At 49.5% G+C, this 69,649-nt stretch overlaps 5 protein-coding genes across 5 annotated transcripts in view; 3 read left to right on the top strand and 2 right to left on the bottom strand.

Annotated features, from left to right (window-relative positions):
- LOC138370985 (uncharacterized) overlaps positions 1 to 6,311 on the top strand; it is a 15,298-nt gene extending 8,987 nt beyond the window's left edge. The window contains exons 2-5 of the mRNA XM_069335624.1: positions 2,202 to 3,451; positions 3,536 to 4,272; positions 5,848 to 5,914; positions 6,175 to 6,311. Coding sequence (XP_069191725.1) covers positions 2,202 to 3,451; positions 3,536 to 4,272; positions 5,848 to 5,914; positions 6,175 to 6,311 — 2,191 coding nt within the window. The remainder of the gene's footprint in view (positions 1 to 2,201; positions 3,452 to 3,535; positions 4,273 to 5,847; positions 5,915 to 6,174) is intronic.
- A 12,684-nt stretch (positions 6,312 to 18,995) lies between these two features.
- On the bottom strand, positions 18,996 to 19,757 carry LOC138370984 (uncharacterized protein DKFZp434B061-like). The gene has a single exon (XM_069335623.1). The coding sequence runs from the start codon at positions 19,755 to 19,757 to the stop codon at positions 18,996 to 18,998; it is 762 nt and encodes a 253-aa protein (XP_069191724.1).
- A 1,902-nt stretch (positions 19,758 to 21,659) lies between these two features.
- On the bottom strand, positions 21,660 to 23,597 carry LOC138370983 (extracellular matrix protein A-like). The gene has a single exon (XM_069335622.1). The coding sequence runs from the start codon at positions 23,595 to 23,597 to the stop codon at positions 21,660 to 21,662; it is 1,938 nt and encodes a 645-aa protein (XP_069191723.1).
- Positions 23,598 to 29,492: 5,895 nt separating this feature from the next.
- Positions 29,493 to 30,017, top strand: LOC138370982 (ovarian abundant message protein-like). Its single transcript, XM_069335621.1, has one exon. The coding sequence runs from the start codon at positions 29,493 to 29,495 to the stop codon at positions 30,015 to 30,017; it is 525 nt and encodes a 174-aa protein (XP_069191722.1).
- Positions 30,018 to 31,260: 1,243 nt separating this feature from the next.
- On the top strand, positions 31,261 to 32,706 carry LOC138370981 (uncharacterized protein SPEM3-like). Its single transcript, XM_069335620.1, has one exon. It carries the CDS (start codon positions 31,261 to 31,263, stop codon positions 32,704 to 32,706), a length of 1,446 nt encoding a protein of 481 aa, XP_069191721.1.
- Positions 32,707 to 69,649: the final 36,943 nt, after the last annotated feature.

The following is a 69,649-nucleotide window of genomic DNA, read 5'->3' as shown; positions in this document are numbered from 1 at the left end:
GTGGTCTCAAGTCCTGGTCGAAGAAGAGAGTATCAAGCCGGCCAGAGACATTATTGTGGGCCGTGGGAGCGCCCTGACCAGACGCCGTCAGAGGGAAAGCGCCCTCGACCAATTAATCTGTGGTAAGCACGATAAACGCCAGTTCATAGTGATTGTTTGTAGTTTGGTCGTGTGCCCAGCGACAGTAGCGATGTTTATTTATAAGTTAGACATATTTTAATAAGGCAGAAAGCCTGAAATAGGAGAGTGGAGAGGGAGGAACACGGAGCGACGTCCGTCCCCTCTGAGCGCTGGCGGACGACTGAGGGAGCCTGGCTCCGGATGGAGGAAGACCCTCCCAGCGAGTGAGGACCGCCGCCAGGCGAGGTGGAGTATGGACCCGCCCAAAACGGGGGAGTCCACTCTCACTGTATGTTGAGGACAGATAGAGGTTTGAGGCAAGCATATTGTGTGGTTATTTTTGTTTATGTGTTAAAGGGGAACATTTTATTGGAACGTCGATGGGTTGCAGGTTTGTTCTTTGGGGAAGAAGTTGCTGAGAACTTCGAAGCCAGCAGATGATGTAGCTGATGAGACTCCAAGGTAGTGGAGCAGAGGACCTCGAGCTGTGAGGAGAAGCAGCAGTGAAGAGGAGTGTCACGTGCTTCTGTAGAGGTGGTGTAGCAGCCAAGAGAGCTGTGGAAGAACCTAACAGAAGGGTGAAGCACCGTAGTTGCACAAGGAAACTTCATGATAGCAGCCTGGAGGAGCTGCAGAGGATCCTGGTAGTGAAGCCCGGCAGAACCTAAGGATATTAGGGTAGTGAACTTCCAGAGGTGGAAGGGGAAGTTCTGGTGGATTACTAGTAGGGAGTTGATAGTGTTTGGTTGTCATTAGCGTGCAAGACGCAGTGAGAGGTGAGTGACTGTTGGCATTCTTATGTCAAGGAGTTTTTTATACTGAAGTATCAATGAACATTTATACTGGTATATGTTATTGCATTCAAATGCTGATTTTCTATATATACATTATCTTGCTGATAGTGCAACAGTGTATGTAGGCTTGACCAACTTGAGGAGGTTAATAGTATCAGGTGGTGAACCAGGAGATAGGATACCACTTGATAAGCTGATAATAGAGTTCTGATGGTATTGGAGTGCAACCTGATTGTGATATTATAGAGTATAGGATTCATTATTATTATATGTGTGTATGTATCGTGTATGTGCTTTGTTCAGTAAATGTGTCACAATTTGCTGGTGTTTGCCCTTGTCCTAGTGAGGCTTCCCAGGAAGTAGTGAAGAAGGAGAGAGAGAGAGAAAGAGCCAAGAACCACTGCTGTGGACAGGGTAAGAGGTAATACTAGTAAGTCATAGGGGATTGAGGAGATCATATCTCATAAGGAGAGAGTGGGGAGTCACAGCGGCTCGAGTGGGTGTGTGCACGTGACAACGAGGCTAAGTGTTGGAGCCGCATCCCCTAAACGTGTGACGTTGAGCCCCTCTCCAAGAGCCCGAAGCGCCAAGGGTGATCTCCTAGTATAAGCACTCTACCGAGTTGTGGGTTGGGTTGTCCATAGAGAAGGATCGACGACGACAACACCAACCAACCCACAGTCTATAATAAATCCCAGATCACTTCGGCCGGATTCTGTGACGACCGCCGTCGTAGATGAAGCAGGAGGTGAAGCAGTTGAGTAATCAAGCCACCACGACGCCCTATACTCAATTTGGACGAATTGAGTGCAGAGAGCGTCTTGACAAAGTGGCAGCTGGGTTCAGAATGACGCTTACACAGGCGATTCCCGTGCCCTCCTCAAAATAACCAATGAAAGGAAGGCATACAGTGGCCTACCCCTCTCAACCAATCAGCGACGGTGTAGCACAGAACCTAGGGCAACTCCAAGATGTTGGCCGACCAACATGGCGGCTCAAGATGTTTACTAAGATGGCGGATGTTTTTATGACGACGACTGGCTAGCGAGCGCGGGAGGCCCGCAGCTCACCCAAGCCTGGGGCCTAGCGCAAGTTGAGTCTCGCTCAAGCCATACAAGAGATGATGCTATCGGCATATCTCTGTCCACAGACGTGCTACCCCGGCCAGGGTAACATTTCTGGACTGCTGATGACTGGGGCTCTCACATGAGCCCAAACACTAGATGTTTCGGTTGCAGGTTACCAAACGTAAGTCCGCCCACTTAACAAGTGTACTGGCTCCCACAGGCATAAGAGCACTATTGTAAGTGAGCTGGTGAACCATCCCCTCACATCCCTCATCCACGTCCTGGCCTCCCTCAGCCAGGTACTAGCATCCCTCAGTCAGGTCCTGGCCTCCCTCAGCCAGGTCCTGGCCTCCCTCAGTCCGGTCCTGGCCTCCCTCAGTCCGGTCCTGGCCTCCCTCAGTCAGGTCCTGGCCTTCCTCAGTCCGGTCCTGGCCTCCGTCAGTCCGGTCCTGGCCTCCCTCAGTCAGGTCCTAGCCTCCCTCAGCCAGGCTCTGGCCTCCCTCAGTCCGGTCCTGGCCTCCCTCAGTCAGGTCCTGGCCTCCCTCAGTCAGGTCCTGGCCTCCCTCAGCCAGGTCCTGGCCTCCCTCAGCCAGGTTCTGGCCTACCTCAGTCCGGTCCTGGCCTCCCTCAGTCCGGTCCTGGCCTCCCTCAGTCAGGTTCTGGCCTCCCTCAGTCAGGTCCTGGCCTCCCTCAGTCAGGTTCTGGCCTCCCTCAGTCAGGTCCTGGCCTCCCTCAGTCAGGTCCTGGCCTCCCTCAGTCAGGTTCTGGCCTCCCTCAGTCAGGTCCTGGCCTCCCTCAGTCAGGTTCTGGCCTCCCTCAGCCAGGTTCTGGCCTCCCTCAGTCAGGTCCTGGCCTCCCTCAGCCAGGTACTGGCCTCCCTCAGTCCGGTCCTGGCCTCCCTCAGTCCGGTCCTGGCCTCCCTCAGTCAGGTCCTGGCCTCCCTCAGTCAGATCCTGGCCTCCCTCAGTCAGGTCCTGGCCTCCCTCAGCCAGGTTCTGGCCTCCCTCAGCCAGGTCCTGGCCTCCCTCAGCCAGGTACTGGCCTCCCTCAGCCAGGTACTGGCCTCCCTCAGTCCGGTCCTGGCCTCCCTCAGTCCGGTCCTGGCCTCCCTCAGTCAGGTCCTGGCCTCCCTCAGCCAGGTTCTGGCCTCCCTTAGTCAGGTTCTGGCCTCCCTCAGTCAGGTTCTGGCCTCCCTCAGTCAGGTCCTGGCCTCCCTCAGTCAGGTCCTGGCCTCCCTCAGTCCGGTCCTGGCCTCCCTCAGTCAGGTCCTGGCCTCCCTCAGCCAGGTTCTGGCCTCCCTCAGTCAGGTCCTGGCCTCCCTCAGTCAGGTCCTGGCCTCCCTCAGTCAGGTCCTGGCCTCCCTCAGCCAGGTTCTGGCCTCCCTCAGCCAGGTTCTGGCCTCCCTCAGCCAGGTCCTGGCCTCCCTCAGCCAGGTCCTGGCCTCCCTCAGCCAGGCTCTGGCCTCCCTCAGTCGGTCCTGGCCTCCCTCAGTCAGGTCCTGGCCTCCCTCAGCCAGGTACTAGCCTCCCTCAGCCAGGCTCTGGCCTCCCTCAGTGGTCCTGGCCTCCCTCAGTCAGATCCTGGCCTCCCTCAGTCAGGTCCTGGCCTCCCTCAGTCAGGTCCTGGCCTCCCTCAGTCAGGTCCTGGCCTCCCTCAGCCAGGTTCTGGCCTCCCTCAGCCAGGTCCAATCCTCCCCCAGGCAGGTCCTAGCCTCCCTCAGCCAGGTCCTGGCCTACCTCAGTCAGGTCCTGGCCTCTCTCAGCCAGGTACTAGCCTCCCTCAGTCAGGTCCTGGCCTCCCTTAGCCAGGTCCTGGCCTCCCTCAGCCAAGTCCTGGCCTCCCTCAGCCAAGTCCTGGCCTCCCTCAGCCAGGTTCTGGCCTCCCTCAGCCAGGTTCTGGCCTCCCTCAGTCCGGTCCTGGCCTCCCTCAGCCAGGTTCTGGCCTCCCTCAGTCCGGTCCTGGCCTCCCTCAGTCAGGTCCTGGCCTCCCTCAGTCAGGTCCTGGCCTCCCTCAGCCAGGTCCTGGCCTACCTCAGTCAGGTCCTGGCCTACCTCAGTCAGGTCCTGGCCTCCCTCAGCCAGGTACTAGCCTCCCTCAGTCAGGTCCTGGCCTCCCTCAGCCAGGTTCTGGCCTCCCTCAGCCAGGTCCTGGCCTACCTCAGTCAGGTCCTGGCCTCCCTCAGCCAGGTACTAGCCTCCCTCAGTCAGGTCCTGGCCTCCCTTAGCCAGGTCCTGGCCTCCCTCAGCCAGGTCCTGGCCTCCCTCAGTCAGGTCCTGGCCTCCCTCAGTCAGGTCCTGGCCTCTCTCTCTCGCTCTCTCTCTCTCTCTCTCTCTCTCTCTCTCTCTCTCTCTCTCTCTCTCTCTCTCTCTCTCTCTCTCTCTCGCTTTCTGGGAAACCTGACCTGAACAAAGAGGAAAAGCAAGCTACCATATTCAACATTTAATACATAAATTAACGTACATAATAAAAACATATGATAAGCAATATGACGATACAACAGTCTAACCTGCTACAACCTGGTAGCACTCCAATATCATAACCTGGCTTCACCAACTCTCCATATCAAGTGGCTGCTCAACTCTTGACTTACCACTCCTTATTCTCCTTTGCCTTAAAAAAAAATGGGCGAGTTTCTTTCACCCTGATGCTCCTGTTCACCTAGTTGTAAATTGGTAGCTAGGAATTAGACAGCTGCTACGGGCTGCTTTCTGGGGATGTGTAATAAAAAGGAGGCCTGGTCGAGGAGCGGGCCGCTGGGACGCTAAGCCCCGAAATCATATCAAGAAATCATCTCAAAATAACCGCTTACTACTCCGTCACTGCCTGAAGCTGAAATCCTGTCACAGCAATACTGTACCATCAACCCTACAAGTATATGTAACACTGCTCGGGGCTGAAATATCTGACACATCTACATAAGTAATACATAAGAAACATCAACATAAGTATTCCCCAACAAAAGAAGAACTCAATCTCTCACCTTACACTGCATCTTACCTGCCAATTAGCATTCAAGCTCTCCCCTTATACATTCATGTGTCCACAATGAACCTCTGTTCTGCTCCTAGAGACTCCTTAATCAATGTGTACATCTGTCCTCCAAAATATAAGGAAAAGCACTTCTGCAGTTTTCCCAATCTACTGCAGTCTACTACCCAATCCTTTTAAATTATTCACTGACGTTTATTATTTCCCAATCAATGAAGTCCTACTCCAACATCAGTGACGCTTCTCCACTGATTCCATACAAAGACGTGTAGCTCCTCTACACTGCTTCAAGTCTGCTCCTCACTATGGAGTTCTGCTCTACCACAGAGTTCACCATACACTTCTTCTCCAGCCTCGAAGTTCCTCCATTAACTTCTTCTCTAACCTCGAAGTTCCTCCATTAACTTCTTCTCCAGCATCGAAGTTCCTCCATTAACTTCTTCTCCAGCCTCGAAGTTCCTCTATTAACTTCTTCTCTAACCTCGAAGTTCCTCCATTAACTTCTTCTCCAGCCTCGAAGTTCCTCCATTAACTTCTTCTCTAACCTCGAAGTTCCTCCATTAACTTCTCCAGTCTCAAAGTTCCTCCATTAACTTCTTCTCCAGCCTCGAAGTTCCTCCATTAACTTCTTCTCCAGCTTCGAAGTTCCTCCATTAACTTCTTCTTCAGCCTCGAAGTTCCTCCATTAACTTCTTCTCCAGCCTCGAAGTTCCTCCATTAACTTCTTCTCCAGCCTCGAAGTTCCTCCATTAACTTCTTCTCTAACCTCGAAGTTCCTCCATTAACTTCTTCTCTAACCTCGAAGTTCCTCCATTAACACCCCTTCCCAGACAAACCTGCAATTCCATTATGATGCCAATAAAATGTTTTCCTAACAGAACAGAGAACCAACTAATATCCCATTAAATCTCGCCCTCCGACGCCGCACCGCGCCGTCCAACTGTGGTAGGTACTCGCCCATCCTGGACGGATCCAAGCTGGAAACATGTCTTGACACGCCGCCAGCCCGCCAAACACACACCGAAACTACGACGTTGGTACAACGTTCGAACAAGTTTTAACACCTCCTAACCAGTTATAACAACCAATATAGCAAGTTGTAACAACATTTTAATACCTCATAAACACGTTAAGCCAAGATGTAACAACTTTATTACAAGTTGTTACAAGCGGAAAATTGAGACAGGTACGGTTTGTGTTTCCAGGGAGGTGCTTCCGCACGCCAACGCTGGGAGCCGCCGCCCTTCAGTCGCTACTTGACTTCCATCGAGGGCAGATGTACTATTGCTCCCTCCAGCATATTCCTCTCAACTTAAATTTTCTATTTCAACTCAATGGCTAAATAAAATTACTACCCTATATGTACATATGTTCACTATGATCACTGGGCACATGATCAAACACTGGTAGCTAATCTAACAAACAATTAAACAGATTTACCGAGGGTATCGCTGACGTAGAGGCGCTCAGGCCCTGGTGCTCAACATGGCGCTCACACAGACCGCCCACAAAAATCGCTTTAAGACTACTTCACATAACTTCTTCTAGTCCTGGCCTGAGTATAGAGAGTCGCCCGGCAGGCTCCACACAGAAACGCCTGCTTACTTCCTTTCTCTTGAAGTAGCACACAAAACTAGAGTTCCACAAAGGCGTGACCAACACTCACTTCCAGGTCACCTCTAGTATATCCAAATCACAGAGAAATGGTGTACTATGTCCCCCAACAGCGTCCTCACACTTGCATACAAGTACTCTTCGCTCCAGCACTAGCTCAGGGAACTATATTCTTCCTCCTTCCAGGCGATCAACGAAGTACGACCACCTCTGACGACTGTTGTGACTCAAGGGAGGTCACGACGTCCTGCTAGCGTCATGTCACGTCACAAAAGTATCGACATCTCATTTCACGTCACTTATTACCATTCTCTGCTAGTGTTTTTAAATTATTCACTCACGTTTATTATATATTTTCTTTTTCTGACCTCTTAATCTCAGGACCAGAAAGCAAAATAACTTTCACATGATAGACTTGTTCCACCCCGGCTACATGGGGTCATAGCAGCCACCTGATCTACCCTGGCCAGTCACCAGGAGTCGCTAACCCCACACTGCCTCTACTAGAGTCTTGGGCAGCCACCTGGTGTGAGATTATGTCTATTGAGGATGGGACATGTGACCTCAATCAGGCCTCCAGCATCTTGGCGATTACACAAGCGGGAGGAAAAGTTAAGATTCCTGCCCCAAACTTCCACTCGCTCCTGGCTATGTCGCCAAGTAATTTAAGCTTTAGATATAACAAATGGCTGTAGTTATTTCCACAGGAAGACTACGACGGCTACCGTAGTCTATCTAAATAGCCGAGGGTGTCTGCTGCCCGAAGACGTCAAACAATAAATGTCTAGCTCCCATATTAATAATTATGAAAACTGTAGAGTGCATCCACTCTTGTGCACTCTTGAAAGCAAAATGGCGATGTGTCTTCTTCTATCAACCATGTGTAAGCCAGCTGGAAGTCCATTCCTTCACACCTGGCCTACCCTAACCACACACACTCCTCCACGCTCTCCATAAACCACTTCCGCTGCCAGTAGTACACTGAGAGACTACTAACTAATTTGTTTACAATAATCTGGGTACAACATGTGCAGTTTGTGGACTTCAGAGATATGAGTAAATGAAAAGAAAGATAATTATCTGGAGAAAACCTAAGCCATAACAACTATGTAGCACTTGGAAGGGATATATGGATAAGGATTTAGGATACCAATTGTTCACAACCACTTGGACAGTCGGGGATTGAACGCCGTCAAGCAAGTAACAAGGCCGTCTATCTCGACCATCCAAGTGGTTACGATACCCTTTAGAAAGTGATATTAACAGCTAATTTAGGATTAGAGCCATAGGGTAAGTAATGCAGAAATAAAGAGAACTGCGAACCTCTATTTGTCATTACCATGGGTCAGAGACTAGGATAATGTCCCCCTGGTTTTATATGGGCAGAAAGATATAGATTGGACGACAGTTGTTGTTGGAAATTTCCAACACCGAATACAACACTGTTGTATTCTCATTAATTATTACTAATTCTACTAATCATTGTAGTAAGTAAAATTAACACAAAGTAGAATTCACATGTACTAATAATTTCATCTGTACAATAGGCTAGAATTCTCATGTCACCCGACACCAGTATTGCGTCAGATTTCATTGTAATAAACACATTTATATCCAATGTGCTTGAGAATTGAATTCGATTCTCTATAAACAACGGCGTTCTGTGTGATAATTAATTACAGATAAATTGACCTCCAATTAAAGCCGAATAGAGCGTTAAAGTCATAACAGTTATCTAGTAATAAAATTAACGTCACGCGTGAATGCCCTGGAGAGATATTAATTCTTCTCCATTGTACGTTTCCTATCATATAGCTGGCAAATAATAATATTTAACTCTTCCAAATAATAAACTCGTCCTAACCCATTCGTTTCAATCACAACTGTGAGAAATGATAATATTCACAATAAAATAATTTGAGTAACAAATGCGGGACGCGGGGTGGAGCGGAGGAGACGCCAGAGTGCACGTGTTGACACGCTTCCGAGCGGACCTGCTCACATAGTGCTCACAAGGAGACGCCATTACCCATCCATCCGGGTAAACGCTATTCATTCTCCCAAAGAAAGTCGCCACTGTGAGGTGTGAAGAGCCTTGCAGACAATATCTTCGCCTGGTGTCAGTGTCATACAAGGAACCTATCAAATCTGGTTCTTTGTGCCTCCACGTGACCGGCCAGTGAAGCGCGTCATTATCCAGGATAGGTGAAGCCAGAGCCTGGGATGCGAATTTCGGCACACTTAAAACTTACACAGTGCCCATATTAGCTAAGTATCTTATCCTTATTTGATGCATCTGATAGGGTGTAGAATTATAGCTGGGTAGTTTGTCGTGACGACGTATACCAACACCAAAGCACAGGTCATTATCTCTTAACCATTATTAATAGTAATTTATTGGATATAGAAATCCAGTAGTCTAATTAGTTGCTACTGTAAATATTCATTTTGCAGCATGTGAGAAGAATTCTCCTAGCTGCCCTCTCCCATGTTAATCAATCCCACTCGTCATCCAGCCGAGCCCAGGAGAATCAGAGGGAGCATCGTGACTTACTTTAAGGAATCGTCATTAAGCTAAGATTCTTTTGTATTCCTCTAATATTATCTGGAATTATTTACATGCAGAACTCTGTTTCTTGGATTGACATGTGTTTATTATGATTACTATTATTATATTCATAATCTATGTTCTCATTAATGATAATGACAATGATTTCACAATTATTCATAGGATTAGATTATTATATTTTGGATTAGTGAACGAACCACACTAGTTCCTGGACGTACTGAGTTCCAGTAATAACCCCCCAATGTAGGTGTTTGAGGTTTGATTCATTTAATTATACAGCCCATTAATTATTTCTATGATCATATTCTCTAGTATTTTATCCATAGTTACTGGTTCATCTAGGAATTATCAAATGATCATAATTTCTCAGTTTCCCTCTTTACTATAAACGCGGGTGGTCCTTCGTAATTTAATTTACTACATTAATATTTAAATAATTAGATTCAAGCCCCAAATGTCCCACATTATGGTCCTTCGAACCGGATAGGCATTAAATTTATAATTACAAATATTAATCATTAATAACTAATCCTTGTGTGACATAAGCTAGACTAACTATTTAATTATTTGTGTCAACTAACAGTGTAACACATCAGTTAGTCTAGATCACACTAACGTATTGCTACTTTCACCTCATGTATAAGGTAGCTTTAGTGGGTCATAGTCAATTACCCACAACACTTAGACCTATACCTCACACAGAGGTGAGAATCTTTAGGTCACCAGGAGCAACAGCTCATAACTTTTATAATAACCCCACACTAACACCTGCGTTAGAGTGGCCTCACCATCTAACCATTATATACTTAGGTGGTAATGACATCCATCCCACTCGTCATCCAGCTGAGGTGATCAAACACCTCAAAACCATAATTTCTTCTTTCAAGCTCATTAGTGAATCGGTAGTATTCACATTAGTGGAACCTCGCCAACCAAGTCAAGATAATCGTTGGGGAGTAACCCCAGAATACTACCAGAGAGCTGCTAAGTACATAAATTTCAAGCTGAAAAAACGAGTGAGATTGGATGCCACATATATCCAATTTACAGCCAGACCTTATAGACAGAACCTGACCAGAGATGGTGTACAGTTGTCAGGGGAATCTAGGTTGCATGTGGTTGACAAGTTAATTAACACCATCAACCATCACAAACGGCTGTGGCTAGCAAGCCAAACTTAACTGTACATAATTGTTTCACTTGTGTGTGCAAGAGCACTCTTATAAAACAAAAAACAAAACAAAAATACAGCACAACTATATTCACCTTACTGCACCACAATAATCTTTACCAATGTTATTAGGTAGAATTTAGGCTGAGATTGTGCTGAATTTGGTACAAGCCCAGACTAAATAACTTTATAGTTCTTAGTTAGGAATTATCACGACTAGTCCTAAGCTAGTCAGTAGTGTATGTATTATACTATTTGTGCTGACCCTAAACAGGGTGGGATTAATTTTTGAGATAACTCTGATTGGAGTATCTCCATAATATTTCTCTTGTATGCATTATTTTGTGTATCTATTTTGTGTATTGCTGGATAATCTCCATTAACTCTGATGGTGATATAGATGAGCTAACCGGACGAGAACTAATGGTGAAGTTCCGACAGAGCACAAAATATCTAGCTATTTGTTGTTAGGTAGGTAGGTACATTCAACCTCAAGTGAGATAAAATATAAAGTAGCCACCTTAAATTAGGCTACATTTAATGTTACTTGTCCACCAATGAACAAGTACCCAAGCTTCATTAGTAATACATACACTAATCCCATGAAGTTTGGACCTAAGCCCAACATAGCTACTCCTGAGCAATTGAGGAGAACCTACATTGGCCTTAAAGGTCATTTGACCAGATTAATTAACAAGCCTGAGGGCTTAACTAAAGATACTCACATTGACTCTTATCACTTAGAGACATCAGTCAGAGTGGCTGATCTGAAATTTGATCAAGTCAAATCTGCAGGTCAATCTTACCTTGATCTACTAAATACTGTAGAAACCAATCCTGAGGAAGTAAGTCAAATTGTAGACAACATCTCCCAGTATGAAGATGAGACTCAAGATATAATTATCAGGCTATCTAAATTAGCAAAACAATCTGGATCCAATACCAGTAACACAGGGTCTCAATTCAGTAACCAACTACCAGAGGTTCGTTTACCTACTCTAGACTTACCTACATTTTCAGGATTAGATACAGAAAATTGGGACAATTTTTGGACTTCCTTTGAAGTTCACATCCATAAGAAGCCGTCTCTAGACAAGGTTTCTAAATTTTCATACCTACTTAGTCTTCTCAAAGGAGAGGCTAAAAAGGTCATACATAACCTCACTCTTGATGAGAGTAATTATGAGGAAGCTATCAAACTCCTGAAGTTGAACTATTGCAACAAAGAGTTAAGTATAGCTACCCTCTATTATCAATTGCTAGATCTGAATGCACCAAATAGTAGACCAGAGTCACTTCAAAGCTTCAGACTAGAAGTAGAGTCTCTAGTAAAGGCCTTAGGTACTAAAGTTAATATACCTGCTTCAGAATGGTCTATCAAGTTACTATTACAGAGGAAATTACCTCGAAATGTCTTGACAGAGCTCTGCTCACATTATAATACCGAGTTTCTCACTCTTGACCAAATTTTCGAGGGATTGAGGATCACGGTTAACAGGTTGAAGACTCATGATAAAATTAAACCTGAGTCCAAACCAACTAGTACTGATATTTCAGTCAAACCTAAACAGACTCAGAGTAAGTCTAATAAATATAAATCCAAACCTACTCCATCCACTGTGAAAAGAAGTGGAAATGTAGGTACATATTCGGTGTCTCCTTCTGAGATAACCAATGACTTGTCTACTAAAGAGACTAAGTCTATTAACCAGAGAAGGTGTCTGTTCTGCAATCAGGGACACACCACTTATCAATGCTCTGTTTATCCTACTTATAATGTTAGGGTTTAAAGGTTACAAGAATTGCACAAGTGCACCAAGAGCATGGGCTCTCATGATCCCAAGAAATGTACAGTGCAGCTACATTCCTGCAACCGTTGTAACCAAGGTGTACACCACTACGCCTTATGTAGAAAATCTTCTACACCAACCATGACCACTGGGGAGAATTCTACGAATTCTACCGCAGTGCAATATTGCAAAGTGCATCAAGAAGTAAATGTACTTGCTACTGAGTCAGGCAATAATACTACTCTGCCTACAGCTCAACTTAAACTAATAAACCGAAGATCTAGAATTAACATTAGAGGTCTTTTTGACCAAGGTTCACAGAAAACCTTCATTACACAACAGTTGGTAGATGAGTTAAATTTAAAACCTGCCAATAGTGTGAGGTTAAATATTTCTGGTTTCTTGTCAAATAGTGGACCTCGTGACTACAAGGTAGTTAAAGTATTAGTAAGACTCGGATCTTCTACTAGTCCAATACAAGCGGTAGTAGTGGATAAACTTCCTACAGACCTGCAGGTCACCGGGTTAGCTCGCACTGCGAGACACCTTAAACGAAACCGCATGAGGCTAGCAGATTATAAAATAAATTCTGACTGCCTCACAGATGTTGGAATACTTATAGGCGCGGATCATTATTACAAGTTTATAACTGGATGCACTAGGCAACATGGAATGAATTTGTTGTCGTCCGCAGGAGGCAAATTGCTTACGGGACCGGTGCTTTTCAGACAAGGTCCAGCGTCCACAAACCAACAATCCAATGACATAATCGTGGCGTGACTAGGCTTGGAACAGTCACCCCTACGTTTCAGGGAAATATCTGAGGACATTGAATCTGACCCACCAATACATCGTTTGTGGGATTTAGACACTTTAGGCATTATCCCTGAACAACCAAGTCCTGATGATACGTGGACTTACCAGCAATACCTGGATACAGTTGTCTATTCAAATAAACAGTACTGGGTAAGACTCCCATGGAAGTTGGATCATCCACAACTTCCAGTTAATTATTTTATGGCAGCCTCACAATTGCAGTCTCAATTAACACGACTACAGAAGCAGCCAGACAAACTGAACAAGTATCATCAACTTATCCAACAACAACTTAACAGTAAATTCATTGAAGTTGTTGAACACGATGACCGAAAAACAGGTCATTATTTACCTCATCACGCCGTGGTGAAAGACTCTTTGACAACACCTATTCGTATTGTCTTTAACTGCAGTGCTAAAGTAAAGCCAAGCAGTGTGTCTTTAAATGAATGTCTCCAAACGGGACCTAGCCTAACACAAAGGCTACATGATGTGCTGTTACGATTTCGCACAGGCATTTTTGCCTATACAGCTGATATCAGCAAAGCCTTTCTCCGAGTAGGGTTACAGGAGGAAGATCGTAACTACACAAAATTCCTCTGGGTTAAGGATCCACTGGATCCTAACAGTGAAGTAATCACCTATCGTTTTGCCTCAGTGTTATTTGGAGCTACGTCCTCACCGTTTCTTTTGCAAGCAACATTAGACACACATTTGAGGAAATCAAACAGCCCCTATAAGGCAGACATTAGCGACAACTTGTATGTCGACAATTTCCAGGGAACAACTAATGATCAAGCTGATCTGGTAGAAATCTACCATGAGGCTAACTGTGAACTATTAGGAGCCAATATGCCACTACAGTCATGGGCCTCAAATAATAAACTGCTTAGCCAGGTAATCGAGAAAGAATTTCCCGATTATCAGGTACCCAGTCAATTAAAGGTTCTAGGCGTGGAATGGAACACCCGTACTGACAAGATGAATGTCAAGTCAGTACAAACTGATAATTCAACCCTTACCATGAGAACACTGCTCTCGTTTGTCAGTCAACCATTTGACCCTTTAGGCCTACTTAGTCCTATATTAATAAGGGGCAAACTCCTAATGCAGGAGTGCTGGCAGAAACGTATGGGATGGGATGATCCGTTACCAAGTGAGTTACAAGCTAAATGGCAAATACTCTCAACGGATTTTAATCAGTTAGGCGTTTTGAAATTTCCTCGTAATGCTTCAGGACCAAACTTACCCACCAATTTGCACGTTTTCTGCGATGCCTCTGGCAAAGCATATGGCGCAGTAGCCTATTTAGTTAATAGTGCACAATCAATTTAGCTCACATCTAAAGCAAGAGTTGCTCCCATTAAGAAGAGATCTTTACCTCAGATGGAGTTAACTGCATTGCTGGTGGGAGTAAGATTGGCTCATTGCCTGGCAAAGACACTCAATAATATCCACTTTGGTGAGATTGTAGTGTGGTCAGACAACGAGGCAGTCTTACAATGGGTAAGAAACAATAACAACAAAACTCCCTACGTTAGTAATCGCATCAGGGAGATTCATGATTTATCTGCTGGATATAAATTTAGACATGTTCCTACCAAGGACAATCCTGCAGATTATTTATCTCGAGGGTTAACATTAAAACAACTTGTCAAGTCTTCGCTGTGGTTCAATGGACCTTCATGGCTTGTTGGTGGTCAGTGGCCCAAACAAAAGCCACAAGTCATAGTGACCAATATCACCACTCCCATGAAAGAACCAGAACCTCAACGAATATTAGCCATTGATCCTCACCATTATTCTAACTTAAGCAAATTATTACGAGTGACTGCACATGTGTTTGATTTTCTTGCTAAGGTAGGAATTCGACATAAGTTTCCCAATCCTATCCTCTACTGGATCAAACGTGCACAACAAGAGACATATGGAAGTGAATATGAAAATCTTCCAGATAAATTAACTAAGTCTCTAGGTATCTGGTATGATGCCAACACTCATAACATACTACAATGTGGAGGACGTTTGCTTCATGCAAAAATTGACTTGGACACAAAGAATCCAATTCTTCTACCTCGTCACCACATCATCACTAAACTTCTTGTCTTACATCACCACACCATCAATATGGTACCTTACATGGTGGAGTTTTAGATACTCTCACCGACCTTAGACAAAAGTACTGGCTTCCTCAAGGTCGTCAGACAGTTAAGTCAATTATTAAATCTTGTGTAATCTGTAAGAGATACGACGCTAGAGTATGTCCTTACCCAGGACCTCCACCACTCCCAGAAGAGAGAGTGGTTCATCTGCATCCTTTCGAAACCACCGGTGTTGATTACACAGGAGCCTTACTTCTCACTGGTAACCCAGATAATATACCAGTGAAAGCGTACATTTGTCTCTTTACGTGTGCTACAACCAGAGGCGTACATTTAGAAGTCACTCCAGACATGAGTGCTGAAGCCTTCATCCAAGCTTTCCGCAGATTTGCTGCCCGCCGATCGTGTCCCAAATTAATGATATCGGACAATGGTTCCAATTTTGTGGCAGGAGAAAGTTGTTTGCGAGAAGTCTGGAACCATCCAGAAGTACAGTCAGTCCTACAGAGACGACAATGTCACTGGAAATTCATAGCACCGAGAGCCCCTTGGCAAGGTGGGTTCTATGAGTGAATGGTAGGCACAGTCAAGAAGTGTCTAAGGAAAACTTTACACCGACAAAGGGTCAGTTACTCAGAACTCCAAACTATTGTTGTGGAAATCGAGGCGCGAGTCAATAACCGCCCAATAACCTACCTGTCTGATGATTTCACCCAGAGAGAACCTCTGAGCCCCTCACACTTGATCCATGGAGGTCTACTGAGCCCTCTCATCCCTTTAGCCGAAGAGGACCCTGTAGACCCGTCACATGTGACCAGAGGAGACTTGGTGGAAAGCTACCAGCTTCCCTCCAGAGTTATTAACAGGTGGAATGAGGCGTGGACTCGAGAGTACCTCACAGCTCTACGAGAGTACCACTACAGAGCTTCGAGTCCTTACAATAAAGTGCAATTAAAACCAGGGGACCTAGTACTAGTCGACAGTGATGGACCAAGGTCAGAGTGGCCTATAGGCAAAATTGTTGCCATTCATCCAGATCATCAAGGTGTCCTGAGAGTAGTTAAAGTTTTATGTCGAGGCAACACTACTCTAAAAACTTTAGAGAAGCTGGTTCCCCTTAACTGACTGAGCAAGAATATCAGCCAGATCCAGTTTCCCCAGTAATTTCCGAGGGCAATAATTCTGATTCTCCAAGCAACCGCCCCACTAGAGCTGCTGCTCAACAATGTAGGCGGAATTTGCAAGCCTATTACAACTCTGAACAAGAGTAATTCCTTTCACAGCCCATTTAGATAACTATGATGATACTACGGTGGGATGTCGAGTAACAAACCATTACAAGTCACTATGACCCAGGACATTCCCATCGTAGTGGATTCTGTTGTTTAAATTGTGTGATTTAAAATCTTTAATTATTGTGTAGGCTATAAATAACATGTTTCATTTGGCATGTAAACAGCAAGACTTGAGTTCTTGTAAGTCCTTGATAAATACGGGATGTTCGTTATGTGTGTACTAACATACTAACATATTAACCTACTAATATACTAATGTTAATCTCAACTTCGGGATAGGTCAGTACTTCACAGTACACTATGACCCTAGAATCCTCCCCCCGGAGTTATGTTGGAAATTTCCAACACCGAATACAACACTGTTGTATTCTCATTAATTATTACTAATTCTACTAATCATTGTAGTAAGTAAAATTAACACAAAGTAGAATTCACATGTACTAATAATTTCATCTGTACAATAGGCTAGAATTTTCACGTCACCCGACGCCAGTATTGCGTCAGATTTCATTGTAATAAACACATTTATATCCAATGTGCTTGAGAATTGAATTCGATTCTCTATAAACAACGGCGTTCTGTGTGATAATTAATTACAGATAAATTGACCTCCAATTAAAGCCGAATAGAGCGTTAAAGTCATAACAGTTATCTAGTAATAAAATTAACGTCACGCGTGAATGCCCTGGAGAGATATTAATTCTTCTCCATTGTACGTTTCCTATCATAGAGCTGGCAAATAATAATACTTAACTCTTCCAAATAATAAACTCGTCCTAACCCGTACGTTTCAATCACAACTGTGAGAAATGATAATATTCACAATTAAATAATTTGAGTAACAAATGCGGGACGCCGGGCGGAGCGGAGGAGACGCCAGAGTGCACGTGTTGACACGCTTCCGAGCGGACCTGCTCACGTAGTGTTCACGAGGAGACGCCATTACCCATCCATCCGGGTAAACGCTATTCATTCTCCCGAAGAAAGTCGCCACTGTGAGGCGTGAAGAGCCTTGCAGACAATATCTTCGCCTGGTGTCAGTGTCATACAAGGAACCTATCAAATCTGGTTCTTTGTGCCTCCACGTGACCGGCCAGTGAAGCGCGTCATTATCCAGGATAGGCGAAGCCAGAGCCTGGGACGTGAATTTCGGCAAACTTGAAAAACTTACACAGTGCCCATATTAGCTAAGTATCTTATCCTAATTTGATGCATCTGATAGGGTGTAGAATTATAGCTGGGTAGTTTGTCGTGACGACGTATACCAACACCAAAGCACAGGTCATTATCTCTTAACCATTATTAATAGTAATTTATTGGATATAGAAATCCAGTAGTCTAATTAGTTGCTACTGTAAATATTCATTTTGCAGCATGTGAGAAGAATTCTCCTAGCTGCCCTCTCCCATGTTAATCAATCCCACTCGTCATCCAGCCGAGCCCAGGAGAATCAGAGGGAGCATCGTGACTTACTTTAAGGAATCGTCATTAAGCTAAGATTCTTTTGTATTCCTCTAATATTATCTGGAATTATTTACATGCAGAACTCTGTTTCTTGGATTGACATGTGTTTATTATGATTACTATTATTATATTCATAATCTATGTTCTCATTAATGATAATGACAATGATTTCACAATTATTCAAAGGATTAGATTATTATACTTTGGATTAGTGAACGAACCACACTAGTTCCTGGACGTACTGAGTTCCAGTAATAACCCCCCAATGTAGGTGTTTGAGGTTTGATTCATTTAATTATACTGCCCATTAATTATTTCTATGATCATATTCTCTAGTATTTTATCCATAGTTACTGGTTCATCTAGGAATTATCAAATGATCATAATTTCTCAGTTTCCCTCTTTACTATAAAAGCGGGTGGTCCTTCGTAATTTAATTTACTACATTAATATTTAAATAATTAGATTCAAGCCTCAAATGTCCCACAGTTGTTGTATAATATATAAGAGAAGCTAACTAGAGGAGATGGGAGACGAAGAATCAGAACACAAAAAAATGAAGAAAATATAGTGATGAGGAACCTTGTTTGTTGTTAAGTATTTAGATGAGAGCAAACTGAACATGCCGTCCACGGCTGCCAAGCTTAAGATATAAATAATTGGAACGGGAAGAAATTTATGGCCTATGAGTCTGCAGTTTAAACTTGATTTATGATAATAAAGATAAGCTTGGAAGTCTTTTGCAGTTTTATGTCTTCAGAGGCAGGGAAGACATTCAAAATGTTCACCAATCTTTGACAAACATGAAAACAATTAACTTTTAATCCAGAGACAAAGATATCTTTCGTTTAACAAAATAGAGAGGAAACTGATGTTCATAAAGCAGCAGGAGTTCATTTACTCTGGATAAAATGATATCTTCAGAATTATTAATTATATATTTAAGTTAATGGCTTAATTATAACTGTAATTATAATTAAATAGATCGATTATAAAGAGAGGGTGTGTGTAATATCTGAGGGTACTGCCTATTGTGGCAACACTTGGTGGTGTCTGGTAATACTGTGTGTGTTGGGTTCAGAGGCGGCAATATGGGTCAAGAGTGGGATCTCACCCACACATCCATAACAATGTGACGATGCTTCACAGCTGTTGAAGGCTAATATGGTAAGTACTACTTAGACGTGTGGACGTGCAGTGACTCATCATGGCTCCTTACAAGGAGAACGTGAGGACGGGCAGGCACTCATCATGGCTCCTTGTGGAGAACGTGAGGACGGGCAGGCACTCATCATGGCTCCGTGTGGAGAACGTGAGGACGGGCAGGCGCTCATCATGGCTCCGTGTGGAGAACGTGAGGACGGGCAGGCACTCATCATGGCTCCGTGTGGAGAACGTGAGGACGGGCAGGCGCTCATCATGGCTCCGTGTGGAGAACGTGAGGACGGGCAGGCACTCATCATGGCTCCTTGTGGAGAACGTGAGGACGGGCAGTGACTCATCATGGCTCCGTGTGGAGAACGTGAGGACGGGCAGGCGCTCATCATGGCTCCGTGTGGAGAACGTGAGGACGGGCAGTGACTCATCATGGCTCCGTGTGGAGAACGTGAGGACGGGCAGTGACTCATCATGGCTCCGTGTGGGGAACGTGAGGACGGGCAGTGACTCATCATGGCTCCGTGTGGAGAACGTGAGGACGGGCAGTGACTCATCATGGCTCCGTGTGGAGAACGTGAGGACGGGCAGGCACTCATCATGGCTCCTTGTGGAGAACGTGAGGACGGGCAGTGACTCATCATGGCTCCGTGTGGAGAACGTGAGGACGGGCAGGCACTCATCATGGCTCCGTGTGGGGAACGTGAGGACGGGCAGTGACTCATCATGGCCCCGTGTGGAGAACGTGAGGACGGGCAGGCGCTCATCATGGCTCCGTGTGGAGAACGTGAGGACGGGCAGGCACTCATCATGGCCCCGTGTGGAGAACGTGTAGACTTCACGTCAATTTGCGTTACCTTTTGTAACTTTAAGGAAGGATTGACCTGTAAGCGGGCTGAAGGAGGCTCATTTTTCAACTACAAGATGAGCTACAGTCATAAGACATTTCATCTGAGAAAAATAATAATTGTTCGACATGCAAGAATATGTCAGAAAGGATTCACGGATGTGACGTGTCAAAGACTACACACTAAACTGATATTGAAATTAATGTAATATAAATAATCACCAAAATGATAAAAACATACAATATAATGGAGGAAGAGACATCGTCACTTACGATGTAGCCTGATAATCTTCTGTTAAATCAGACTCTCCAACTTTGGCAAAGTCTCCCATGAAATCACGGAATAATCTATATAAATAAAAATGTAAATGTTCGTGTGTTCAAAATCAGTAATCTTCGAAAGTTCTTCACCGATTGCTTTGAAATTTTGACGCAATGTTCCATTTGAATACGTGCGTGTTTTAGTATACCAACTATATAGATGCCACACCTGTGACAGGTAAAAACATGCATTTTTTTTTAAACACTGCCATCTGTTGCAAGTAAGAGCAACACGAACTATACTAAATATGTTAATTCCATTTCAATGTTTCCGATAGCATTGACAAATAGAATTTTCATAGATATCGATTTATTTTTATTTCGATTTAATTGTTGTGTGTGACATTGCGTTGGAATCGAGCTGTGTTGTTTACCATACCGTTTATTTCGTGAGTATAGTTTATTTTTTTTTATTTTTTATTTTCGCTTTTTAAATGTTTTTCTTATATTTCAGTGATGAGAACATCAGATCATTTGATGTTCCTAATTTTCTGATGGGAACATCAGATAATTTGTAAATACATCGGATGAGGGAGTGGGGAATGGTGGGGAGGACAAGGGGACGGGGGATGTGAGGAATGGTTGGGAGGACGAGGGGACGTGGGAGGGTGTGAATGGTGGAGACGACTGGGAAACAGGGAAAGGTTGCTGTGGCTCCACAGAAACGCGTGGCCGGGTACAGCTAGTAGAATAATAACAAAGCCTATGGGTCAAAAGGGAACAATGGGGTTAATTGAGACACAAGATAATAATTAATTTAACATTAATCCTGTTCATAAAAAATAGGTAATGTATGATGGATACTTCAAAATATATATGGGAAACTATACTATTATTGTGATGACATCTGAAGAACATGTTCCAGTCTAGAGGAACGACGAATAACAAGGCATCAACAAAGTCAGTAAATTATCAACAATTTTCCCAGGAGACAGAACACTTAATAATCAATCAATCAGCAGCATATTATACATATTAACTACAAATGACCAATTCAACCAATCAGGTTACTATATGGCTTAAACATAAGAGGTAAAGAAACTACACAAGTCTTCAAGGCACAGATGTGGCAGCTTCTGCCTTTCTTACACCCAAGTGATCTCACATTTATTACCTCAGCCTCGCCTCATTTAATACTGCCAAGAATGGCATAAACAGATCTATATATTTCCAACGTGCTGAATTCAAATCTGGATTCCTGGAAATCTGGAAATTTCTATGATCAGCTCAAGTTTTCTACCAATTCCTTTATAAATAGTTATTTTTTTCTTAAGTTTTGAGGGAATCAGACCGGGAAATGAAAATAAAAGGTTTGCTTTCCTTACATGTTGCAAACGTGTGTTGAACAGTTAAAACATTGGAGAATCATGTGACGGATTGTTAATTGTTGCATGAGTAACCTACATGTATGGCTCAAATTTTAAAATGTACAAAACAAGTGGAAGTGAAGGCCATTAATAAAGACAGGCATTTGCTTTCGTATCACAGAAAATTCCACATACAACTGATGGTAAATTGCATGCCACCATTTTGTATTGTCTTGTAGTTAGAAGCCTAAAGAAGGATGACCAGATGGGACGAGTAAAGAGACAGGAATGGTAACACTTGTTACATTACCGTTGTTGTCTGTTATTACGTTACTGTTGGGGTCTCTTGTCACGTTACTGTTGGGGTCTGTTGTTACATTACTGTTGGTGTCTATTGTCATGTTACTGTTGGGGTCTGTTGTTACATTACCGTTGTTGTCTGTTATTACGATACTGTTGGGGTCTGTTGTCACGTTACTGTTGGTGTCTGTTGTTACATTACTGTTGGTGTCTATTGTCATGTTACTGTTGGTCTTTGTTGTTACATTATTGTTGGTGTCTGTTGTTAAGTTACTGTTGGTGTCTGTTTTTACATTACAGTTGGTATCTGTTATTACGTTACTGTTGGGGTCTGTTGTCACGTTACTGTTGGTGTCTCTTGTTACATTACTGTTGGTGTCTGTTGTCATGTTACTGTTGGTGTCTGTTGTTATGTTACTGTTGGTGTCTGTTGTTACATTACTGTTGGTGTCTGTTGTTACATTACTGTTGGTGTCTGTTGTTATGTTACTGTTGGTATCTGTTGTTACATTACTGTTGGTGTCTGTTGTCATGTTACTGTTGGTGTCTGTTGTTATGTTACTGTTGGTGTCTGTTGTTACATTACTGTTGGTGTCTGTTGTTACATTACTGTTGGTGTCTGTTGTTACATTACTGTTGGTGTCTGTTGTTATGTTACTGTTGGTGTCTGTTGTTACATTACTGTTGGTGTCTATTGTTACATTTCTGTTGGTGTCTGTTGTTACATTACTGTTGGTGTCTATTGTTACATTACTGTTGGTGTCTATTGTTACATTACCGTTGGTGTCTGTTGTTACATTACTGTTGGTGTCTGTTGTTACATTACTGTTGGTGTCTGTTGTTACATTACTGTTGGTGTCTGTTGTTACATTACTGTTGGTGTCTGTTGTTACATTACTGTTGGTGTCTGTTGTTACATTACTGTTGGTGTCTATTGTTACATTACTGTTGGTGTCTGTTGTTACATTACTGTTGGTGTCTGTTGTTATGTTACTGTTGGTGTCTGTTGTTACATTACTGTTGGTGTCTATTGTTACATTACTGTTGGTGTCTGTTGTTACGTTACTATTGGTGTCTATTGTTACATTACTGTTGGTGTCTGTTGTTATGTTACTGTTGGTGTCTGTTGTTATGTTACTGTTGGTGTCTGTTGTTACATTACTGATGGTGTCTGTTGTTACATTACTGTTGGTGTCTGTTGTCATGTTACTGTTGGTGTCTGTTGTTACATTACTGTTGGTGTCTGTTGTTACATTACTGTTGGTGTCTGTTGTCATGTTACTGTTGGTGTCTGTTGTTACATTACTATTGGTGTCTGTCGTTATGTTACTGTTGGTGTCTGTTGTTACATTACTGTTGGTGTCTGTTGTTACATTACTTTTGGTGTCTGTTGTCATGTTACTGTTGGTGTCTGTTGTTATGTTACTGTTGGTGTCTGTTGTTACATTACTGTTGGTGTCTATTGTTACATTACTGTTGGTGTCTGTTGTTACGTTACTGTTGGTGTCTATTGTTACATTACTGTTGGTGTCTGTTGTTAACTTACTGTTGGTGTCTGTTGTTACATTACTGTTGGTGTCTATTGTCATGTTACTGTTGGTGTCTGTTGTTACATTACTGTTGGTGTCTGTTGTCATGTTACTGTTGGTGTCTGTTGTTACATTACTGTTGGTGTCTGTTGTTACATTACTTTTGGTGTCTGTTGTCATGTTACTGTTGGTGTCTGTTGTTATGTTACTGTTGGTGTCTGTTGTTACATTACTGTTGGTGTCTGTTGTTACATTACTGTTGGTGTCTGTTGTCATGTTACTGTTGGTCTTTGTTGTTACATTATTGTTGGTGTCTGTTGTTAAATTACTGTTGGTGTCTGTTGTCATGTTACTGTTGGTGTCTGTTTTTAAGTTACTGTTGGTGTCTGTTGTTACATTACTGTTGGTGTCTATTGTTACATTACTGTTGGTGTCTGTTGTTACGTTCCTGTTGGTGTCTATTGTTACATTACTGTTGGTGTTTGTTGTTATGTTACTGTTGGTGTCTGTTGTTATGTTACTGTTGGTGTCTGTTGGTGTCTGTTGTTACGTTACTGTTGGTCTTTGTTGTTACATTATTGTTGGTGTCTGTTGTTAAGTTATTGTTGGTGTCTGTTGTTAAGTTACTGTTGGTGTCTGTTGTCATGTTACTGTTGGTGTCTGTTTTTAAGTTACTGTTGGTGTCTGTTGTTATGTTACTGTTGGTGTCTGTTGTTATGTTACTGTTGATGTCTGTTATTATGCTACTGTTGGTGTCTGTTGTCACGTTACTGTTGGTGTCTGTTTTCATGTTACTGTTGGTGTCTGTTGTTACATTACTGTTGGTGTCTGTTGTCACGTTACTGTTGGTGTCTGTTGTCATGTTACTGTTGGTGTCTGTTGTCATGTTACTGTTGCTGTCTTGTCACGTTACTGTTGGTGTCTTGTCATGTTACTGTTGGTGTCTGTTGTCATGTTACTGTTGGTGTCTAAGACGTAAAATCTGTGGTATATAACACAGGTGAACACTATTAAAGATATATTTTCTTCTACATTTATGTAAATTTCTAGTAATTTTCATTGTTAATAAACATTACTTTTCCACTTCTTTATAATTGAAAATTCGAGAACTTTGACCGAACGTAAAGACTTAATCAAATACAAGAGTAGTTGAAAAAGTAATTATTTTTTTAATTATGAACATCAAGATTATTTTGATTCAGTGCAAAACAAAAAAAAAATAACAGAAAATAAATTTAAAAACTGTCAACCCGTGTTATAAACGGTGTTATGTAACCGATAATGTGTTCCACAAATCAACAATAATGTTTTCAAACCAGTATTTACCCAGGTCTTTCCTAAATCTAAACTTATCCTATTTATATCCATTGTTTCCAGTTATATTTTGTGTTAATATGTCTAATATCTGGTTAATATCCCACTTGGTGTGCCCACTTGTGCACTTGGCTCATGGCATCTCTAATTCTTCACTTTCTAGAGAATGTAAATTAAACTTTTCAATATTTTCATGTGGAAGGTTTCTGATGTTTTAGATTAAGTTTGCATCTGGCAATACTTTGCCACCGAATGCCTTCAAGTGAATTTATATGCAATCTGCAGTGTTGCAACCAAACTGAATTGCATAATTTAAATGGGGCATAACAAGAGAAAGATGTAATTGAAGACTAAGATTAGCTGTTCCATTACTATCACTTCTAAAAGTTAATCTCAGAATACCAATTTGCCCTTTTTTCGAATATATATGCATTGATTTTTTTGGCTTTAAATACCTACTAATCTCCAGATTTTTTTGGCAACTAAATGTTGCAATTTAAGTACCGCTCATATTGTGCAACTGTCACCGTTGCCAAGCTCCAGAACCTGAGATTTATCAGCATTTGTGGGGTGTTTCTTTTTTGCTTTCCCGACTGCAATGCGTACGTCGCCAATGTACATGTGGCAGACGCTTCACGAAGCTGTCGGAATTTGCAGAATAGAAAATACGAGAGCAACCGTACAGGGCCTGGGAGCAAGGTCGAGTTAGAGTCCTTGAGGGTCTCTTCTCAGACTAGCCTCACCTGGTCCTGCTCCACGTTGATCGTTGGAATCTCTTCAATGATTTAACACTTTAATGGACTCCTAGGGTCCTCATCACATTTATAGATTAGTGAATATAGGCAACTCGGTGTTGAAGACACTTAGAGCTGAAGGCTTGAGTAAATAGTTGGCAGTATTCAGAAGTGGTTCAACGGAAACACCGCATAAAGCTTAACAGTAGTTTATTACTAACTTAACTACTAATACACAGGGTGCTTGATTTACTTTAGATTGGCGTCAGCAAAGCTATGGTTATATTAGCGAGACTCTTGACGTCTGGTTAAACGACTCGTATCCACACGTGGAGAAACACCTAACTTAACACAGTTGACAGCCAATCATTAACACGGCAACCTAACTGCCGGTATGCAAAGGGATCACAAGAGTTCCAACCGGATACTCGGTAATGATGATATGCAATAAATCAACAACTACACTGTCAATGGGACAGGCAATAACATGCACAATAATATTATCACACAATAACTAAATGTGTGGTGTATGTGAAGCTCACATTCAACAAACGAGTGAAATGCCGTGATACCACACAGATAAACACGCATACACCGTCAATTCACCTATGACCTGTGGCAGGTATGAGAAGGTGAGAACTGTGGTTGATCCCTCAGGTCAACAAAGACACAATAAAACAATGACAAGATCTTGTTGTACTTACAGATAGGGTACCATTCCTTACTCACTCACTCAGGCACATTTATACAAGCACTCGTAGGTGGCCTGACAGCTGGCTTCGCTCGGTACATGGACATGGAGGGTACTTGCAGTAGGGCGCGGGCTGTATGCTTAACAAACACCCGCACACACACTGGCGCTGGCGATGAGTAAGGTGGTGACGTCACGTAGTAGTGAGGGCGGCGGCGGCGGGGCCTCGAGGTACTGAGGTACTGGGTACTGGGGTACACGCTCGTGGCGGCTGGCGGCGGCTGTGGTACCATGCAGGTGCACTTGTGGTAAAGTCACACACAGGTTACTTAGGCGGCGGCACTGCCTTAGTTCACTCTAAGTCACTCACGACGATCTTTGTCACCAGGGGTTACCTGATACCAGTCTGTTTCGCTCTGGAGATTTGTCACGTTAGGCTTCTGAATAATATATTCCCACTAGTGATTCTGGGCAAGTGTGTCGTATAATCTTCAGACGCTGAGTTAACTTGACGGTGAGGAATAGACAGTGTTCTTCTATCTATTGGCCGTTAGACAGAACAGGACACGTCCTCTATGCAAGAGATCCCTCACAAGAATGGTTTTTGAAGGGGTGTCGGGCATCTCGTGGCACACAACACAAAAAGAGTTACAATTTGACCAATAGCATTGCAGCAAATGGGCGGGAACCAATCACATTAGCTCGTTCGATGAGCAGTAGCAGGAGTGACGTCATGAACACGTCATAGCTGTTATTGTCCATCGCGCCGGTTGACCCCAGAGGTCAGACGGTCTGGCGTCTACCCTCTGTCTCTCACGCGGACACCAGCCCTGTACTCACTGACCCTTTGGTGGCAAGTATGCTTAATTCCCTGTATCTACTTCCTGCCTGGACATACGGCGGCCTCCGTATTATAGAAGTGTTCCTGGTTAAGTGGGCATTCTGGAGATACCCAACATGCCAGGTCACTATCCAGGGTTAACAGAAATAGGACCTTGTGCACAAGATCGGTGCACTGTGCACAGCAATGAGCCATTCCAGTCAGCTGTGGGAGAATGTTGAGAGACACTCTCTCACAGCATTAAACTGCAACTTCTTCAGACACATAAAGACACGGCCACAGGCGACAGCACCGCCTCACTGACTCCAACAACGAGAGGGACCTCAGCTCTGGCCTCCACCGTTCGTCGTCCTCGCGACGTCATTACTGACTAACAAGGACGTCATAATTGTCGAACAAGAAACTGTCTGTGGCAAGTAGTAGTGCAAAGAATAAAGGCGGAATAAACAATACACAATTACACCTTCACCAATATATTAACACCTTCACCACAATATATTTATTATTATAAAGTATTACTACACATAATACAAATTGTCGCTTTCACTCAGGACACAATACATCGGCAGTGTTCATCAATCCCGGTGAATCCACTTTCCAGGTATCTTGCGAATTCATCTTCTGCAACATTGGCCAGTCCACACACATCGTATCTTCACGATGTGCCAATACCCCACCTCAACTCTCCAAACACACACTGGTAGAAGGTTTCAGCCATACGCTGAGAGGGGTCTCAAACAATCACACACTGGGGTAGCTAACACCCTGGCAGAAGTCTCTAGCAGCTTGCTAGCAGCACTTCTCAACAGATACTCCACTGTCGTTGCGTAACTCTTTCTGCCCAATCCCCGGTATGTCGGCCCATCTAACACTGCATAAACCAGCGGCTAACACAGTGCTATGATCGACGGCGGCCACTTTGCCCACTCACAGGACCAAGTCAAGAGTTCTTGAACTGCCCAAGGTGAAGTGCCCTTAATCAGTGCTGTCGCCTCCTTAGGTCACCTCTGTGAACATAAAACGTCATTAGCTAGACAGACAGTATACTGAGTGACCCCCTAGGATCCCTTAAATGGGATCCCTTAAATGTCAATTTCCCTTCCACCGGGAAATTGACATTGTAAATTGAAGCCACAGCCAAGATGACTTTGATCTAGAAACGCCACCTACCAGAAGTCATAGTTATCGACTTCCTCTTCTAACTGATACAGGAAACCGGAGCCCTACCACGCCACCACCAACAGATGGCGTTGTCTGCGTAGCACCCAATACCTGGGAGTTGGAGTGCAGACCCATAGATGGCACATAAATTGCCACTCCATACTCCGGCGACAGTGTTGATACCGTAACATTTGTCCATAGGTCATAGGAACAAGAATGTTGCGGTGGAATGCATAACAAAAAAGTGAGACAGATGAAGGAGCAATTGATGTTAAGTTTGCTGAAGGTACTTCAGCAAACCTTAAGAACGACCAGAGAAGGCACTTCAGCAAACTTTAAGAACGACCAGAGAAGGCACTTCAGCAAACTTTAAGAACGAGCAGAGAAGGCACTTCAGCATACTTTAATAAAGGTCAAAGAAGATACTGTAGCAAACTTTAAGGACGAACAAAGAAGGCACTTCAGCAAAGAGCAACCGTCACAAAGGCGCTCGTCCGTTGTGAGGAGTCAGTAGGTGAAGTCGACCCCTTCACTGATAAAAGTCAGGCAAGGGTCATCCTCTATGATCCAAGCAACAGCCACAACGAACGAGCTCGCTTGGAGACTTGGGTCAGATACCCTGGCAGGCGGGTAAGTGGGAGGAGGTAATGTATAACATTCTGGAACATAATGATGAAAATTAAGTTTAATGGACAATGAAGATAGAACACTGACACAATAAATGATGGAGAAGAAAGGAAAGACAGAAATCATGTTGACGACAGAGAAAGGAGGCAGGGATAAAAGAATGGTGATTGGTGTTGGAAGGTAGTGAGCCGGAGAAACCTTGCACTGGGTCCGAGGCAGGGATCCGGACTGAGGTACAAGGCACGAAAAGGTCCCAGGTAGAGGTCCGGACTCAGGTACAAGGCACGGGAGGGGTCCCAGGTAGAGGTCCAGACTGAGATACAAGGCACGGACGGTCCCAGGTATAGGTCCGGACTGAGGTACAAGGCACGGGAGGGTCCCAAGCAGGGGTCCGGACTGAGGTACAAGGCACGGGAGGGTCCCAGGCAGGGGTCCGGACTGAGGTACAAGGCACGGAGGGTCCCAGGTAGGGGGTCCGGCCTTAAGTACAAGGCATGGGAGGGTCCCAGGCAGGGGTCCGGACTGAGGTACAAGGCATGGAGGCATGGAGGGTCCGAGGTAGGGAAAGGCATCATGGAACAATAGGGAGAGACGAGTCAAGGGCGGTGACAGGAAGGCAGATTAATGAAGCAGAAGGTTCGAGCAAGAAACTGATGGCCAGAGGAGGCAGGAAAAGTGTGGGACGAGCCGAGGATAAGGATTGAGAAGGATTTATAATAAAGGGATTGAGAAGGAGGAAAGAAGCATGGGTGAACCATGAAGCAGGGGTGAACCATGAAGCAGGGGTGAACCATGAAGCATGGGTGAACCATGAAGCAGGGGTGAACCATAAAGCAGGGGTGAATCATGAAGCAGGGGTGAACCATGAAGCAGGGATGAACCATGAAGCAGGGGTGAACCATGAAGCAGGGATGAACCATGAAGCAGGGGTGAACCATGAAGTAGGGGTTAACCATGAAGCAGGGGTGAACCATGAAGCAGAGGTGAACCATGAAGCAGGGGTGAACCATGAAGCAGGGGTGAACCATGAAGCAAGGGTGAATCATGAAGCAGGGGTGAACCATGAAGCAGGGATGAACCATGAAGCAGGGGTGAACCATGAAGTAGGGGTTAACCATGAAGCAGGGGTGAACCATGAAGCAGAGGTGAACCATGAAGCAGGGGTGAACCATGAAGCAGGGGTGAACCATGAAGCAGGGGTGAACCATAAAGCAAGGGTGAATCATGAAGCAGGGGTGAACCATGAAGCAGGGGTGAACCATGAAGCAAGGGTGAATCATGAAGCAGGGGTGAACCATGAAGCAGGGATGAACCATGAAGCAGGGGTGAACCATGAAGTAGGGGTTAACCATGAAGCAGGGGTGAACCATGAAGCAGAGGGAACCATGAAGCAGGGGTGAACCATGAAGCAGGGGTGAACCATGAAGCAAGGGTGAACCATGAAGCAGGGGTGAACCATGAAGCAGGGGTGAACCATGAAGTAGGGGTTAACCATGAAGCAGGGGTGAACCATGAAGCAGAGGTGAACCATGAAGCAGGGGTGAACCATGAAGTAGGGGTTAACCATGAAGCAGGGGTGAACCATGAAGCAGGGGTGAACCATGAAGCAGGGATGAACCATGAAGCAGGGGTGAACCATGAAGCAAGGGTGAATCATGAAGCAGGGGTGAACCATGAAGTAGGGGTGAACCATGAAGCAGGGGTGAACCATGAAGTAGGGGTGAACCATGAAGCAGGGGTGAACCATGAAGCAGGGGTGAACCATGAAACAGAGGTGAACCATGAAGTGTTGTAATCCACAAGTTAGTAGGGATTATTAGCTAGAGGATCATAGACCAACACTTAACGAATGATGATTGGAAGTACATGTTAAGTAGACAGACTATGGATCACATATCTAAGAAAGGTCAATGGATTAAGACCGCAGCTGCTTAACCAAATTAATAATTCCTGGAAAGAGGACTCAGGCTTCTAGGAACAAGGTTACCACTTCTAGGGATAAGGTTAATCGGAATATACCTTCCTTTAGAGGCGTGGTGAGATGGTTGAGGCACTGGCTGGCTGAAGACAGTCTTGTTGTGGGAGGGGAACTGGCAAGTCCTCCGAGGTCTCCGTTTGTGCCAGCAGCGAAGTGTAGCAGACAGCTATTGAATGAAAGACTAACCGGGTGTGGAGTGTTGTAGTAATCATTCCGTATTAGCGACTTAGGCGGAAGTTACGAGTGCAAGTGGTCTATGGGTATTGGAATTGTATTTACCTAATAGAGTATGTTAATATATTATTATTTGCCAGAGTCTATTCTTGTTAATTAAATGACAAAACCCGACGGCCTTTAAATACCTTCCATATGTTCACTCATTGTGTTCCAGTACAAACCTAGTGGTACGCCTCAAGGGTCTGGTGTGTGTAGGAGTACACGGTGGTAGTAACGGTTGCTGAGGCAAGGTGTTATGTGTTGTGTAACCGCTGTGTTCGGAATGAACCGGGGTTCAGCGTCACGACAGAAGCAGGGGTGAACCATGAAGCAGGGGTGAACCATGAAGTAGGGGTGAACCATGAAGTAGGGATGAACCATGAATTTCAGCAGGGGTGAACCATGAAGCAGGGGTGAACCATGAAGCAGGGGTGAACCATGAAGTAGGGATGAACCATGTAGTAGGGATGAACCATGAATCATGGGTGAACCATGAAGCAGGGGTGAACCATGAAGCAGGGGTGAACCATAAAGCAGGGGTGAACCATGAACTAGGGGTGAACCATGAAGCAGGGGTGAACCATGAAGCAGGGGTGAACCATGAAGCAGGGGTGAACCATGAAGCAGAGGTGAACCATGAAGCAGGGGTGAACCATGGAGCAGGGGTGAACCATGAAGCAGAGGTGAACCATGAAGCAGGGGTGAACCATGAAGCAGGGGTGAACCATGAAGTAGGGATGAACCATGAAGTAGGGATGAACCATGAATCATGGGTGAACCATGAAGCAGGGGTGAACCATGAAGCAGGGGTGAACCATGAATCATGGGTGAACCATGAATCATGGGTGAACCATGAAGCAGGGGTGAACCATGAAGCAGGGGTGAACCATGAAGCAGGGGTGAACCATGAACTAGGGGTGAACCATGAAGCAGGGGTGAACCATGAAGCAGGGGTGAACCATGAAGCAGGGGTGAACCATGAAGCAGAGGTGAACCATGAAGCAGGGGTGAACCATGAAGCAGGGGTGAACCATGAAGCAGAGGTGAACCATGAAGCAGGGGTGAACCATGAAGCAGGGGTGAACCATGAAGTAGGGATGAACCATGAAGTAGGGATGAACCATGAATCATGGGTGAACCATGAAGCAGGGGTGAACCATGAAGCAGGGGTGAACCATGAAGCAGGGGTGAACCATGAATCATGGGTGAACCATGAATCATGGGTGAACCATGAATCATGGGTGAACCATGAAGCAGGGGTGAACCATGAATCATGGGTGAACCATGAAGCAGGGGTGAACCATGAAGCAGGGGTGAACCATGAAGCAGGGGTGAACCATGAAGCAGGGGTGAACCATGAAGCAGGGGTGAACCATGACGCAGGGGTGAACCATGAAGCAGGGGTGAACCATGAAGCAGGGATGAACCATGAAGCAGGGGTGAACCATGAAGCAGGGGTGAACCATGAAGCAGGGGTGAACCATGAAGCAGGGGTGAACCATGAAGCAGGGGTGAACCATGAAGCAGGGGTGAACCATGAAGCAGGGGTGAACCATGAAGCAGGGGTGAACCATGAAGCAGGGGTGAACCATGAAGCAGGGGTGAACCATGAAGCAGGGGCGAACCATGAAGCAGGGGTGAACCATGAAGCAGGGGTGAACCATGAAGCAGGGGTGAACCATGAAGCAGGGGTGAACCATGAAGCAGAGGTGAACCATGAAGCAGGGGTGAACCATGAAGCAGGGGTGAACCATGAAGCAGGGGTGAACCATGAAGCAGGGGTGAACCATGAAGCAGGGGCGAACCATGAAGCAGGGGTGAACCATGAAGCAGGGGTGAACCATGAAGCAGGGGCGAACCATGAAGCAGGGGCGAACCATGAAGGGGGGCCTTAGATCCCGATTTCCCCAAAAAAATGCATTTAATGAAAACTGGTTCGATTTCAATGAAACTTTTTTGACGAGTTGTACATGAAAAGAGTTTCATCTGGCCCAAGTCTCATCATCGTAGCATAAATAGGAAGGGAGAAAAAAAATATTTAAGTAGGTGTCAAAATTATTCCTAAATGGTCAAAAAACGATTATCAAACACAAGTGTCAACTGAACTCATATCTATGACTCTTAGCTATCACAGTAGTATATATAAAAAAATATTAAAATTAATTTTATTAGAAAAAATATAACACACAACACCACATTAAATACATTACTCCACCCACATAACAACAAATACATTACCCAACCCTCAACATCAATTACATTACACCACCATCAACAACAAATACATTGCCCATCCCACAACAACAAATAAAATACCAAACCCATAACAACAAATACAATTCCTCACCCACAAAAACATATACATTATCCCACCCACAGAGCAACAAATACATTACCTCACTCACAACAACAAATAAGTTTCCTCACACATAACAACAAATACATTTCCCCTCATACATCAGCAAATACATTACGTCACACACAACAACATATGCATTACCCCACACACTCAACAAATACATTACCCCACCCACACACTCAACAAATACATTACCCAACCCATAACAACAAATAAATTTCCCCACCACACAACAACAAATACATTACCTCACACACAGCGACAAATTCATTATTCCAGTTACAACAACAAAGACATTGCCTCAAATACAACAAGCAATACATTACCCGTCCCATACATGAACAAATACATTACCCAACTCAAGAACAAATTCATTACCCCATCCACACAACAACAAATACTTTACCCCACCAACATCAACAAATACATTACCCCACCTACACAACAAATACATAACCAAACACACAACAACAAATACAATACGTACCCACAAAAACAAAAACATTACCCTACCCACAACATCAAATATATTAACCCACGCAACAACAAATTCATTACCCCACCCACAACAACAAATTAATTACCTCACACACAACAACAAATTAATTTCCCAACAATACAACACCAAATACATTACCCCACCCACACAACAGCAAATACATTATACCACATACAACAACAAATACATTACCCCCACAACACAACAAATACATTACCACCACAAGACAACAACAAATACATTAACCCACCCACAACAACAAATACATTATCCCCATTCACAGCAACAAATACATTACTCCACCAATAACAACAAATACATTATCCCACCAATAACAACAAATACATTACCCAACCCACAACAACAAATACATTACCCCACCCACAACAACAACAACAAATACATTACCCCACCACACAACAACAAATACATTACCCCCCCCCCACCCATGTGAGAGGAGAGTGAGAGGGTCTGGGACCGTCCTGGACCCTTCAAGCCGCCTCAGTAGTTGAGACAACATCAGACAAGATGGAGGGTGATGGGAGGAGATGTGAGGCGGAACTGGAGAACTAAAACAAGAAAATAGAGCTAGCATGTCAGCCCTGGCAGGAGGCTCAGTGGCAACGGGATAGAGTAAGAAAAGGAAAAAAAATGTAATAAAGAAACTGAAATAAATCATGGCAAGAAATAGACTCAAAGATGAAGAGTGTGGGCAACTCATCAGTCAGATAACGCTGGCTAAGATGAGAACAGCCATTATCTATGAGGAAGTCAGGTGTGAACAACACCACGTCAGCACTGAGGTTCATGGTCACCATCAGAGCCACCAGCCGCCGTCTGGGAAGTATAGAGGCAGGACATATTAATTTACGAGACTATAAAGCAATAGGGCGACTGGAGTCGCTAGTGTGAGAGAACAAAATAGCGTTTCTCTTGTGGTGGTCAAGACTCATAACTATCACACACTCTTGCCACAGTCTTGGTCACACACTCTTGCCACAGTCTTGGCCACACACTCTGGCCACAGTCTTGGCCACACACTTTGGCCACACACTCTGGCCACAGTCTTGGCCAACTACACTATAGAAATGAGATAAAGAGGACAGGAGAGAGACGGAAGTGGGAGAGGGAAGGCAGCAGGAGGTGTGAGGAACATGGAGGGAAGGCAGCAGGAGGTGTGAAGAACATGGATGGAAGGCAGCAGGTGTGAGGAACATGGAGGGAAGGCAGCAGGAGGTGTGAGGAACATGGAGGGAAGGCAGCAGGAGGTGTGTGGAACATGGAGGGAAGGCAGCAGGAGGTGTGAGGAACATGGAGGGAAGGCAGCAGGAGGTGTGAGGAACATGGAGGGAAGGCAGCAGGAGGTGTGAAGAACATGGATGGAAGGCAGCAGGAGGTGTGAGGAACATGGAGGGAAGGCAGCAGGAGGTGTGAGGAACATGGAGGGAAGGCAGCAGGAGGTGTGAGGAACATGGAGGGAAGGCAGCAGGAGGTGTGAAGAACATGGATGGAAGGCAGCAGGTGTGAGGAACATGGAGGGAAGGCAGCAGGAGGTGTGAGGAACATGGAGGGAAGGCAGCAGGAGGTGTGTGGAACATGGAGGGAAGGCAGCAGGAGGTGTGAGGAACATGGAGGGAAGGTAGCAGGAGGTGTGAGGAACATGGAGGGAAGGCAGCAGGAGGTGTGAGGAACATGGAGGGAAGGCAGCAGGAGGTGTGAAGAACATGGAGGGAAGGCAGCAGGTGTGAGGAACATGGAGGGAAGGCAGCAGGAGGTGTGAGGAACATGGAGGGAAGGCAGCAGGAGGTGTGTGGAACATGGAGGGAAGGCAGCAGGAGGTGTGAGGAACATGGAGGGAAGGCAGCAGGAGGTGTGAGGAACATGGAGGGAAGGCAGCAGGTGTGAGGAACATGGAGGGAAGGCAGCAGGAGGTGTGAGGAACATGGAGGGAAGGCAGCAGGAGGTGTGTGGAACATGGAGGGAAGGCAGCAGGAGGTGTGTGGAACATGGAGGGAAGGCAGCAGGAGGTGTGTGGAACATGGAGGGAAGGCAGCAGGAGGTGTGAGGAACATGGAGGGAAGGCAGCAGGAGGTGTGTGGAACATGGAGAAACTGATTGTGACTGGGGACTGATGCAGGTGGGAGTGACTGGGGACTGAGGTAGGTGGGAGTGACTGGGGACTGGGGCAGGTGGGAGTGACTGGGGACTGAGGCAGGTGAGAGTGACTGGGGACTGAGGCAGGTGGGAGTGACTGGGGACTGAGGCAGGTGGGAGTGACTGGGGACTGATGCAGGTGGGAGTGACTGGGGACTGGGGCAGGTGGGAGTGACTGGGGACTGAGGCAGGTGGGAGTGACTGGGGACTGAGGCAGGTGGGAGTGACTGGGGACTGAGGCAGGTGGGAGTGACTGGGGACTGAGGCAGGTGGGAGTGACTGGGGACTGGGGCAGGTGGGAGTGACTGGGGACTGGGGCAGGTGGGAGTGACTGGGGACTGAGGCAGGTGGGAGTGACTGGGGACTGAGGCAGGTGGGAGTGACTGGGGACTGAGGCAGGCGGGAGTGACTGGGGACTGAGGCAGGTGGGAGTGACTGGGGACTGAGGTAGGTGGGAGTGACTGGGGACTGAGGCAGGTGGGAGTGACTGGGGACTGGGGCAGGTGGGAGTGACTGGGGACTGAGGCAGGTGGGAGTGACTGGGGACTGAGGCAGGCGGGAGTGACTGGGGACTGAGGTAGGTGGGAGTGACTGGGGACTGAGGCAGGTGGGAGTGACTGGGGACTGAGGCAGGTGGGAGTGACTGGGGACTGAGGCAGGTGGGAGTGACTGGGGACTGAGACAGGCGGGAGTGACTGGGGCAGGCGGGAGTGACTGGGGACTGAGGCAGGCGGGAGTGACTGGGGACTGAGGTAGGCGGGAGTGACTGGGGACTGATGCAGGCGGAAGTGACTGGGGACTGAGGCAGGCGGGAGTGACTGGGGACTGAGGTAGGTGGGAGTGACTGGGGACTGAGGCAGGCGGGAGTGACTGGGGACTGAGGCAGGCGGGAGTGACTGACGACTGAGGTAGGTGGGAGTGACTGGGGACTGAGGCAGGTGGGAGTGACTGGGGACTGATGCAGGCGGAAGTGACTGGGGACTGAGGCAGGTGGGAGTGACTGGGGACTGAGGCAGGTGGGAGTGACTGGGGACTGAGGCAGGCGGGAGTGACTGGGGACTGAGGTAGGTGGGAGTGACTGGGGACTGAGGCAGGTGGGAGTGACTGGGGACTGGGGCAGGTGGGAGTGACTGGGGACTGAGGCAGGTGGGAGTGACTGGGGACTGAGACAGGCGGGAGTGACTGGGGCAGGCGGGAGTGACTGGGGACTGAGGCAGGTGGGAGTGACTGGGGACTGAGGCAGGCGGGAGTGACTGGGGACTGAGGCAGGTGGGAGTGACTGGGGACTGAGGCAGGCGGGAGTGACTGGGGACTGAGGCAGGTGGGAGTGACTGGGAACTGAGGCAGGCGGGAGTCCGCCTTCTCTTCAAATGAGAAGAAAAAAAGAAGAAAGAAAGAAAAGAAAGAAGAGAAAGAGAAGAGAAGGAAATGGAAATAAAACGTGAAATCGAAGTGCTCAGGTTGCAGAAGGAAATGGAATGAAAGGTTTGGAGATAGAAGAAAAAGAAAGAAACAGAAGAAAGACGAAAAGAAAAAAATGAGAGAAAGGCAACATGAATTGGAAGTGCTACAAGTAAGTGGTAGAAGGGAATCCAGTGATTTTGACCCCGTACGAAACATTAAAATGGTGTCTAAATTCAATGAGAAGGTGGTGTCCAAGTTCTTTGCTGCTTTCGAGAAGGTAACTGCATCATTAGACTGGCCAAGAGACAACTGGGCCATTATGATCCAATCAGTGGTGACTGGGAAGGCCCAGACCGCATACTCCACACTGTCGGTAGGTGACTCAAGTGATTGCGACGCTGTCAAGAAGGTGGTGCTGATGGCTTACTAGATGATGCCTGAAGCATTTAGGCACAAGTCCCGCCACCTGAAGAAGACATCAGAGAGCACCTTCACGGAGTTTGCCAGCATTAAGGAGCGGCTATTTTATGAATGGTGCGCGTCGCAGGAGGTGGAGACCAAAGAACAACTGGAACAACTCGTCTTAGAAGATTTCAAAGAATGTTTGTTCGGTGATCTGAAGACATACTTGAAGGAGCAGCAGGTAGAGACCTTTGGTACTGCAGCCACTAGGGCGGAAGAATATATTCTAATCCATAGGGCCTCTACCAGGTATGTTCCGAAGAGGAACTCGAGGCCATTGCTGAAACATAAGCCGGAAGAGGAAAGAACCATTCCACGTAGTGCCGTGAAGACACCCCCCAGGTAGTCCACGACGGACTAGTCCAAGTAGTCCAAAACGAGTTAGTCCTAGGAGAGACTTAGTGTGTTGGACCTGCGGGCAGAAAGGACACATTGCTGCTAAGTGTCGAGGCAGGATAGGTAACGACCGCATAGGAAGGTTGTGCTGGTGAGTTGTGTGACACCAACCGTGGACACCCAGTCTCTAGGGATGGATAGAGAGAAACCAGGATTGTTTGCCACTTACTTTTCTAAAGGGTATGTGTCAAGTGATCAGATGAGTAGGTCTGTAGTGATTTTCAGAGATTACGGTACCGGCACCGTCGCGGGAGTATGGAGTGGCAATTTCGCCGCCATCTATGGGTCTACGCTCCAACTCCCCGGTATTGGGTGCAATGCAGACAACGCCATCTGTTGGTGGTGGCGTGGCATCGGTGAAAGGCTTCGGTCTCCTGCCTCAGTTAGAAGGTGAGGTCGATAATGACGACCTCTGGTGGGTGGCGTATCGAGATCAACACCATCTTGGTTGTGACTGCAATGACAATTTTAGTTCACCGATAGAAAGGTGTTATCCTAAGGTCACCCAGTACTGTATACCGCCTGTCTAGCTAAAAACACAGAGGTGACATATGGAGGCGATAGCACTGAGGAAGGCAGTTCACCTTGGGCTGTCCAGAACTCTTAACTTGGTCCTGTGTGAGGACAAAGTGGCCGTAACAGTAAATGATCTCCCAGAGGGTATAGAATTGTTTGCTGATGATGCAAAAATTATGAGGAGGATTAAAACCGAGAAAGATAGTAGAAGGCTACAAGATGATCTAGACAGATTGAATGAATGGTCCAACAAATGGCTATTAAAGTTCAATCCGAGTAAATGCAAGGTAAGAAACTAGACTGTGGAAACAGGAGGCAAGACACAAGATACCGAATAGGAGATGAAGTACCCAATGAAACGGACAGAAAGATCTAGGAGTTGATATCAAACCAAACATCTCTTGAAGCCAACATAAAAAGTACATCAGCAGCATATGCGAGGCTGGCTAACATCAGAACGGCCTTCAGGAACCTGTGTAAGGAATCATTCAGAGCCTTGTATACCACATATGTAAGACTAATCCTGGAGTATGCGACCCCAGCATGGAGCCCGTACCTTGTCAAGGCTTGCAATGTACTTGCAAAGCACAATACAAAGCTTGAAAAAGTTCAGATGTATGCCACTAGGCTAGTCCCAGAACTAAGAAGAATAAGTTACGAGGAAGGGCTACGTGAAATGCATCTTACGACGCTGGAAGACAGAAGAGTAAGGGGAGACATGATCACTACCTACAAAATCTTCAGGGGAATCGACCTGGTATACAAGGATAAACTATTCAACACACAACAATGTGTGTGTGTTCACCTAGTTGTGTTTTGCGGGGGTTGAGCTTTGCTCTTTCGGCCTGCCTCTCAACTGCCAATCAACTGTTTACTAACTACTTTTTTTCCACAACACACACACACACACACACACCAGGAAGCAGCTCGTGACAGCTGACTAACTCCCAGGTATCTATTTACTGCTTGGTAACAGGGGCATTCAGGGTGAAAGAAACTTTGCCTATTTGTTTCTGCCTCGTGCGGGAATCGAACTCGCGCCACAGAATTACGAGTCCTGCGCGCTATCCACCAGGCTACGAGGCCCCATGTGTGTATATGTGTGTGTGTGTGTGTGTGTGTGGGTGTGTGTGTGGGTGTGTGGTGTACTCAACTATTTGTACTCACCTATTTGTGTTTACGGGGGTTAAGCTTTGGCTCTTTGGTTCTGCCTCTCAACTGTCAATCAACTGGTGTACAGATTCCTGAGCCTACTGGGCTCTATCATATCTACATTTAAAACTGTGTATGGCGTCAGCCTCCACCACATCACTGCCTTATACATTCCATCCGTTAACTACTCTGACACTGAAAAAGTTCCTTCTAACGTCTCTGTGGCTCATGTGGGTACTCAGTTTCCACCTGTGTCCCCTTGTTCGCGTACCACCAGAGCTGAATAGTTTATCCTTGTTTACCCGGTCGATTCCCCTGAAGATTTTGTAGGTTGTGATCATTTCTCCCCCTACTCTTCTGTATTCCAGTGTCGTAAGGTGCATTTCCTGCAGCCTTTCCTCGTAACTCATGCCTCTTAGTTCTGGGACTAGTCTAGTGGCATACCTTTGAACTTTTTCCAGCTTCGTCTTGTGCTTGACAAGATACGTGCTCCATGCTAGGGCCGCATACTCCAGGATTGGTCTTACATATGTGATGTACAAGATTCTGAATGATTCCTTACACAGGTTCCTGAACGCTGATCTGATATTAGCCAGCCTCACATATGCCGCAGACGTTATTCTTTTTATGTGGACTTCAGGAGACAGGTTTGGTATGATATCAACTCTTAGATCTTTCTCTCTGTCCGTTTCTTTAAGTACTTCATCTCCTATTCTGTATCCTGTGTCTGGCCTCCTGTTTCCACTGCCTAGTTTCATTACTTTGCATTTACTCGGGTTGAACTTCAACAGCCATTTGTTGGACCATTCACTCAGTCTGTCTAGGTCATCTTGTAGCCTCCTACTATCATCCTCTGTTTCAATCCTCCAAATAATTTTTGCATCATCAGCAAACATTGAGAGAAACGAGCCTATACCCTCTGGAAGATCATTTACATATATCAGAAACAGTATAGGTCCAAGGACTGACCCCTGCGGGACTCCACTTGTAACGTCTCGCCAATCTGAGACATCACCCCTCACACTGACTCGTTGTCTCCTGTTGCTTAGGTACTCCTTTACCCAATGGAGTACCTTCCCTTTCACTCCAGCCTGTATCTCCAGCTTTTTTACTGCCTCTTGTGTGGTACTATATCAAAGGCTTTCTGGCAATCCAAAAATATGCAGTCTGGCCATCCTTCTCTTTCTTGCCTGGTCGTAGAATTCAAGTAACCCCGTGAGACAGGACCTGCCATCCCTGAACCCATGTTGATGCTGTGTTACAAAGTTCTTTCGCTCCAGATGTTCCACTAGCTTTCATCGCACAATCTTATCCATCAGCTTGCATGGTATGCAGGTTAGGGACACTGGCCTGTAATTCAGTGCCTCCTGTCTATCCCCTTTCTTGTATATCGGGACTACGTTAGCTGCTTTCCAAATTTCTGGCGGTTCCCCTGTTGCCAGTGATTTGTTATACATTATGGTGAATGGCAGGCACAGTTCTTCTGCTCCTTCCTTTAGTATCCAAGGGGAGATTCCATCTGGGCCTATAGCCTTTGTCACATCCAACTCTAGTAAACACTTCCTTACTTCCCCGCTGGTAATCTCAAACTCTTCCAGTGGTTCCTGGTTATCTATTCCCTCTCTTATCTCTGGAATTTCTCCTTGCTCTAAGGTGAAGACCTCCTTGAATTTCTTATTCAGTTTCTCACACACTTCCTTGTCGTATGTAGTGAATCTTTGTGCCCCTATCCTTAATTTCATAACCTGTTCCTCTACTGTTGTTTTTCTCCTGATGTGGCTATGCAGCAATTTAGGCTGATTTTTTGCCTAGCTTGCGATGTCATTTTCGTAATGTCTTTCTGCCTCTGTTCTCATCCTGACATACTCATTTCTGGCACTCTGGTATCTTTCTCTGCTCTCAAGAGTCCTGTTATTCCTATAGTTTTCCATGCCCTTTTACTTTGCTGCTTAGCTAGCCTACATCTCTGATTAAACCATGGGTTTCTCATCTTCATTTCACTGTTTTCCTTTTGAACTGTGTGTGTGTGTGTGTTTACCTAGTTGTGTTTGCGGGGGTTGAGCTTTGCTCTTTCGGCCCGCCTCTTAACTGTCAATCAACTGTTTACTAACTACTTTTTTTTTCCTCCACACCACACACACACACACACACACACACACACACACACACCAGGAAGCAGCCCGTGACAGCTGACTAACTCCAAGGTACCTGTTTGCTGCTAGGTAACAGGGGCATTCAGGGTGAAAGAAACTTTGCCCATTTTTTTCTGCCTGGTGCGGGAATAGAACCCGCGCCACAGAATTACGAGTCCTGCGCGCTATCCACCAGGCTACATCTGTGTGTGTTTGTGTGCGTGTGTTTATGTGTGTGTGTGTACTTACCGAGTTGTGCTTGCGGGGGTGGAGCCCAGGCTCTTTGGTCCCGCCTCTCAACGGTCAATCAACTAATGTACATCATATCTACACTTAAAGCTGTGTATGGAGTCAGCCTCCACCACATCGCTTCCTAATAAATTCCATTTGTCTATTACTCTGACACTGAAAAAATTCTTTCTAACGTCTCTATGGCTTATTTGGGCTCTCAATTTCCACGTGTGTGTGTGTGTGTGTGAGAGAGAGAGAGAGAGAGAGAGAGAGAGAGAGAGAGAGAGAGAGAGAGAGGGGAGGGGGGAGAACAGCCTACCCGATGAAGCCGTAAATGTCAAGATTTACTGCATCTCAATATCTATTTGGAAAAAATCTCAGGAAAAATGGGGAAACTTTTCAGAAGCCTGCTGATTCCTGTCACCATCGAGACCAATGGATAGATCCTTGCCTCAAGGAGGTTCAGAGAGAGAGAGAGACGAGGAGAGAGAGAGAGAGAGAGAGAGAGAGAGAGAGAGAGAGAGAGATGGGATACATACATACAGACACCCTAACACCACAGGGCACCCGTCCTAGTAAGTAATATCCATATATAAATGATCTGTCAGAGTGTGCGGATGAGCGACTATTTGTATGCGACCAACGCCATAACGTTACCAAATTAACTGACCTTAATTAATATGAAATCAGTGTAAACAGATTACATTAGGTTCATTATGTTTCACAGCCGCTCTAATGCATATTTATTGAGTGAATGCTCATATTTATATACATAATTGTCTAATAGTGATTTGACAGGTAAGTGACTTTGAATATTAATATAAATGAATTATTTTAATGCCTTTGTGCATGAGTTTGTGATTATAATGAGTTACAAGCACAGATATATGCTAGTGATGAGCCATGATATTATTGTTGACTCCTTTGTGTGATAGAGATCGTCTCCATAACTACGACGCGGTTGACCGGGTTCCAGTTCCTCCCAACATTGTGGATTTACCATAGATGTTTCAACGGAAGGAATGGCAGACTCAAGCTAGTATGTGGCCCCGTGCTAGTGTGAGGGTTGTGAAGAGTGGGTATGTGGCCCCGTGCTAGTGTGAGAGTTGTGAAGAGTGGGTATGTGGCCCCGTGCTAGTGTGAGGGTTGTGAAGAGTGGGTATGTGGCCCCGTGCTAGTGTGAGGGTTGTGAAGAGTGGGTATGTGGCCCCGAGCTAGTGTGAGGGTTGTGAAGAGTAGGTATGTGGCCCCGTGCAAGTGGGAGGGGTGTGAAGAGTGGGTATGTGGCCCCATGCTAGTGTCAGGGTTGTGAAGGGTGGGTATGTGGCCCCGAGCTAGTGTAAGGGTTGTGAAGAGTGGGTATGTGGCCCCGTGCAAATGTGAGGGTTGTGAAGAGTGGGTATGTGGCCCCGTGCTAGTGTGAGGGTTGTGAAGAGTAGGTATGTGGCCCCATGCAAGTGGGAGGGGTGTGATGAGTGGGTATGTGGCCCCGTGCCTGTGGGAGGGTTGTGAAGAGTGGGTATGTGGCCCCGTGCTAGTGTGAAGGTTGTGAAGAGTATGTGTCCCCGTGCTAGTGTGAGGGTTGTGAAGAGTGGGTATGTGGCCCGGTGCTAGTGTGAGGGTTCTAAAGAGTGGGTATGGTGCCCTGTGCAAGTGGGAGGGTTGTGAAGAGTGGGTATGTGGCCCCATGCTAGTGTCAGGGTTGTGAAGAGTGGGTATGTGGCCCGGTCAAATGTGAGGGTTGTGAAGAGTGGGTATGTGGCCCCGTGCTAGTGTGAGGGTTGTGAAGAGTAGGTATGTGGCCCGGTGCAAGTGGGAGGGTTGTGATGAGTGGGGTATGTGTAACCGTGTCAGTGGGAGGGTTGTGAAGAGAAGGTATGTGGCCCCGAGCTAGTGTGAGGGTTGTGAAGAGTGGATATGTGGCCCCGTGCTAGTGTGAAGATTGTGAAGAGTGGGTATGTGGCCCCGTGCTAGTGTGAGAGTTGTGAAGAGTGGGTATGTGGCCCCGTGCTAGTGTGAGGGTTGTGAAGAGTGGGTATGTGGCCCCGTGCTAGTGTGATGGTTGTGAAGAGTGGGTATGTGGCCCCGAGCTAGTGTGAGGGTTGTGAAGAGTAGGTATGTGGCCCCGTGCAAGTGGGAGGGGTGTGAAGAGTGGGTATGTGGCCCCATGCTAGTATCAGGGTTGTGAAGGGTGGGTATGTGGCCCCGTGCTAGTGTAAGGGTTGTGAAGAGTGGGTATGTGGCCCCGTGCAAATGTGAGGGTTGTGAAGAGTGGGTATGTGGCCCCGTGCTAGTGTGAGGGTTGTGAAGAGTAGGTATGTGGCCCCATGCAAGTGGGAGGGGTGTGATGAGTGGGTATGTGGCCCCGTGCCTGTGTGAGGGTTGTGAAGAGTGGGTATGTGGCCCCGTGCTAGTGTGAAGGTTGTGAAGAGTATGTGTCCCCGTGCTAGTGTGAGGGTTGTGAAGAGTGGGTATGTGGCCCGGTGCTAGTGTGAGGGTTCTAAAGAGTGGGTATGGTGCCCTGTGCAAGTGGGAGGGTTGTGAAGAGTGGGTATGTGGCCCCATGCTAGTGTCAGGGTTGTGAAGGGTGGGTATGTGGCCCCGTGCTAGTGTAAGGGTTGTGAAGAGTGGGTATGTGGCCCGGTCAAATGTGAGGGTTGTGAAGAGTGGGTATGTGGCCCCGTGCTAGTGTGAGGGTTGTGAAGAGTAGGTATGTGGCCCGGTGCAAGTGGGAGGGTTGTGATGAGTGGGGTATGTGTAACCGTGTCAGTGGGAGGGTTGTGAAGAGAAGGTATGTGGCCCCGAGCTAGTGTGAGGGTTGTGAAGAGTGGATATGTGGCCCCGTGCTAGTGTGAAGATTGTGAAGAGTGGGTATGTGGCCCCGTGCTAGTGTGAGGGTTGTGAAGAGTGGGTATGTGGCCCCGTGCCTGTGGGAGGGTTGTGAAGAGTGGGTATGTGGCCCCGTGCTAGTGTGAAGGTTGTGAAGAGTGGGTATGTGGCCCCGTGCTAGTGTGAGGGTTGTGAAGAGTAGGTATGTGGCCCCGGGCAAGTGGGAGAGTTGTGATGAGTGGGTATGTGGCCCCGTGCCTGTGGGAGGGTTGTGAAGAGTAGGTATGTGGCCCCGTGCTAGTGTGAGGGTTGTGAAGAGAGGGTGTTTGGCCCCGTGCCTGTGGGAGGGTGGTGAAGAGTGGGTATGTGGCCCGGTGCTAGTGTGAGGGTTCTGAAGAGTGGGTATGGTGCCCCGTGCAATTGGGAGGGTTGTGGTGAGTGGGTATGTGGCCCCATGCTAGTGTCAGGGTTGTGAAGAGTGGGTATGTGGCCCCGTGCTAGTGTGAAGGTTGTGAGGAGTGGGTATGTGGCCCCGTGCTAGTCGGAGGGGTGTGAAGAGTGGGTATGTGGCCTCGTGTCATTGGGAGGGTTGTGAGGAGTGGATACGAGGTCCCTTGCTAGTGTGAGGGTTATGAACAGTGGGTATTTACCCCTGTGCCTGTGCGAGGGTTGTGAAGAGTGGGTATGTGACCCCGTGCTAGTATGAGGGTTGTGAAGAGTGGGTATGTTGCCCCGTGCAAGTGGGGGGTTGTGAAGAGTGGGATTGTGGCCCCCGTGCTAGAGAGGGTTGTGAAGAGTGGGTATGTGGCCCCGTGCACGTGGGAGGGTTGTGAAGAGTGGGTATGTAGCCCCGTGCAAGTGTGAGGGTTGTGAAGAGTGGGTATATGGCCCCGTGCTAGTGTGAGGGTTGTTAAGAGAGGGTATGTGGCCCCGTGCTAGTGTGAGGGTAGTGAAGAGTAGGTATGTAGCCCTGTGCCTGTGGGAGGGTTGTGAAGAGTGGGTATGTGACCCCGTGCTAGTGTGAGGGTTGTGAAGAGTGGGTACGCGGCCCGTGCCTGCGGGAGGGTTGTGAAGAGTGGGTATGTGGCCCCGCGCTAGTGTGAAGGTTGTGAAGAGTGGGTATATGGCCCCGTGCTAGTGTTAGGGTTGTTAAGAGTGGGTATGTGGCCCCGTGCTAGGGTGAGGGTTGTGAAGAGTAGGTATGTGGCCCCGTGCAAGTGGGAGGGTTGTGATGAGTGGGTATGTGCTCCCGTGTCAGTGGGAGGGTTGTGAAGAGAAGGTATGTGGCCCCGTGCTAGTGTGAGGGTTGTGAAGAGTGGGTGTGTGGCCCCGTGCCTGTGGGAGGGTGGTGAAGAGTGGGTATGTGGCCCCGTGCTAGTGTGAAGATAGTCAAGAGTGAGTATGTGGCCCCGTGCTAGTGTGAGGGTTGTGAAGAGTGGGTATGTGGCCCTGTGCTAGTGTGAGGGTTGTGAAGAGGGGGTATGGTGCCCGGTGTAAGTGGGAGGGTTGCGAAGAGTGGGTATGTGGCCCCATGCTAGAGTCAGGGTTGTGAAGAGTGGGGATGTGGCCCCGTGCTAGTGGTAGGGTTGTGAAGAGTGAGTATGTGGTCCCGTGTCAGTGAGAGGGTTGTGAAGAGTGGGTAAGTGGCCCGGTGCTAGTGTGAGGGTTGTGAAGAGTGGGTACGTGGCCCGTGCCTGTGGGGGGGTTGTGATGAGTGGGTATGTGGCCCCGCGCTATTGTGAAGGTTGTGAAGAGTGGGTATGTGGCCCCGTGCTAGTGTGAAGGTTGTGAAGAGTGGGTATGTGGCCCTGTGTCAGTGGGAGGGTTGTAATGAGTGGGTATGTGGCCCAGTGCTATTTGGAGGGTTTTGAGGAGAGGGCATGAGGCCTCGTGTCATTGGGAGGGTTGTGATGAGTGGGTATGAGGCCCCGTGCTAGTGTGAGGGTTGTGAAGAGTGGGTATGTGGCCTGTGCAAGTGGGAGGGTTGTTAAGAGTGGGTTTATGACCCCGTGCTAGTGAGGGTTGTGAAGAGTGGGTATGTGGCCCCGTGCAAGTGGGAGGGTTGTGAAGAGTGGGTATGTGGCCCCGTTCAAGTGTGAGGGTTGTGAAGAGTGAGCATGTGGCCCCGTGCTAGTGTGAGGGTTGTGAAGAGTGGGTATATGGCTCCGTGCTTGTATGAGGGTTGTTAAGAGTGGGTATGTGGCCCAGTGCAAGTGGAAGGGTTGTGAAGAGTGGGTATGTGGCCCCGTGCTAGTGTGAGGGTTGTGACGAGTGGGTATGTGGCCCCGTGCTTGTGTGAGGGTTGTGAAGAGTGGGTGTGTGGCCCCGTGCCTGTGGGAGGGTGGTGAAGAGTGGGTATGTGGCCCCGTGCTAGTGTGAAGGTAGTAAAGAGCATGTGGCCCCGTGCTAGTGTGAGGGGTTGCGAAGAGTGGGTGTGTGGCCCCATGCTAGAGTCAGGGTTGTGAAGAGTGGGCATGTGGCCCCGTGCTAGTGGTAGGGTTGTGAAGAGTATGTGGTCCCGTGTCAGTGGGAGGGTTGTGAAGAGTGTGTATGTGGCGCGGTGCTAGTGTGAGGGTTGTGAAGAGTGGGTACGTGGCCCGTGCCTGTGGGATGGTTGTGAGGAGAGGGTATGTGGCACTGCGCTAGTGTGAAGGTTGTGAAGAGTGGGTATGTGGCCCGGTGTTATAGTGAAGAGTGGGTATGTGGCCCCGTGCTATTGTGAAGAGTGGGTATGTGGCCCGTGCTATTGTAAAGAGTGGGTATGTGGCCCTGTGTCAGTGGATGGTTGTAATGAGTTGGTATGTGGCCCCGTGCTAGTTGGAGGGTTGTGAAGAGTGGGTATGTGGCCTCGTGTCATTGGGAGGGTTGTGAAGAGTGGGTATGAGGCCCCTTACTAGTGTGAGGGTTGTGAAGAGTGGGTACGCGGCCCGTGCCTGTGGGAGGGTGGTGAAGAGTGGGTATGTGGCCCCGTGCTAGTGTGAAGGTAGTGAAGAGTGAGTATGTGGCCCCGTGCTTAGTGTGAGGGTTGTGAAGAGTGGGTATGTGGCCCCGTGCAAGTGGGAGGGTTGTGAAGAGTGGGTATGTAGCCCCGTTCAAGTGTGAGGGTTGTGAAGAGTATGTGGCCCCGTGCTAGTGTGAGGGTTGTGAAGAGTAGGTATGTAGCCCTGTGCCTGTGGGAGGGTTGTGAAGAGTGGGTATGTGACCCCGTGCTAGTGTGAGGGTTGTGAAGAGTGGGTACGCGGCCAATGCCTGTGGGAGGGTTGTGAAGAGTGGGTATGTGGCCCTGCGCTAGTGTGAAGGTTGTGAAGAGTGGGTATATGGCCCAGTGCTAATGTGAGGGTTGTTAAGAGAGGTAATGTGGCCCCGTGCTAATGTGAGGGTTGTGAAGAGTAGGTATGTGGCCCCGTGCAAGTGGGAGGGTTTTGATGAGTGGGTATGTGCTCCCGTGTCAGTGGGAGGGTTGTGAAGAGAAGGTATGTGGCCCCGTGCTAGTGTGAGGGTTGTGAAGAGTGGGTGTGTGGCCCCGTGCCTGTGGGAGGGTGGTGAAGAGTGGGTATGTGGCCCCGTGCTAGTGTGAATGTAGTGAAGAGTGAGTATGTGGCCCCGTGCTGGTGTGAGGGTTGTGAAGAGTGGGTATGTGGCCCTGTGCTAGTGTGAGGGTTGTGAAGAGGGGGTATGGTGCCCGGTGCAACTGGGAGGGCTGCGAAGAGTAGGTATGTAGCCCCATGCTAGAGTCAGGGTTGTGAAGAGTGGGTATGTGGCCCCGTGCTAGTGGTAGGGTTGTGGCTATGTGGCCCCGTGCTAGTGTGAGGGTTGTGAAGAGTGGGTAAGTGGCCCCGTGCTAGTGTGAGGGTTGTGAAGAATAGGTATGTGTCCCCGTGCAAGTGGGAGGGTTGTGATGAGTGGGTATGTGCTCCCGTGTCAGTGGGAGGGTGGTGAAGAGTGGGTATGTGGTCCTGTGCTAGTGTGAAGGTAGTGAAGAGTATGTGGCCCCGTGCTAGTGTGAGAGTTGTGAAAAGTGGGTATGTGGCCCCGTGCTAGTGTGAGGGTTGTGAAGAAAGGGTATGGTGCCCCGTGCCAGTGGGAGGGTTGCGATGAGTGGGTGTGTGGTCCCATGCTAGAGTCAGGTTGTGAAGAGTGGGTATGTGGCCCCGTGTTAGTGGTAGGGTTGTGAAGAGTATGTGGTCCCGTGTCAGTGGGAGGGTTGTGAAGAGTGGGTATGTAGCGCGGTGCTAGTGTGAGGGTTGTGAAGAGTTGGTACGTGGCCCGTGCCTGTGGGAGGGTTGTGAGGAGTGGGTATGTGGCCCCGTGTTATTGTGAAGAGTGGGTATGTGGCCCCGTGCTATCGTGAAGAGTGGGTATGTGGCCCTGTGTCAGTGGAGGGTTGTAATGAGTTGGTATGTGTCCCGGTGCTAGTGTGAGGATTGTGAAGAGTGGGCACGTGGCCCGTGCCTGTGGGAGGGTTGTGAAGAGTGGGTATGTGGCGCCGTGCTAGTGTGAAGGTTGTGAAGAGTGGGTATGTGGCCCCGTGCTAGAGTGAAGGTTGTGAAGAGTGGCTATGTGGCCTCATGTCATTTAGAGGGTTATGAAGAGTGGGTATATGGCCCCTTGCTAGTGTGAGGGTTGTGAAGAGTGGGTATGTAGCCCTGTGACTGTGAGAGGGTTTTGAAAAGTGGGTATGTGACCCCGTGATAGTGTTAGGGTTGTGAAGAGTGGATATGTGGCCCCGTGCAAGTGGGAGGGTTATGAAGAGTGGATATGTGGCCCCCGTGCTACTGAGGGTTGTGAAGAGAGGGTATATGGCCCCGTGCAATTGGGAGGGATGTGAAGAGTGGGTCTGTGGCCCCGTGCTAGTGTGAGGGTTGTAAAGAGTGGGTACGTGGCCCGTGCCTGTAGGAGGGTTGTGAGGAGTGGGTATGTGGCCCCGCGCTAGTGTGTAGGTTGTGAAGAGTGGGTATGTGGCCCCGTGTTATTGTGAAGAGTGGGTATGTGGCCCCGTGCTATTGTGAAGAGTGGGTATGTGGCCCTGTGTCAGTGGAGGGTTGTAATGAGTTGGTATGTGGCCCCGTGCTAGTTGGAGGGTTCTGAAGAGTGGGTATGTGGCCTCTTGTCATTGGGAGGGTTGTGAAGAGTGGGTATGAGGCCCCTTGCTAGTGTGAGGGATGTGAAGAGTAGGTATGAAGACCTGTGCCTGTGGGAGGGTTGTGAAAAGTGGGTATGTGACCCCGTGCTAGTGTGAGGGTTGTGAAGAGTGGGTACGCGGCCCGTGCCTGTGGGAGGGTTGTGAAGAGTGGGTATGTGGCCCCGCGCTAGTGTGAAGGTTGTGAAGAGTAGGGATGTGGCCCCGTGCTATTGTGAAGAGTAGGTATGTGGCCCCGTGCTATTGTGAAGAGTGGGTATGTGGCCCTGTGTCAGTGGGAGGGTTGTAATGAGTTGGTATGTGGCCCCGTGCTAGTTGGAGGGTTGTGAAGAGTGGGTATGTGGCCCCGTGCTATTGTGAAGAGTGGGTATGTGGCCCCGCGCTAGTTTGAAGGTTGTGAAGAGTGGGTATGTGGCCCCGTGCTATTGTGAAGAGTGGGTATGTGGCCCTGTGTCAGTGGGAGTGTTGTGAAGGATGGGTATGTGACCCCGTGCTAGTGTGAGGGTTGTGAAGAGTGGGTATGTGGCACCGTGCAAGTGGGAGGATTGTGAAGAGTGGGTATGTGGCCCCATGCAAGTGTGAAGGTTGAGAAGAATGAGTATGTGGCCCCGTGCTAGTGTGAAGGTTGTGAAGAGTGGGTATATGGCCCCGTGCTAGTGTTAGGATTGTTAAGAGTAGGTATGTGGCCCCGTGCAAGTGTGAGGGTTGTGACGAGTGGGTATGTGGCCCCGTGCTAGTGTGAGGGTTGTGAAGATCAGGTATGTGGCCCCATGCAAGTTGGAGGGATGTGATGAGTGGGTATGTGCTCCCGTGTCAGTGGGAGGGTTGTGAAGACTAGGTATACGGCCCCGTGGTAGTGTGAGGGTTGTGAAGAGAGGGTGTGTGGCCCGTGCCTGTGGGAGGGTGGTGAAGAGTGGGTATGTGGCCCCGTGCTAGTGTGAAGGTAGTGAAGACTGAGTATGTGTCCCCGTGCTAGTGTGAGGGTTGTAAAGAGTGGGTGTGTGGCCCGGTGCTAGTGTGAGGTTGAGAAGAGAGGGTACGTGGCCCGTGCCTGTGGGAGGGTTGTGAAGAGTGGGTATGTGGCCTCGCGCTAGTGTGAAGGTTGTGAAGATTGGGTATGTGGCCTCGTGCTATTGTGAAGAGTGGGTATGTGGCCCTGTGTCAGTGGGAGGGTTGTAATGAGTTGGTATGTGGCCCCGTGCTAGTTGGAGGGTTGTGAAGAGTGAGTATGTGGCCCCGCGCTAGTGTGAAGGTTGTGAAGAGTGGGTATGTGGCCCCGTGCTATTGTGAAGAGTAGGTATGTGGCCCCGTGTCAGTGGGAGGGTTGTAATGAGTTGGTATGTGGCCCCGTGCTAGTTGGAGGGTTGTGAAGAGTGGGTATGTGGCCCCGTGCTATTGTGAAGAGTGGGTATGTGGCCCCGCGCTAGTGTGAAGGTTGTGAAGAGTGGGTATGTGGCCCCGTGCTATTGTGAAGAGTGGGTATGTGGCCCTGTGCCAGTGGGAGTGTTGTGAAGAGTGGGTATGTGGCCCCGTGCTAGTGTGAGGGTTGTGAAGAGTGGGTATGTGGCACCGTGCAAGTGGGAGGATTGTGAAGAGTGGGTATGTGGCCCCATGCAAGTGTGAGGGTTGAGAAGAGTGAGTATGTGGCCCCGTGCTAGTGTGAAGGTTGTGAAGAGTGGGTATATGGCCCTGTGCTAGTGTTAGGATTGTTAAGAGTGGGTATGTGGCCCCGTGCAAGTGGAAGGGTTGTGAAGAGTGGGTATGTGGCCCCGTGCTAGTGTGAGGGTTGTGACGAGTGGGTATGTGGCCCCGTGCAAGTGTGAGGGTTGTGAAGAGTGGGTACGTGGCCCCGTGCTAGTGTGAGGGCTGTGAAGAGTAGGTATGTGGCCCCGTGCAAGTTGGAGGGATGTGATGAGTGGGTATGTGCTCCCGTGTCAGTGGGAGGGTTGTGAAGACTAGGTATATGGCCCCGTGGTAGTGTGAGGGTTGTGAAGAGTGGGTGTGTGGCCCCGTGCCTGTGGGAGGGTGGTGAAGAGTGGGTATGTGGCCCCGTGCTAGTGTGAAGGTAGTGAAGACTGAGTATGTGGCCCCGTGCTAGTGTGAGGGTTGTAAAGCGTGAGTATTGGCCCCGTGCTAGTGTGAGGGTTGTAAAGAGTGGGTATGGTGCCCCGTGCAAGTTGGAGGGTTGCGAAGAGTGGGTATGTGGCCCCGTGCAAGTTGGAGGGTTGCGAAGAGTGGGTATGTGGCCCCATGCTAGAGTCAGTGCTGTGAAGAGTGGGTATGTGGCCCGGTGCTAGTGTGAGGGTTGTGAAGAGAGGGTACGTGGCCCGTGCCTGTGGGAGGGTTGTGAAGAGTGGGTATGTGGCACCGTGCAAGTGGGAGGGTTGTGATGAGTGGGCATGTGCTCCCGTGTCAGTGGGAGGGTTGTGAAGGATAGGTATGTAGCCCCGTGCTAGTGTGAGGGTTGTGAAGAGTGGGTGTGTGGCCCCGTGCCTGTGGGAGGGTGGTGAAGAGTGGGTATGTGGCCCCGTGCTAGTGTGAAGGTAGTGAATAGTGGGTATGGTGCCCCGTGCAAGTGGGAGGGTTGCGAAGAGTGGGTATGTGGCCCCATGCAAGTGTGAGGGTTGAGAAGAGTGAGTATGTGGCCCTGTGCTAGTGTGATGGTTGTGAAGAGTGGGTATAGGGCCCCGTGCTAGTGTTAGAATTGTTAAGAGTGGGTATGTGGCCCCGTGCAAGTGGAAGGGTTGTGAAGAGTGGGTATGTGGCCCCGTGCAAGTGTGAGGGTTGTGACGAGTGGGTATGTGGCCCCGTGCTAGTGTGAGGGTTGTGAAGAGTGGGTACGTGGCCCCGTTCCTGTGGGAGGGTGGTGAAGAGTGGGTATGTGGCCCCGTGCTAGTGTGAGGGTTGTAAAGAGTGGGTATGTGGCCCCGTGCTAGTGTGAGGGTTGTGAAGAGTGGGTATGGTGCCCCGTGCAAGTGGGAGGGTTGCGAAGAGTGGGTATGTGGCCCCATGGTAGAATCAGGGTTGTGAAGAGTGGGTATGTGACCCGGTGCTAGTGTGAGGGTTGTGAAGAGAGGGTACGTGGCCAGTGCCTGTGGGAGGGTTGTGAAGAGTGGGTATGTGGCCTCGCGCTAGTGTGAAGGTTGTGAAGAGTGGGTATGTGGCCTCGTGCTATTGTGAAGAGTGGGTATGTGGCCCTGTGTCAGTGGGAGGGTTGTAATGAGTTGGTATGTGGCCCCGTGCTAGTTGGAGGGTTGTGAAGAGTGGGTATGTGGCCTCGTGTCATTGGGAGGGTTATGAAGAGTGGGTATGAGGCCCCTTGCTAGTGTGAGGGTTGTAAAGATGAGGTATGTAGCCCTGTGCCAGTGGGAGGGTTCTGAAGAGTGGGTATGTGACCCCGTGCTAGTGTGAGGGTTGTGAAGAGTGGGTATGTGGCCCCGTGCAAGTGGGAGGGTTGTAAAGAGTTGGTTTGTGGCCCCCGTGATAGTGAGGGTTGTGAAGAGTGGGTATGTGGCCCCGTGCAAGTGGGAGGGTTGTGAAGAGTGGCTATATGGCCCCGTGCTAGTGTGCGGGTTGTGAAAAGTGGGTATATGGCCCCGTGCTAGTGTTAGGATTGTTAAGAGTGGGTATGTGGCCCCGTGCAAGTGGAAGGGTTGTGAAGAGTGGGTATGTGGCCCCGTGCTAGTGTGAGGGTTGTGACGAGTGGGTATGTGGCCCCGTGCAAGTGTGAGGGTTGTGAAGAGTGGGTACGTGGCCCCGTGCTAGTGTGAGGGCTGTGAAGAGTAGGTATGTGGCCCCGTGCAAGTTGGAGGGATGTGATGAGTGGGTATGTGCTCCCGTGTCAGTGGGAGGGTTGTGAAGACTAGGTATATGGCCCCGTGGTAGTGTGAGGGTTGTGAAGAGTGGGTGTGTGGCCCCGTGCCTGTGGGAGGGTGGTGAAGAGTGGGTATGTGGCCCCGTGCTAGTGTGAAGGTAGTGAAGACTGAGTATGTGGCCCCGTGCTAGTGTGAGGGTTGTAAAGCGTGAGTATTGGCCCCGTGCTAGTGTGAGGGTTGTAAAGAGTGGGTATGGTGCCCCGTGCAAGTTGGAGGGTTGCGAAGAGTGGGTATGTGGCCCCGTGCAAGTTGGAGGGTTGCGAAGAGTGGGTATGTGGCCCCATGCTAGAGTCAGTGTTGTGAAGAGTGGGTATGTGGCCCGGTGCTAGTGTGAGGGTTGTGAAGAGAGGGTACGTGGCCCGTGCCTGTGGGAGGGTTGTGAAGAGTGGGTATGTGGCACCGTGCAAGTGGGAGGGTTGTGATGAGTGGGCATGTGCTCCCGTGTCAGTGGGAGGGTTGTGAAGGATAGGTATGTAGCCCCGTGCTAGTGTGAGGGTTGTGAAGAGTGGGTGTGTGGCCCCGTGCCTGTGGGAGGGTGGTGAAGAGTGGGTATGTGGCCCCGTGCTAGTGTGAAGGTAGTGAATAGTGGGTATGGTGCCCCGTGCAAGTGGGAGGGTTGCGAAGAGTAGGTATGTGGCCCCATGCAAGTGTGAGGGTTGAGAAGAGTGAGTATGTGGCCCTGTGCTAGTGTGATGGTTGTGAAGAGTGGGTATAGGGCCCCGTGCTAGTGTTAGAATTGTTAAGAGTGGGGATGTGGCCCCGTGCAAGTGGAAGGGTTGTGAAGAGTGGGTATGTGGCCCCGTGCAAGTGTGAGGGTTGTGACGAGTGGGTATGTGGCCCCGTGCTAGTGTGAGGGTTGTGAAGAGTGGGTACGTGGCCCCGTTCCTGTGGGAGGGTGGTGAAGAGTGGGTATGTGGCCCCGTGCTAGTGTGAGGGTTGTAAAGAGTGGGTATGTGGCCCCGTGCTTGTGTGAGGGTTGTGAAGAGTGGGTATGGTGCCCCGTGCAAGTGGGAGGGTTGCGAAGAGTGGGTATGTGGCCCCATGGTAGAATCAGGGTTGTGAAGAGTGGGTATGTGACCCGGTGCTAGTGTGAGGGTTGTGAAGAGAGGGTACGTGGCCAGTGCCTGTGGGAGGGTTGTGAAGAGTGGGTATGTGGCCTCGCGCTAGTGTGAAGGTTGTGAAGAGTGGGTATGTGGCCTCGTGCTATTGTGAAGAGTGGGTATGTGGCCCTGTGTCAGTGGGAGGGTTGTAATGAGTTGGTATGTGGCCCCGTGCTAGTTGGAGGGTTGTGAAGAGTGGGTATGTGGCCTCGTGTCATTGGGAGGGTTATGAAGAGTGGGTATGAGGCCCCTTGCTAGTGTGAGGGTTGTAAAGATGAGGTATGTAGCCCTGTGCCAGTGGGAGGGTTCTGAAGAGTGGGTATGTGACCCCGTGCTAGTGTGAGGGTTGTGAAGAGTGGGTATGTGGCCCCGTGCAAGTGGGAGGGTTGTAAAGAGTTGGTTTGTGGCCCCCGTGATAGTGAGGGTTGTGAAGAGTGGGTATGTGGCCCCGTGCAAGTGGGAGGGTTGTGAAGAGTGGCTATGTGGCCCCGTGCTAGTGTGCGGGTTGTGAAAAGTGGGTATATGGCCCCGTGCTAGTGTGAGGGTTGTTAAGAGTGGGTATGTGGCCCGTGCAAGTGGAAGGGTGGTGAAGGGTGGGTATGTGGCCCCGTGCTAGTGTGAGGGTTGTGAAGAATGGGTATGTGGCCCCGTGCTAGTGCGAGCGTTGTGAAGAGTGGGTACGTGGCCCGTGCCTATGGGAGGGTTGTAAAGAGTGGGTATGTGGCCCTGTGTCAGTGGGAGGGTTGTAATGAGTGGGTATGTGGCCCCGTGCTAGTTGAAGGGTTGTGAAGAGTGGGTATGTGGCCTCGTGTCATTGGGAGTGTTGTGAAGAGTAGGTATGTGGCTCCGTGCAAGTGGGAGGGTTGTGATGAGTGGGCATGTGCTCCCGTGTCAGTGGGAGGGTTGTGAAGAGTAGGTATGTGGCCCCGTGCTAGTGTGAGGGTTGTGAAGAGTGGGTGTGTGGCCCCGTCCCTGTGGGAGGGTGGTGAAGAGTGGGTATGTGGCCCCGTGGCAGTGTGAAGGTAGTGAAGAGTGGGTATGGTGCCCCGTGCAAGTGGGAGGGTTGCGAAGAGTGGGTATGTGGCCCCATGCTAGAGTCAGGGTTGTGAAGAGTGGGCATGTGCCCCATGCTAGTGGTAGGGTTGTAAAGAGTGAGTATGTAGTCCCGTGTCAGTGGGAGGGTTGTGAAGAGTGGGTATGTGGCCCGGTGCTAGTGTGAGGGTTGTGAAGAGTGGGTATGTGGTCCGTGCCTGTGGGAGGGTTGTTAAGAGTGGGTATGTGGCCCCGTGCTAGTGTGAGGGTTGTGATGAGTGGGTATGTGGTCCCTTGCAAGTGGGAGGGTTGTGAAGAGTGGGTATGTGGCCCCGTGCTAGTGTGAGGGTTGTGAAGAGTAGGTACGTGGTCGCGTGCCTGTGGGAGGGTTGTGAAGAGTGGGTATGTGGCCCCGTGCTAGTGTGAGGGTTGTGAAGAGTGAGTATATGGCCCCGTGCTAGTGTGAGGGTTGTGAAGAGTGGATATGTGACCCCGTGCTAGTGTGAGGGTTGTGAAGAGTGGGTATGTGGCCCTGTGCATTTGGGAGGGTTGTAAAGAGTTAATTTGTGGCCCCCGTGCTAGTGAGAGTGGTGAAGAGTGGGTAGGTGGCCCCGTGCAAGTGGAAGGGTTGTGAAGATTGGGTATGTGGCCCCGTGCTAGTGTGAGGGTTGTGAAGAGTGAGTATGTGGGCCTGTGCTAGTGTGAGGGTTGTTAAGAGTGGGTATGTGGCCCCGTGCAAGTTGAAGGGTTGTGAAGAGTGGGTATGTGGCCCCGTGCAAGTGTGAGGGTTGTGACGAGTGGGTATGTGGCCCCGTGCTAGTGTGAGGGTTGTGAAGAGTTGGAACGTGGCCCCGTGCTAGTGTGAGGGTTGTGAAGAGTAGGTATGTGGCCCCGTGCAAGTGGGAGGGTTGTGATGAGTGGGCATGTGCTCCCGTGTCAGTAGAAGGGTTGTGAAGAGTAGGTATGTGGCCCCGTGCTAGTGTGAGGGTTGTGAAGAGTGGGTGTGTGGCCCTGTGCAAGTGGGAGGGTTGTAAAGAGTTGGTTTGTGGCCCCCGTGATAGTGAGGGTTGTGAAGAGTGGGTATGTGGCCCCGTGCAAGTGGGAGGGTTGTGAAGAGTGGCTATGTGGCCCCGTGCTAGTGTGCGGGTTGTGAAAAGTGGGTATATGGCCCCGTGCTAGTGTTAGGATTGTTAAGAGTGGGTATGTGGCCCCGTGCAAGTGGAAGGGTTGTGAAGAGTGGGTATGTGGCCCCGTGCTAGTGTGAGGGTTGTGACGAGTGGGTATGTGGCCCCGTGCAAGTGTGAGGGTTGTGAAGAGTGGGTACGTGGCCCCGTGCTAGTGTGAGGGCTGTGAAGAGTAGGTATGTGGCCCCGTGCAAGTTGGAGGGATGTGATGAGTGGGTATGTGCTCCCGTGTCAGTGGGAGGGTTGTGAAGACTAGGTATATGGCCCCGTGGTAGTGTGAGAGTTGTGAAGAGTGGGTGTGTGGCCCCGTGCCTGTGGGAGGGTGGTGAAGAGTGGGTATGTGGCCCCGTGCTAGTGTGAAGGTAGTGAAGACTGAGTATGTGGCCCCGTGCTAGTGTGAGGGTTGTAAAGCGTGAGTATTGGCCCCGTGCTAGTGTGAGGGTTGTAAAGAGTGGGTATGGTGCCCCGTGCAAGTTGGAGGGTTGCGAAGAGTGGGTATGTGGCCCCGTGCAAGTTGGAGGGTTGCGAAGAGTGGGTATGTGGCCCCATGCTAGAGTCAGTGTTGTGAAGAGTGGGTATGTGGCCCGGTGCTAGTGTGAGGGTTGTGAAGAGAGGGTACGTGGCCCGTGCCTGTGGGAGGGTTGTGAAGAGTGGGTATGTGGCACCGTGCAAGTGGGAGGGTTGTGATGAGTGGGCATGTGCTCCCGTGTCAGTGGGAGGGTTGTGAAGGATAGGTATGTAGCCCCGTGCTAGTGTGAGGGTTGTGAAGAGTGGGTGTGTGGCCCCGTGCCTGTGGGAGGGTGGTGAAGAGTGGGTATGTGGCCCCGTGCTAGTGTGAAGGTAGTGAATAGTGGGTATGGTGCCCCGTGCAAGTGGGAGGGTTGCGAAGAGTAGGTATGTGGCCCCATGCAAGTGTGAGGGTTGAGAAGAGTGAGTATGTGGCCCTGTGCTAGTGTGATGGTTGTGAAGAGTGGGTATAGGGCCCCGTGCTAGTGTTAGAATTGTTAAGAGTGGGGATGTGGCCCCGTGCAAGTGGAAGGGTTGTGAAGAGTGGGTATGTGGCCCCGTGCAAGTGTGAGGGTTGTGACGAGTGGGTATGTGGCCCCGTGCTAGTGTGAGGGTTGTGAAGAGTGGGTACGTGGCCCCGTTCCTGTGGGAGGGTGGTGAAGAGTGGGTATGTGGCCCCGTGCTAGTGTGAGGGTTGTAAAGAGTGGGTATGTGGCCCCGTGCTTGTGTGAGGGTTGTGAAGAGTGGGTATGGTGCCCCGTGCAAGTGGGAGGGTTGCGAAGAGTGGGTATGTGGCCCCATGGTAGAATCAGGGTTGTGAAGAGTGGGTATGTGACCCGGTGCTAGTGTGAGGGTTGTGAAGAGAGGGTACGTGGCCAGTGCCTGTGGGAGGGTTGTGAAGAGTGGGTATGTGGCCTCGCGCTAGTGTGAAGGTTGTGAAGAGTGGGTATGTGGCCTCGTGCTATTGTGAAGAGTGGGTATGTGGCCCTGTGTCAGTGGGAGGGTTGTAATGAGTTGGTATGTGGCCCCGTGCTAGTTGGAGGGTTGTGAAGAGTGGGTATGTGGCCTCGTGTCATTGGGAGGGTTATGAAGAGTGGGTATGAGGCCCCTTGCTAGTGTGAGGGTTGTAAAGATGAGGTATGTAGCCCTGTGCCAGTGGGAGGGTTCTGAAGAGTGGGTATGTGACCCCGTGCTAGTGTGAGGGTTGTGAAGAGTGGGTATGTGGCCCCGTGCAAGTGGGAGGGTTGTAAAGAGTTGGTTTGTGGCCCCCGTGATAGTGAGGGTTGTGAAGAGTGGGTATGTGGCCCCGTGCAAGTGGGAGGGTTGTGAAGAGTGGCTATGTGGCCCCGTGCTAGTGTGCGGGTTGTGAAAAGTGGGTATATGGCCCCGTGCTAGTGTGAGGGTTGTTAAGAGTGGGTATGTGGCCCGTGCAAGTGGAAGGGTGGTGAAGGGTGGGTATGTGGCCCCGTGCTAGTGTGAGGGTTGTGAAGAATGGGTATGTGGCCCCGTGCTAGTGCGAGCGTTGTGAAGAGTGGGTACGTGGCCCGTGCCTATGGGAGGGTTGTAAAGAGTGGGTATGTGGCCCTGTGTCAGTGGGAGGGTTGTAATGAGTGGGTATGTGGCCCCGTGCTAGTTGAAGGGTTGTGAAGAGTGGGTATGTGGCCTCGTGTCATTGGGAGTGTTGTGAAGAGTAGGTATGTGGCTCCGTGCAAGTGGGAGGGTTGTGATGAGTGGGCATGTGCTCCCGTGTCAGTGGGAGGGTTGTGAAGAGTAGGTATGTGGCCCCGTGCTAGTGTGAGGGTTGTGAAGAGTGGGTGTGTGGCCCCGTCCCTGTGGGAGGGTGGTGAAGAGTGGGTATGTGGCCCCGTGGCAGTGTGAAGGTAGTGAAGAGTGGGTATGGTGCCCCGTGCAAGTGGGAGGGTTGCGAAGAGTGGGTATGTGGCCCCATGCTAGAGTCAGGGTTGTGAAGAGTGGGCATGTGCCCCATGCTAGTGGTAGGGTTGTAAAGAGTGAGTATGTAGTCCCGTGTCAGTGGGAGGGTTGTGAAGAGTGGGTATGTGGCCCGGTGCTAGTGTGAGGGTTGTGAAGAGTGGGTATGTGGTCCGTGCCTGTGGGAGGGTTGTTAAGAGTGGGTATGTGGCCCCGTGCTAGTGTGAGGGTTGTGATGAGTGGGTATGTGGTCCCTTGCAAGTGGGAGGGTTGTGAAGAGTGGGTATGTGGCCCCGTGCTAGTGTGAGGGTTGTGAAGAGTAGGTACGTGGCCGCGTGCCTGTGGGAGGGTTGTGAAGAGTGGGTATGTGGCCCCGTGCTAGTGTGAGGGTTGTGAAGAGTGAGTATATGGCCCCGTGCTAGTGTGAGGGTTGTGAAGAGTGGATATGTGACCCCGTGCTAGTGTGAGGGTTGTGAAGAGTGGGTATGTGGCCCTGTGCATTTGGGAGGGTTGTAAAGAGTTAATTTGTGGCCCCCGTGCTAGTGAGAGTGGTGAAGAGTGGGTAGGTGGCCCCGTGCAAGTGGAAGGGTTGTGAAGATTGGGTATGTGGCCCCGTGCTAGTGTGAGGGTTGTGAAGAGTGAGTATGTGGGCCTGTGCTAGTGTGAGGGTTGTTAAGAGTGGGTATGTGGCCCCGTGCAAGTTGAAGGGTTGTGAAGAGTGGGTATGTGGCCCCGTGCAAGTGTGAGGGTTGTGACGAGTGGGTATGTGGCCCCGTGCTAGTGTGAGGGTTGTGAAGAGTTGGAACGTGGCCCCGTGCTAGTGTGAGGGTTGTGAAGAGTAGGTATGTGGCCCCGTGCAAGTGGGAGGGTTGTGATGAGTGGGCATGTGCTCCCGTGTCAGTAGAAGGGTTGTGAAGAGTAGGTATGTGGCCCCGTGCTAGTGTGAGGGTTGTGAAGAGTGGGTGTGTGGCCCTGTGCCTGTGGGAGGGTTGCTAAGAGTGGGTATGTGGCCCCGTGCTAGTGTGAGGGTTGTGAAGAGTGGGTATGGGGCCCTGTGCAAGTGGGAGGGTTGCGAACAGTGGGAATGTGGCCCCATGCTAGAGTCAGGGTTGTGAAGAGTGGGTATGTGGCCCCGTGCTAGTGGTAGGGTTGTGAAGAGTGAGTATGAAGTCTCGAGTCAGTGGGAGGGTTGTGAAAAGTGGGTATGTGGCCCGGTGCTAGTGTGAGGGTTGTGAAGTGTGGGTACGTGGCCCGTGATTGTGGGAGGGTTGTGATGAATGGGTACGTGGCCCCGTGCTAGTGTGAGGGTTGTGAAGAGTGGGTACGTGGCCGCGTGCCTGTGGGAGGGTTGTGAAGAGTGGGTATGTGGCCCCGTGCTAGTGGGAGGGTTGTGAAGAGAAAGTATGTGGCCCCGTGCTAGTGTGAGGGTTGTGAAGAGCGAGTATGTGGGCCCGTGCTAGTGTAAGGGTTGTGAAGAGTGGGTATGTGGCCCTTTGCTAGTGTGAGGGTTGTTAAGAGTGGGTATGTGGCCCCGTGCAAGTGGAAGGGTTGTGAAGAGTGGGTATGTGGCCCCGTGCAAGTGTGAGGGTTGTGACGAGTGGGTATGTGGCCCCGTGCTAGTGTGAGGTTTGTGAAGAGTGGGTACGTGGCCCCGTGCAAGTGTGAGGGTTGTGAAGTGTAGGTATGTGGCCCCGTGCAAGTGGGAGGGTTGTGATGAGTGGGTATGTGCTCCCGTGCCTGTGGGAGGGTTGTGATGTGTGGGTATGTGCTCCCGTGCCTGTGGGAGGGTGGTGAAGAGTGGGTATGTGGCCCGGTGCTAGTGTGAAGGTAGTGAAGAGTTAGTATTTGGCCCCGTGCTAGTGTGAGCGTTGTGAAGAGTGGGTATGTAGCCCCGTGCTAGTGTGAGTGTTGTGAAGAGTGGGTATGGTGCCCCGTGCAAGTGGGAGGGTTGCGAAGACTGGGTATGTTGCACCATGCTAGAGTCAGGGTTGTGAAGAGTGGGTATGTGGCCCCGTGCTATTGGTAGGTTTGTGAAGAGTATGTGGTCCCGTGTAAGTGGGAGGGTTGTGAAGAGTGAGTATGTGGCCCGGTGCTAGTGTGAGGGTTGTGAAGAGTGGGTACGTGGCCCGTGCCTGTGGAAAAGTTGTGAAGAGTGGGTATGTGGCCACGCGCTAGTGTGAAGGTTGTGAAGAGTGGGTATGTGGCCCCGTGCTATTGTGAAGAGTGGGTACGTGGCGCCGTGCTATTGTGAAGAGTGGGTATGTGGCCCTGTGTCATTGGGAGGGTTGTAATGAGGGGGGTATGTGGCCCTGTGCAAGCTGGAGGGTTGTGAAGAGTGGGTGTGTTGCCCTGTATCATTCGGAGGATTGTAATGAGTGGGTATGTGGCCCCGTGCTAGTGTGAGGGTTATGAAGTGTGGGTATGTGGCCCCGTGCTAGTGGGAGGGTGTTGAAGAGAGGGTATGTGGCCCCGTGCTAGTGCGAGATTTCTTTACAGTGGGTATGTGGCCCCCATGCTAGTTGGAGGGTTGTGAAGAGTGGGTATGTGGCCTCGTGTCATTGGAAAGGTTGTGAAGAGTTGGTATGAGGCCCCTTGCTAGTGTGAGGGTTGTGAACAGTGGGAATGTAGCCCCGAGCCTGTGGGATGGTTGTGAAAAGTGGGTATGTGACCCCGTGCTAGTGAGGGTTGTGAAGAGTGGGTATGTGGCCCCGTGCTAGTGGGAGAGTTGTGAAGAGTTGGTACGTGGCCCGTGCTTGTGGGAGGGTAGTGAAGAGTGGGTATGTGGCCCCGTGCTAGTGCGAGGGTTGTTAAGAGTGGGTATGTGGCCCCCGTGGTAGTGAGGTTTGTGAAAAGGGGGTATGTGGCCCCGTGCAATTGGGAAGGTTGTGAAGAGTGGGTATGTGGCCCCGTGCTAGTGTGAGGGTTGTCAAGAGTGGGTATGTGGCCTCGTGTCAGTAGGAGGGTTGTTAAGAGTGGGTATGTGGCCCCGTGCCAGTGGGAGGGTTGTGAAGAGTGGGTATGTGGTCCCGTGCAAGTGGGAGGGTTGTGAAGAGTGGTTATGTGGCCCCGTGCTAGTGTGAAGGATGTGAAGAGTGGGTACGTGGCCTCGTGCCTGTGGGAGGGTTGTGAAGAGTGGGTATGTGGCCCCGTGCTAGTGTGAGGGTTGTAAAGAGTGGGTATGTGACCCCGTGCTAGTGTGAGGGTTGTGAAGAGTGGGTATGTGGCCCCGTGGAAGTGGGAGGGTTGTAAAGAGTTAATTTGTGGCCCCGTGCTAGTGAGGGTTGTGAAGAGTGGGTATGTTTCCCCGTGCAAGTGGGAGGGTTGTGAAAAGTGGGTATGTGGCCCCGTGCTAGTGTGAGGGTTGTGAAGAGTGAGTATGTGGGCCCGTGCTAGTGTAAGGGTTGTGAAGAGTGGGTATATGGCCCCGTGCTAGTGTGAGGGTTGTTAAGAGTGGGTATGTGGCCCCGTGCAAGTGGAAGGGTTGTGAAGAGTGGGTATGTGGCCCTGTTCTAGTGTGAGGGTTGTGAAGAGTGGGTATGTGGCCCCGTGCTAGTGTGAGGGTTGTGAAGACTGGGTACGTGGCCCAGTGCCTGTGTGAGGGTTGTGAAGAGTGGGTATGTGGCCCTGTGCTAATGGGAGGGTTGTGAAGAGTGGGAATGTGGCCCCGTGCTAGTGCAAGGGTTGTTAAGAGGGGGTATGTAGCCCCGTGCAAGTGGAAGGGTTGTTATGAGTGGGAATGTGGCCCCGTGCAAGTGTGAAGGTTGTGACGAGTGGGCATGTGGCCCCGTGCTAGTGTGAGGGTTGTGAAGAGTGGGTATGTGGCCCCGTGCAAGTGGGAGGGTTGTGATGAGTTGGTATGTGCTCCTGTGCCTGTGGGAGGGTGGTGAAGAGTGGGTATGTGGCCCCGTGCTAGTGTGAAGGTAGTGAAGAGTTAGTATTTGGCCACGTGCTAGTGTGAGGGTTTTGAAGAGTGGGTATGTGGCCCCGTGCTAGTGTGAGTGTTTTGAAGAGTGGTTATGGTGCCCCGTGCAAGTGGGAGGGTTGCGAAGAGTGGGTATGTGGCACCATGCTAGAGTCAGGGTTGTGGAGAGTGGGTATGTGGCCCCGTGCTAGTGGTAGGGTTGTGAAGAGTATGTGGTCCCGTGTAAGTGGGAGGGTTGTGAAGAGTGGGTATGTGGCCTGGTGCTAGTGTGAGGGTTGTGAAGAGTGGGTACGTTGCCCGTGCCTGTGGGAGGGTTGTGAAGAGTGGGTATGTGGCCACGCGCTAGTGTGAAGGTTGTGAAGAGTGGGTATGAGGCTCCGTGCTATTGTGAAGAGTGGGTATGTAGCCCTGTGCCATTGGGAGGGTTGTAATGAGGGGGTATGTGGCCCCGTGCAAGCTGGAGGGTTGTGAAGAGTGGGTGTGTTGCCCTGTATCATTGGGAGGGTTGTGAAGAGTGGGTATGTGGCCCCGTGCTAGAGGGAGAGTTGTGAAGATTTGGTACTTGGCCCGTGCTTGTGGGATGGTTGTGAAGAGTGGGTATGTGGCCCAGTGCTAGTGCGAGGGTTGTTAATAGTAGGTATGTGGCCCCCGTGGTAGTGAGGTTTGTGAAAAGGGGGTATGTGGCCCCGTACAATTGGGAGGGTTGTGAAGAGTGGGTATGTGGCCCCGTGCTAGTGTGAGGGTTGTCAAGAGTGGGTATGTGGCCTCGTGTCAGTAGGAGGGTTGTGAAGAGTGGGTTTGTGGCCCCGTGCCAGTGGGAGGGTTGTGAAGAGTGGGGATGTGGCCCCGTGCTAGTGTGAGGGTTGTGATGAGTGGGTATGTGGTCCCGTGCAAGTGGAAGGGTTGTGAAGAGTGGTTATGTGGCCCCGTGCTAGTGTGAAGGTTGTGAAGAGTGGGTATGTTTCCCCGTGCAAGTGGGAGGGTTGTGAAGAGTGGGTATGTGGCCCCGTGCTAGTGTGAGTGTTGTGAAGAGTGAGTATGTGGGCCCGTGCTAGTGTAAGGGTTGTGAAGAGTGGGTATATGGCCCCGTGCTAGTGTGAGGGTTGTTAAGAGTGGGTATGTGGCCCCGTGCAAGTGGGAGGGTTGTGAAGAGTGGGTATGTGGCCCCGTTCTAGTGTGAGGGTTGTGAAGAGTGGGTATGTGGACCCGTGCTAGTGTGAGCGTTGTGAAGAGTGGGTAAGTGGCCCCGTGCCTGTGGGAGGGTTGTGAAAAGTGGGTATGTGACCCCGTGGTAGTGTGAGGGTTGTGAAGAGTGGGTATGTGGCCTCGTGTCATTGGAAGGTTTATGAAGAATTGGTATGAGGCCCCTTGCTAGTGTGAGGGTTGTGAAGAGTGCGTATGTGGCCCCGTGCTAAAGGGAGGGTTGTGAAGAGTGGGTATGTGGCCCCGTGCTAGAGCGAGGGTTGTTAAGAGGGGGTATGTAGCCCCGTGCTAGTGTGAGGGTTGTGATGAGTGGGTGTGTGGCCCCGTGCCTGTGGGAGGGTGGTGAAGAGTGGGTATGTGGCCCCGTGCTAGTGTGAAGGTAGTGAAGAGTGAGTATGTGGCCCCGTGCTAGTGTGAGGGTTGTGAAGAGTAGGTATGTGGCCCTGTGCTAGTGTGAGGGTTGTGAAGAGGGGGTATGGTGCCCGGTGCAAGTGGGAGGGTTGCGAAGAGTAGGTATGTGGCCCCATGCTAGAGTCAGGGTTGTGAAGAGTGGGTATGTGGCCCCGTGCAAGAGGGAGGGTTGTGATGAGTGGGTATGTGCTCCCGTGTCAGTGGGAGGGTGGTGAAGAGTGGGTATGTGGCCCTGTGCTAGTGTGAAGGTAGTGAAGAGTGGGTAAGTGGCCCCGTGCTAGTGGGAGGGTTGTGAAGAGTAGGTATGTGTCCCCGTGCTAGTGGGAGGGTTGTGAAGAGTAGGTATGTGTCCCCGTGCAAGAGGGAGGGTTGTGATGAGTGGGTATGTGCTCCCGTGTCAGTGGGAGGGTGGTGAAGAGTGGGTATGTGGCCCTGTGCTAGTGTGAAGGTAGTGAAGAGTATGTGGCCCCGTGCTAGTGTGAGAGTTGTGAAAAGTGGGTATGTGGCCCCGTGCTAGTGTGAGGGTTGTGAAGAAAGGGTATGGTGCCCCGTGCCAGTGGGAGGGTTGCGATGAGTGGGTGTGTGGTCCCATGCTAGAGTCAGGTTGTGAAGAGTGGGTATGTGGCCCCGTGTTAGTGGTAGGGTTGTGAAGAGTATGTGGTCCCGTGTCAGTGGGAGGGTTGTGAAGAGTGGGTATGTAGCGCGGTGCTAGTGTGAGGGTTGTGAAGAGTTGGTACGTGGCCCGTGCCTGTGGGATGGTTGTGAGGAGTGGGTATGTGGCCCCGTGTTATTGTGAAGAGTGGGTATGTGGCCCCGTGCTATCGTGAAGAGTGGGTATGTGGCCCTGTGTCAGTGGAGGGTTGTAATGAGTTGGTATGTGTCCCGGTGCTAGTGTGAGGATTGTGAAGAGTGGGCACGTGGCCCGTGCCTGTGGGAGGGTTGTGAAGAGTGGGTATGTGGCGCCGCGCTAGTGTGAAGGTTGTGAAGAGTGGGTATGTGGCCCCGTGCTAGAGTGAAGGTTGTGAAGAGTGGCTATGTGGCCTCATGTCATTGGGAGGGTTATGAAGAGTGGGTATAAGGCCCCTTGCTAGTGTGAGGGTTGTGAAGAGTGGGTATGTAGCCCTGTGACTGTGAGAGGGTTTTGAAAAGTGGGTATATGACCCCGTGATAGTGTTAGGGTTGTGAAGAGTGGATATGTGGCCCCGTGCAAGTGGGAGGGTTATGAAGAGTGGATATGTGGCCCCCGTGCTACTGAGGGTTGTGAAGAGAGGGTATATGGCCCCGTGCAATTGGGAGGGATGTGAAGAGTGGGTCTGTGGCCCCGTGCTAGTGTGAGGGTTGTAAAAAATAGGTACGTGGCCCGTGCCTGTAGGAGGGTTGTGAGGAGTGGGTATGTGGCCCCGCGCTAGTGTGTAGGTTGTGAAGAGTGGGTATGTGGCCCCGTGTTATTGTGAAGAGTGGGTATGTGGCCCCGTGCTATTGTGAAGAGTGGGTATGTGGCCCTGTGTCAGTGGAGGGTTGTAATGAGTTGGTATGTGGCCCCGTGCTAGTTGGAGGGTTCTGAAGAGTGGGTATGTGGCCTCTTGTCATTGGGAGGGTTGTGAAGAGTGGGTATGAGGCCCCTTGCTAGTGTGAGGGTTGTGAAGAGTAGGTATGAAGACCTGTGCCTGTGGGAGGGTTGTGAAAAGTGGGTATGTGACCCCGTGCTAGTGTGAGGGTTGTGAAGAGTGGGTACGCGGCCCGTGCCTGTGGGAGGGTTGTGAAGAGTGGGTATGTGGCCCCGCGCTAGTGTGAAGGTTGTGAAGAGTAGGGATGTGGCCCCGTGCTATTGTGAAGAGTAGGTATGTGGCCCCGTGCTATTGTGAAGAGTGGGTATGTGGCCCTGTGTCAGTGGGAGGGTTGTAATGAGTTGGTATGTGGCCCCGTGCTAGTTGGAGGGTTGTGAAGAGTGGGTATGTGGCCCCGTGCTATTGTGAAGAGTGGGTATGTGGCCCCGCGCTAGTTTGAAGGTTGTGAAGAGTGGGTATGTGGCCCCGTGCTATTGTGAAGAGTGGGTATGTGGCCCTGTGTCAGTGGGAGTGTTGTGAAGGATGGGTATGTGACCCCGTGCTAGTGTGAGGGTTGTGAAGAGTGGGTATGTGGCACCGTGCAAGTGGGAGGATTGTGAAGAGTGGGTATGTGGCCCCATGCAAGTGTGAAGGTTGAGAAGAATGAGTATGTGGCCCCGTGCTAGTGTGAAGGTTGTGAAGAGTGGGTATATGGCCCCGTGCTAGTGTTAGGATTGTTAAGAGTAGGTATGTGGCCCCGTGCAAGTGGAAGGGTTGTGAAGAGTGGGTATGTGGCCCCGTGCTAGTGTGAGGGTTGTGAAGAGAAGGTATGTGGCCCCATGCAAGTTTGAGGGATGTGATGAGTGGGTATGTGCTCCCGTGTCAGTGGGAGGGTTGTGAAGACTAGGTATATGGCCCCGTGGTAGTGTGAGGGTTGTGAAGAGAGGGTGTGTGGCCCGTGCCTGTGGGAGGGTGGTGAAGAGTGGGTATGTGGCCCCGTGCTAGTGTGAAGGTAGTGAAGACTGAGTATGTGGCCCCGTGCTAGTGTGAGGGTTGTAAAGAGTGGGTGTGTGGCCCGGTGCTAGTGTGAGGTTGAGAAGAGAGGGTACGTGGCCCGTGCCTGTGGGAGGGTTGTGAAGAGTGGGTATGTGGCCTCGCGCTAGTGTGAAGGTTGTGAAGATTGGGTATGTGGCCTCGTGCTATTGTGAAGAGTGGGTATGTGGCCCTGTGTCAGTGGGAGGGTTGTAATGAGTTGGTATGTGGCCCCGTGCTAGTTGGAGGGTTGTGAAGAGTGAGTATGTGGCCCCGCGCTAGTGTGAAGGTTGTGAAGAGTAGGTATGTGGCCCCGTGCTATTGTGAAGAGTGGGTATGTGGCCCCGTGTCAGTGGGAGGGTTGTAATGAGTTGGTATGCGGCCCCGTGCTAGTTGGAGGGTTGTGAAGAGTGGGTATGTGGCCCCGTGCTATTGTGAAGAGTGGGTATGTGGCCCTGTGCCAGTGGGAGTGTTGTGAAGAGTGGGTATGTGGCCCCGTGCTAGTGTGAGGGTTGTGAAGAGTGGGTATGTGGCACCGTGCAAGTGGGAGGATTGTGAAGAGTGGGTATGTGGCCCCATGCAAGTGTGAGGGTTGAGAAGAGTGAGTATGTGGCCCCGTGCTAGTGTGAAGGTTGTGAAGAGTGGGTATATGGCCCTGTGCTAGTGTTAGGATTGTTAAGAGTGGGTATGTGGCCCCGTGCAAGTGGAAAGGTTGTGAAGAGTGGGTATGTGGCCCCGTGCTAGTGTGAGGGTTGTGACGAGTGGGTATGTGGCCCCGTGCAAGTGTGAGGGTTGTGAAGAGTGGGTACGTGGCCCCGTGCTAGTGTGAGGGTTGTGAAGAGTAGGTATGTGGCCCCGTGCAAGTTGGAGGGATGTGATGAGTGGGTATGTGCTCCCGTGTCAGTGGGAGGGTTGTGAAGACTAGGTATATGGCCCCGTGGTAGTGTGAGGGTTGTGAAGAGTGGGTGTGTGGCCCCGTGTCTGTAGGAGGGTGGTGAAGAGTGGGTATGTGGCCCCGTGCTAGTGTGAAGGTAGTGAAGACTGAGTATGTGGCCCCGTGCTAGTGTGAGGGTTGTAAAGAGTGAGTATTGGCCCCGTGCTAGTGTGAGGGTTGTAAAGAGTGGGTATGGTGCCCCGTGCAAGTTGGAGGGTTGCGAAGAGTGGGTATGTGGCCCCATGCTAGAGTCAGGGTTGTGAAGAGTGGGTATGTGGCCCGGTGCTAGTGTGAGGGTTGTGAAGAGAGGGTACGTGGCCCGTGCCTGTGGGAGGGTTGTGAAGAGTGGGTATGTGGCACCGTGCAAGTGGGAGGGTTGTGATGAGTGGGCATGTGCTCCCGTGTCAGTGGGAGGGTTGTGAAGGATAGGTATGTGGCCCCGTGCTAGTGTGAGGGTTGTGAAGAGTGGGTGTGTGGCCCCGTCCTGTGGGAGGGTGGTGAAGAGTGGGTATGTGGCCCCGTGCTAGTGTGAAGGTAGTGAATAGTGGGTATGGTGCCCCGTGCAAGTGGGAGGGTTGCGAAGAGTGGGTATGTGGCCCCATGCAAGTGTGAGGGTTGAGAAGAGTGAGTATGTGGCCCTGTGCTAGTGTGATGGTTGTGAAGAGTGGGTATATGGCCCCGTGCTAGTTTTAGGATTGTTAAGAGTGGGTATGTGGCCCCGTGCAAGTGGAAGGGTTGTGAAGAGTGAGTATGTGGCCCGTTGCAAGTGTGAGGGTTGTGACGAGTGGGTATGTGGCCCCGTGCTAGTGTGAGGGTTTTGAAGAGTGGGTACGTGGCCCCGTTCCTGTGGGAGGGTGGTGAAGAGTGGGTATGTGGCCCCGTGCTAGT

This window comes from Procambarus clarkii, chromosome 34 (assembly GCF_040958095.1).
Source record: "Procambarus clarkii isolate CNS0578487 chromosome 34, FALCON_Pclarkii_2.0, whole genome shotgun sequence".
Classification (NCBI taxonomy): Eukaryota; Metazoa; Arthropoda; class Malacostraca; order Decapoda; family Cambaridae; genus Procambarus; species Procambarus clarkii.
The sequence above is the reverse complement of the archived record's forward strand: the minus strand, read 5'-3'. Positions and strand labels throughout refer to the sequence as shown.

Bases quoted from the DNA above. Each gene is read 5' to 3' on its own strand.
- LOC138370984 (XM_069335623.1), bottom strand. From the start codon at position 19,757: ATGATGAGTGCCTGCCCGTCCTCACGTTCTCCACACGGAGCCATGATG.
- LOC138370983 (XM_069335622.1), bottom strand. From the start codon at position 23,597: ATGACAACAGACACCAACAGTAATTTAACAACAGACACCAACAATAAT.
- LOC138370982 (XM_069335621.1), top strand. From the start codon at position 29,493: ATGAACCATGAAGCAGGGGTGAACCATGAAGCAGGGATGAACCATGAA.
- LOC138370981 (XM_069335620.1), top strand. From the start codon at position 31,261: ATGAACCATGTAGTAGGGATGAACCATGAATCATGGGTGAACCATGAA.